Genomic DNA, 60,948 nt, shown 5'->3' on the forward strand with positions numbered 1-60,948 from the left:
CATCAAAACAGCGAACAAGAGAGATCTTCGCAAGCAACGTTGGACGAGATGAAAAGCAAGATGGGAAGTGTGTTATTTGAAATACTTTTCTATAACAAATTGTGTGATTACCTAATTGTAAAGTCAAGATTTATGTGGGGCATATATTCTAAGAATGAGATCCAAGCAGTGGTGGGAGAATTAAATAAAAGGAATGACTTTGAATTTGGCTCAAGGGAATTTGTCACCGCACATGCGCGTATATATATAATTATATATTGTGCTAATTTGCATCTATCAATTATAGTAACATCCAATCCAGAACTCTAACCCTACACATTTGTAGCGTCATAACAAGCAATATACAGATGGCATCCTTTTCAATAGAATTCGTACCTATAAATAGCAATACTAGAGCAAGAGTCACGCATATACTTTTGGGAGAAAATTATTAAAAAGGAAACAATCGAGAGAGCTATTTTGAAATGCTCATGGACAATCCCTCCTCATGCTCATTTTGGCTTTTGGCTTAGCTTCTCTCCCCGCAACAAATGTAAGAGACCCGGTCCCAGAAGGTCGTTCCAGTGTTGGAGAAGAAGGTGACGCAACACATTTTCACTACCGAATCTTGCCTCGAACCCCCGTTCCACCATTTGGACGTGGTTGCCATCACAATTGCAGCTTGTAGCCACCATTGGATAAGCAAGGCCGCCATTTGGTGAAATTTTGAAACAAATACTAATAACTATTAAATAGAATCACCGATGAAATAAAGATTTTGGGATTTAGTTGCGAGTTGATTTGTTTGTACTTGGCAAAAATCTGTGATTGTTTAGTCATGCCATCTCTGCTTGGTTTGATTTGTTTTATTGGATAGAATACAATGCGTTGTTTTCTTAAAATTGGAGGGGCCTACAAATAATCTAACCTAAAGTATTCGACTTTAAAAGGAAAATGGATAGACAAAAGCCTTTGAAAATCTAAACTTATGATAATTCTTTGCGACAGGGTCGAGCCAAATAAGAGAAGGACATTCGTAATCATCACTTCCGTGGAATTTTCTTCCAACTAAGTAATTGTAAGTATATTTTATATCGAGTGTCGTTCCAAGTTGGCTTACAATGGAGGTCTAACATTAAACAACAAAAGAAGCAATTTTTTGGCTAAAAATAAGAGAAGCATCAGGTTGAAACAATTAACTTGCATGTGCAGTCTACTCGCTTTGACCAACATCTTGTTCTTGCAACTCAACTAGAGCAGTTTCGGACCCACTAAATCCGTCCGAGTTCCCACGACGGTGGACTCGGCAGGGGTATAAACACCTTCATTTTAGTGCTATCCATCTTGCATTAATAAGCTTTCATGGCTACAAAGGTTTGCCAGATATAGGCTCGCTCGGCGCTTCTTTAATCCAAATATTCAAATACGTTTAGGATTTGTGTGGTAGTCAATATCATGCATAACTCAAATCTAAAATGCTAACCAAATCTTTCTTCGGTTTTTTAAAAATTCATGATAGGATTGTTGGGTAAAATACTTGGATTTGTGAAAAAACCAAACGAGCTAACATGAAATTGTAGTTATTTTGAATGTATGGCCCTCCTTGTGATTATAATGACAGAGTTACGAGGAGCAACTTCAACTTTATATACATACAAGTATCGTTAGGATGGAATCCAACTTTACTTGGTCTGGTCCAAGTTCATGCTAGCAAGCACAACACTGTTTCTCTTTGTTACCGAGCTAATAAAGGAAACCCATTATAATGGTGAACAAAAGAGAGCTTCAGGAGCAATGTGGCACAATGAAAAGCAAGATGACAGGTGAGTTATTGAAATACTTTTCTACGGCAAATCATGTGATTACCGAAATGTAAAGATCAAAGTTTAAGCGGGATTTGTATGTGTTGAAAAAGGGAATGAAGTAATGGCAGATGGATTCCATAGAAGGATTGATTTAGAATCTGGCTCTCGATGGAAATTGTCATGTATATAAGGAAGTATGTCGAATAACTTGTGCTAATTTGCATCTATAAGATCTAGAAACAAATCTAAAACTCTAACACTACACATGAGTAACATCATAACACGCAATATAGAGATGGCATCCTTTTCAATAGAATTCGTACCTATAAATAGCCATACAAGAGAAAGAGTCATGCATATACTTTTGGGAGAAAACTATTAGGACAAAAGAAGAAGAAAGAAACAATGGAGAGAGCGAATTTGAAATGGACGATCCTCCTCATGCTCGTTGTAGCTTTTGGCTTAGCTTCTACAACAATGGCGAGAGACCTGGTCACAGAAGGTAGTGCCGGCGTCGGAGAAGAAGGCGAAGCAACTCATTTTCACTACCGGATCTTGCCTAAGGGCGGCCCCACCATACCATCTAGCCCTAGCTGCCGCCACAAATGCGGTCCTCCGTACCATACCTTGCCTAAGGGCACCCCCATCCCACCATCTGCACCTAGTCCCATCCACAAATGAGGCTTGTCGCAACCGTTGCATGATTAAGTTCGCCATCTAGTGAAATTTCAAAACTATTACTTGTAATTGTTCAATAGATTCACCGATGGAATAAAGTTGTTATGGATTCGATTGCGTGTTGATTTTGTTTGTAGTTGGCAAAATCTGCAATTGACTAGTCATTGCATCTCCTCCCGGTTTGATTGGCTTAATTCGAGGGGATACCCAGCGTAGTACTATCGAAATTTGAGGATCGCGCAAGTAATTTAAAATAAAATATTCGACTATAAAGAGAAAAACGGGTGGATAGAAGCCTTTGGAAATTTAAGTTTACAACATTTCCGTACGGCGGCGGAATCGAGACAGCTCAAATAAGGGAGATTCAATTCATGATCAATACTTCGATGGCGTATTTTTTTTTTTTTCCGGCTACGAGTAATTGCGGGTATATTTTATCTCGAGATTTCGTTTGAATAAACTTTTTATTATCTTGATGTCCTTTTTGCAAAGATAATTGGGAAAACGAGATGAAAGCATTTCAATATGATTCCAAGGAATTGGATAAATGCAAAAGGAAAAAGAGATTAGAGAGAGAGAGCGAGAGAGAGATGAAAACATCTGGGGAGGGAAATGGAGGGAATTGTATTGGGCCGCCCAACGAAACCGCCTCTTAAAAGCTGCAGTTCAGAGAGAGAGAGAGAGAGAGAGAGAGAGAAAATTGGAGGGAAGTGTTGTGGCGCCTCTCTCTCTTCTCTGTCGCGCTCTCTCTCTCTTCTCTGTCGCTTCGACTCTGCGTGCGGCGAGTTTTCTCTGCAATGGCGACCCAGAAGCTGACGGAGTACGAGCGCCGGAGGCTCGAGAACATCCAGCGAAACGACCAGATGATGGCCGCCCTCCAGCTCCATTCCAAGGCCTCCCTGCTCTCCGCTTCCTCCAAGCGCCAAAAGTACACACGCACGCACGCACGCTCTCTCTCTCTCTCTCTCTCTCTCTCGTCATTTGGCCTCGTGTTTTTTTTTTTTTGTAGCAATCCTCGGGTGCCTTTTTGGTTGTTTGCTCCGTTCGTGCGCGTGATGCGTGCGCTTTTGTCGATGTCAGGGTCGAGAACAAGGCCAAAGCCTGCGCGGTCAAGACGTACAGGGTGGCTAAAGACGAGGCCCCGGTCGTTATTCGGCGCTCGCTCCGCGCCAGAGGGATGCCGCCGGACTCCGAGGGTCTCGAGGGCGACTTCGGTGACGCGGCCCCTCGAGCCCCAGAGTCGAACCCCAAGTTCTCGCCGCCCCGGGATTTGGGGTCTTTCTCTATGGGCGACGCGTACGAAGGTCTGGGGTCCCGGGATGGGCTCGTTCGGGCTATGCGGCGTCTCTCGAAGAGACCCGAGATGTGGGGTTCGGTCGAAGAGGGAAGTGGTGGAGTTGAGGGGTGCAAAGACGAGGTTTTGAGAGATTCAGTCGCTGGTGTGAGTGCGCACTCGGTAGGTCTAGGTTGTGGAGACATCAAGACTGAGGATTCATTAGGCGGCCGGCTCAAGAGAGAAGGCATTAAGACCGAGGATTCGTCAGAGTTCATTAGTACACTGAAAATGGAGGACTCGTCGGGTTATGGAATTAAGAGAGAAGGTCTCGTTGATTCCTTAGAGTTCATTAGTTCTTTGATACTGGAGGAGGACAATGTAGCTAGAGTTGTCCCTGGAAGGGTGATGGTGGTGAAGTTCTTCCCCACCACCGAACTGAGAATGGTGGCTGTTGGAAACAAGTACGGAAATGTCGGGTTTTGGAATATGGATCCCGAGAAAGAGGAGGGAGATGGCATATACTTGTACCACCCGCATTCTGGTCCAATTGGAGGGATCTCAATCCAACCATTCAACATTGCAAAGGTAGTTCTGATGCTTCTTTAGTACCTTTTTATTCTCCAGTTGTCAGTATCGATTTATCCTTTTGTTCTCAGTATTATGTCGAATTACGAATAATTTCCATGACTAGCATAAAGTTAATTGAAAGCACCTTTGTGAGGAGCAGGAATGTGGATATGCGATTGGAACTAAAGCAGGAATTCATGTTTATGTGCTTCATGCTGACCATGAATTCTATATTGATCAGTTTCCTGTCAGCCGGTTGGATTCAATATATGATTATTGAATTATTTCGCATTGTACTTTTTTGTTTGTGTTAGCACCATTTCATTGCTTTTTTGAGCTATACACATAGTGACCTGTTTAGTGCCGATTATACATTTCTCTTACATATTCTTAACATCCGGAAACTTTATTTCCTCACTGCCCTGTGAAAAGAAATGAAACTGAATCCAAATTTGAAAGGTTATCAGATTTGTCAAAATACAGATTAGCTGTATCGGAACTCAACTTCCATCATTGCTGTTGTTTGATTCAAATTTTCTTAATTTGTGAAAATTACATATGCTATACACGTGTCAAAGCATATATGATACTTGTGTGAACCATGAGTTCCCCAAGAGGGGCAACCATCCCAAGTTCTTATAACCACTGTTCATGGTAATGATCTTGAAGTACGTTTTAGCTTGGTTTCCAATCTATGTAATTCGTGTATGTTGAGTTATGTGGCACATATGCTCTTAAACGAATTTATGATGGTTGATCTTTTGTTCAGATTTTTACCTGCTGCTATGATGGATTTGTCCGCATGATGGATGTCGAGAAAGAGATATTTGATTTGGTACATGCAAGTGATGATGCTATCTTTTCTCTCTCTCAACGACCCAATGATGGAAGCTGCTTGTATTTTGGTGAGGGTCGTGGAGGTTTAAATATCTGGGATCTGAGGGTTGGAAAATCCACTGCTTTGTGGGCTCTGCATGAAGATAGAATCAACACCATAGACTTTAAACCACAAGATTGCTTTGTCTTTGCAACAAGTTCTTCAGAAGGAACTGCTTGTATTTGGGATTTAAGGAGAATGGGTGCTAAAAATCCGAAGAGTTTAAAGGTTATTGAACATGGAAGGGCCGTGCATTCTGCTTATTTTTCTCCTTCTGGCAGCTGCCTTGCAACGACAAGGTCAGTTGCAATGACTTCATAGGATGGAATAATAATTTGGACTTCTGCATGGTTGTTAAAAGCCTGATTGTGTTTTATATTTTATACTTCAAGTGGACTACCGGGTCTTTCTTTTCAGTAACTTCCGTTGAGGTTTTAAGGTTATCTTGGTTTTTTTTAATAAGATAGTTGGCTTGTTCTTGCAGTTTTGACGACACTGTATGTATAGCGAGTGGGGACAATTTTGAGGAAGACTTCTCACGTGTTCCACAATAACCAGACGGGTAGATGGATCTCCTCTTTCAGGTATGAATTGTTTAGGACATACTCGAGTTAAAATACTTACAGAAAATTTCAGATGCTGTTGTTTCTTGCGAGAGGTTGATGTTATGTTATAATCACCGGAATTGGCTGATTTGGGGACTTGTGCACTCGAGCATCACGCGTTAATGATATCTTTCATGAGCATTGAAAGTGCCTTAAAGCTCGATTATTGGCTCATTATGTTTGTTTAGTGACACCAGCATGATTACCAGCCAGGTTCTGTCATGAAATTTGAGCTCCAGGTTAGAAATTTAGGAGCAAATAAAATGGCATATTGATTTGGAGGTGCTTCTTGTTGGTGAAGTGTCGGTTTTGTTATGAAGAACAAGGTCTGAATTTTTACTGTGTTTTAATAATTGCTCGATGAATAAATGCTACTACTAGCATCAGAATCCATTTACACGAGAAGGGCTGTGATCTTCCCTGTTCAGAATATTTTCGCCGGATGAGTAGACTACATAGCTTATTACTTTCGCCGGGGGAATAGGTTGCTTTAGAGGTTTTAAAAACTTTCGCGGAAAACAGCGTGTAATAAGTAAATATCGGGTTTCACTAGATATATGAGAAGCAATGTTTCACTTGTGTGCTAAAAATGATAAACAAAAGAGTAAGCAGCTGCACATAAGGATATATAGTGGTTTGGCTTTGATTCCAAGCCTACGTCTACTCTTACCACTAATAGTCACAAGTTGGGCTAGATTGCACTAGTAAATTGCTGAACAAGTTATACTCAGCATGCACCACTTCTATCAATTGATAGATCACACTATCAGGAGTTGGGTGTAGCTATTGCTTGATACACTTGATCTTTCAACACAATTACAATACAGCAAGTTCTATAAACAGACATGAGCTGCATGTAGCAGATTTCTGGAATCTTATGAGCACTCTCTCTCTCTCTTTTGACTTCAAAAGACTTTCTCTTTTATATGCATCTTCAATATGATCGTTGATGATGTCTTAGAGAGGCAAGATAGATGTTAGAGTTGTTGGTGCTGCTATCCTAGAAACTGATTGCCCATACAGCCTTTTTCGGAACTTCTGTAGACCTTCATGAAATAGCTTCTGTTGCTCTTCTGTAGCTGCGACTCTGACAATCTGTCAGACGAATTGTTCTCCTCTCTACCAGATCTTCTGCTATGCAAGTCTAGTCAACAACGGCTATAATAGTGAGATAAGAGTCATATTAAATGATCCGTTACCTAAACATTACCATTTACTTGATCTCTTCAGCTTTAATGAGACATCGTCATTTAACTGATCTTTGTGATTGATGGTGCTATTTATATGATCCTTCAAGAATAGTCTCGTGATCTTTTCTTCAATGAATTACACCTTGAGTATCACTCAGTCCTTTGAATATATTTGCACTTAGAAAATGTCGAAATTATACTAATGACAGTTTGGGTATCATTAAAATTCATTTGGAGATCTTCTCCAACAAAGCTTTCATGGCCGTAAAGGTTTGCCAGTGACAACTCGCTCGACACTTCTTGACGATTCCTCGGCTACCGGCATGCATGATGGGACTGTTCAGGCCAAACAGCAAGATCAAGCATGTTTCATGTTTAACGAAAGTCTCACCCAACGAAAAGAGGGAAAGGTAAATAAAAAAATTGCTAATAGGGTTCTTGAATGTTGCATCTAAATGTACGGGAATCAATCTAGCTTCAAACTATGGGAAGATTACCAATGTAGGTTAAGAATGCTGAGCCAATGCTATGTTAAATGCATCTTCTTCAGAATAAGGACACTACAAGTGCCATAATTTTTATACGGCACTCACTTGAGTATCATAACTTTTTTTTGTCACTTAAGTGCCATAACTTTTAAAAAACGTTTATTTAAGTGTCATAACTTTCAATTGATCATTTGAGTGCCATAAGTTTTTAATAGCATTCATCCAAGTGTCGAAAATCCGACGTGGCATGGCACTTGTGGTGAACGTTTTAAAAAATTTATGACACTCAAGTAATCGATTGACAAATTATATGATACTTAAGTGATCGGGGAAAAAGTTATGACAATCAAGTGAACGCCGTAAGAAAGTTATGACACTTGTAGTGTTCTTTTCAGCATCTTTTTCAGTATGACACTAAGATCTTGGTTTTGGGCACCACGCTTGTCTAAAGTGACTTTTGGATACTATCTTTTGTTGAGGAAAACTCCTATTGATTTTGAAGTTGACAAAACCTTCCATATTATTGTAAATCTGATACTTATTCTAAACTATTCTATTCCAGGAATGTATATATATTATGGAAGCTCAGAAGGAAGTTTTTCAAACTTTACAAGCTGGTAAATACCTTATTGAAGACCCACATAATCTTAGTTCTGAAGATTCGGACGGAGAAATTATTCGAAACGGGCACGAAGTTCTTCGACGCTTGAGACGCAGAAGTTCTTCGGATGCGGCACGTTGAATTTCTTCGCACGAGTCGTAACGAAACAAAACAAACTAGTGATGCTGGTATGGATTTCACAGAAGGAAAGTTTTGATTGTTTCAATCTAAGGCTATAATTGATTGACAATCAAATACTACGACAAGTATGCATTACAACGGATAACGCTCTACTTATGAAAACCAAGATTCGATTGTATGGGCGACTGAGAATCGCGGGATTCGGACTCGTCATCCAACGGCTACTCAATCCTTTCTATACAAATCTGTCAAGGTGAAGATTGGAAGATGATCCTCTGAATGCTGTCCAACGGCTAGTTTGGAAGTAGAGGAGTATTTAAGGAGATCAACGAGCAGCAGAAGGAAGAACAGATTCAAGAATCAACAAGTCCAAAGTCTGAGCATACTCCAATCATTTTCTCTTGTCTTTCTGAGCCAAAAGTTAAGATCTTGAGGATTACTTTGTAAGAGTGACTGTGTGAGATAGAGAGTCCTATCATACAGAAGAGTGCTATCACTCAGAATCTGTAAATTCCTCTTGAATTCATAGTGAAATCCAGCCAGTAGGCTGTAAGCGTGGGAGAGTGGACGTAGGCTTGCTATAAGCCGAACCACTATAAACTTGTGTGCAGATTTTCTATCCCTTATCTCTTTATTTATATTTTGCACATCAAGAGCACTGTCTAATATAATATACTTGAATCTGAATTTTATTCAGACTCAAATGTGTTCTTTCATTTCCGCATAAATTTTTCAAAATTTGTTTAATATCACCTATTCACCCCCCTCTAGGCGATCCTTGCTAGCTACATCAATTGGTATCAGAGCAGGTTGCTCATTTATTGAAGTGTTTTACTTCTGAGCTAACGATCTATATGGCTAGCTTGAGTGCTTCAGGGCTCATTGAAGGACAAAGCAACAATAGACCACCATATTTCGATGGCAAGGAATATAGTATCTGGAAGAATAAGACGAATGCATTCATAAAGTCAATTGATCACATGCAATGGGATGTCATCATCAGAGGAGTCAATCCAAAATATTCTAATTCAAAAGAAAAGGCAGATGCAAGCAAAGCAGCAGATCCTCCATTATCTCAAACTGAGATATCCAAAAGAGAAACCTTAGATTCCAAAGCAATTTATTCTTTCTATTGTGCCTTATCACCTATTGAATATAAAAAAATTGCTGCTTGTGAATCAGCCAAGGAAATCTGGGATACTCTCCACACTACTTATGAAGAAACAGATCGAGCCATGGAAACTCAAATCAATCTTTTGCTTGGTCAATATGAAGCCCTGAAGAATCGCTTTCGATATGTATGACAGTTTGTCGACATTGTAAACGGTCTTGCATATCAAGGACAACCAGTCCCAGATGCGATGAAAGTCAAAAAACTACTGAGAGGACTGACAAAGCAGTGGGATAATATCAAAACATCTCTTCGAGTGTCACGCCCCGAACCCCATCGAGCTCGCGACATCCCGCTCCTTGGTCGAATTATTGCGACGTCCCAGGAACATCGCCGACTCAACCCAAATATTAGAAACACATGCGGAAGCGAATATAAAACCCCTGACTATAAAGACGACGATGGGGCAGATCACCAAGACATTCAAAGAACAACAACATTCATTTATACAATGCCATAGCATCAAGCATACAAACATCGTCTTACAAATATATTTAGCAAACTAGCATTCGAAACCACCGAAACAACAGAAAGGATCAGATGGCTTGGTTAACTTAACTTCACTATAGATCGATTTATTCTGCGCAACCCCTAAAATACCCTAGGGGGAAACTACTGGTCGCCCTCTTCCAATCTGTTCCGGAGTCTTCTGGCTTCTGCTCCGGAGGATCACCTGCAGCTCCATTGGGCACCATGGGCGGCTCTTTAAACTCCAAAAAGAGGAGGTGGGCCTCCTGGGTCTAAGGTTGGGGGTTTGAAATTGTGGATTATACAACTATGAGACGAATCTCAATAAGTGTATAACCCCAAATCCCACATAGGCTCTCACGTACCGCCAGACGAAACATGCATAACGCCCAACGATCAACCAAACTAACAACCACATACAATCTTACCTGGGACCCATCATGCACGTCCCTGCATGTTAGATAACCACACAGCGAACATATCTCTGTAAAGCATCACAACCACGCGCGTACCTTGATTATAAGGCAAAACCCATTCGGGCACGTCTCATACCATGCCGAGCAGTTTTTACCTCATAATCGAGCACTACAATACGCGATACAAGCCACACTCGCACACGAACTCACGCCAGCCTCGATTATAAGGCAAAACCCACTTGAGCACGTCCCATACCGTGCCTAGCAGTTTTTACCCCATAATCGCGCACTACATCACGCCATGCGTCCGCTTCCACAATCCTCACACGTCAAGCCAATTCCAGCTTATTCTCAACTTTCCCACCACTACCGTGCCCGCGAAAAACGCATCAGGCCCACGGTCTTCTGACTTCTTCAAGCATCGTCACCCCGTCGGGCCGGGCATCGTCACCTCGTCAGGGATGACATCGTCCCGCGTAAACGAACACGCCTCAGGACGGAATCCTACCTTCTCACTTCTCCGCGCCCGCGTAAAACGCATCAGGCCCACGGTCTTCTGACCTCGTCAAGCATCGACACCCCGTCGAGCCGGGCATCGTCACCTCGTCAGGGACGGCATCGTCCCGCGTAAATGAACACGCCTCAGGACGGACCTTTTTCCAACCAATCCTACACTCCCATACCTTTGCACCTCACGTGCCACACTTACCACACGGCCACACATACACGCGGTCACCCACTATTTCACACTCCACACACACTTCGCAATGCACATCCTCATCACACGAACACCACACGAACACCCATGCTTGGCACGCGAACTCACTGCGCAATCACACCACCACACCTCATGGTCACACACACTCAGCCTAAAACACATTTCCCGATCAGCCAACAACAATGGGTCAAACAATTTTCCATACAAATTCAATCAGACCATAAACAATTCCAATCAAGCACCCAATTCAGCCAAGTCATGCCGCATCATAGCAATCCTATCCGAGCCTACCGAACCACACATATTCAGCCACTGATCAGCCCACAACAGCCCAATATCCAACCTTGATCTACACTCCAAAACAGCCACTATAATCACCTATACCGAGTCCTAACCACGTCCAACAATGCCCGAGGTCCTAGGTGACATTTGGGGAAGTCACTTACCCTAGAAAGACGGGATAGACGGGCTGGACAGAAGCTGGGACGGCCGAAACAGAAGCAGCGGCGGCGGCGGCGCCGGAGGTCAGGCGGGCAAGCGGCTGAGCTGCCGTGGGCGGGTGGCTGGCGGGCGGCGTCCGGCTTGCTGGGGGCGGCGATGGGGACGTACAGGGCAGGGGAGGACGGCTAGGGGTGGCTCGGCGGTGGCTGAGCTGATCGGAACAGCGAAACAGAGAGAGAGACAGGCGGGCGGTGATCAAGCACGGCCGGGGAAGAGGAAGCACCGGCGGCGGACGGCTGGGCTGGGCGGCGACCGGCGGCGGCAAGCTGGTGGCCGGCCTAGGGAGCTTCACGCACAAGGGAGAGGAGAAAGGGAGAGAACCGATCGGTGGGGGGAGGTGAGGAGAGTGAGAGAGGCTTGAATTATGGGAGAGAGAGAGAGAGAGAGAGAAAGAAATAGATTTTTATATTCTAACCCCAATAATTGCACTCCGAAAATTACCAAAATACCTCTCTAACTATCCCTCCGATCCAATGGCCAAGATTTAATCTTATCCGAATCCGACGGCCCACGATCAACCTTATCCAATAATTCAAGGGGCAAAAGAGTAATTAACCAAAAAGGGAGAAGGGCATTCCTGTCCTCTTATTTTCGGCCACACTGGGTCATTCTCAGTCCCCCGACTTAATTCAGTCCTCAAAATTCGTTCGCGGTCCCAGGGGCAAAACGATCATTTTTCCGGTCCCAAATCGAAATCCATTTTTTTGCAAAAATGGGTGGTCCCAAGGTTGGCCAAGCCAAAAACGTCATCGGCCGCTCAAAACTGTCACTTTCAAAATTCTCGATTCCCAGGCCCGAATTCCAAGAAATGACTAAAATCGAACAATCGCAACTTTAGCTTATCTCTTGCTAACGGGTGGCTTATTTGGATTACGCGCTCTCGACCCGTGACCGACACTAAGTCAAATCACGTTTAAGCTTGCTCGAACCAAGGCGACCTCGATTGTCGTATATCTGCGAGGGTCTGTCACTAGTTCCCTGCAGACACGATCAATCAAATAGATCGCTCTCTGTTGGCCCAAAACATTCCCTCGTCAATCCCTTTGGTCGAAGGTCGAACCAAAGTCGAGTTCTTTGGTCGTGCGAACTCAATCCCGTAATAGCCTTACCCCTAAGGTTAGCATCCCGAGAATGCGCGGTTCTGGGAGAGATCTCACTAGAAGTGCATTGGCCAAATATTCATTTCATAAATCCCGGGAAAAGGATCGAAAATTCAGAATGTTACATCGAGAAACACAAAGGATCAAGCCTCTATCAGTGAATGAGCTAATTGGAACTCTTCAATCATATGAGACTGAGAAACGGAACGAGGAGAATGAATCCAGAGGTAATAAGTCAATTGCATTAAAAACTAACATTGATTCTGATGCAGATTCTGAAGATGAAGATGTTGACGATGAAGAACTAGCTCTCTTTATAAAGAAGTATAAGAAAATGAAGATTAAAGGAAGAAAACTCAAAGGTGAGAAGCCTTTTGAGAAGAAGAAGTCTTTCGATGAAACAGAGAGATCAAAGGATGTTATATGCTTTCACTGTAAGAAACGTGGACATATCAAGCCAAATTGTCCACTTCTGAAAAAGAAGACCAAATTTGAGAAAGCAAAGAAGGCCTTAAAAGCAGAAATCTAGAGTAATACAGAGTGCGAAGACAGTGATGAAGATATCTCTAATTTCTGTCTAATGGCTAAGTCAGACTCAGACTCAGATTCAGATTCATATTCTGATCCTAAAGTGGAAATTGAGGTAAAGCATTCTGATATGCCTATTGAAGTATCAAATTATATTGATGAATTATGTTTTGAATTTAAGACTGCTCTTAAAAGAATCTCTTCTTTGAAAAAGGAAAATTCATCACTGAGGCAACAGGATGTTTCTCAAAAAGAAAAAATCGATTTCCTTCAAAAAGAAGTTCATCAAATCAAGGAAAGTCGATATTTTCTTTCCAAAGAAAATGCTGTTTTGAAAAAGGAAGTTTTAGAAATTACTTCCAAGTTTTCATAAGGTTCAGAAACCTTGAAGCATATCCTTTCTATCCAAATTCCTTACTATAACAAATCTGGTCTCGGATTTGTGAAGGAAAGTGATAGCTTGATTGATTTTCCAAAGGTCAGGGAGAGATTAAGACAAAGACCTTCTCGACAAGCTTATAAAAATCATTTCAAAAGAAATTTTGTCAAACATGTTGGCCGAAGTGCTCTTAAGTGCTCAAAATGTGGAGATCCACAACATTTTGAGAATGAATATCCTAAGGTCTGGAGACCTATTCGAAAAGACTTTGTTAAGACAGCCTATACTAACCCTCAAGGACCCAAACAAATTTGGGTACCAAAGAAAACTTAAGATGTTGTAATTTTTGCAGGTTACCACGAAGAGAAAAAGAAAGTGGTACCTAGACAGTGGATGTTCTAGACACATGACAGGAGATCCAAGCATATTCGTTGAACTACAAAACCTGAATGGTGGAAAAGTTTCCTTTGGAGGAAATAACAAAGGAAAAATAGTTGGCAAAGGAACGGTTGAAATTGGAGGACTCACAATTAACGATGTTTCATTGATAAAGGGGCTCAACTACAACTTGATAAGCATAAGCCAACTATGTGATATAGGTTTCAGAATCAATTTTCAAGAAGATACATGCTCAGGAACAAGCAAAGATTCTTCTCAAACATTCACAGGAAGAAGGCATGGCAATATTTATCTTCTAGATGTCAATCCAAACTCTACTCATTGCTTGATCTCAATCAAAGAGGATGAAGATCTATGGCACAGAAGATTGGGGCATATCAGTATGAAACAAATCTCAAAGATCTCAAACAAGAAACTGGTTCGAGGTCTGCCAAATTTGAAATACAAGAAAACAGAGTTATACAATGCCTGCACTCTAGGAAAACAAGTAAGAAGCTCTTTTAAGTCTATACATCATGTTTCCACTAATCGTGCTTTGCAGCTTCTTCATATGGATCTATTTGGACCAACCAGAACACAAAGTATTGGTGGTAAGAAATATTGTTTAGTTATTGTTGATGACTTCACAAGATTTACTTGGGTGTTCTTCCTTGCTCATAAAAATGAAGCATTTTCATATTTTTCAAATTTTGCAAAAAGAATTCAGAATGAAAAAGGCTATACCATTTCCTGCATTAAAACTGATCATGAGGGAGAATTTGAAAATCAAAGTTCTTCAGAATTCTGTGAGGAAAATGGCTTTCAACACATTTTTTCTACTCCTTATACACCAGAACAAAATGGTGTTGTGGAAAGGAAAAATCGTTCTTTGCAAGAAATGGCAAGAACTTTGTTGATTGAAAGCAAGATTCCTTTTCATTTCTGGGCAGATGCAGTTTTTACAGCATGTTATATCATTAACAGAGCTTTTATCAAACTCATTCTTGAGAAAACCCCCTATGAGCTTTACAAAGGTAGAAAGCCCAATATTTCATATTTTCGTGTGTTTGGTTGTAAATGTTTTATTCTCAAAAATCCAAATGATCGTCCTGGTAAGTTTGATGAGAAAGCAGATGAAGGACTTTTCCTTGGATATTCTACTACAAGTAAGGCACACAGAGTCTTCAACAAGAATTCTCAGACTATGGAAGAAACAATGAATGTAAGGTTTGATGAAAATATTCAGACTCACAAAGATGAATCTGAACCATCTCCCAACATTCAAGAATTATCAGAAGCTCAACAAGAATCTCCAAATATCGTAGAATCTGTAGAAGAAGAAATAGAAGACACAATTCAGACTCAACCAGAACCTTCAGAGTCTGCAGATATTCAGAAGGAAAGATTTGACAAAAACTGGAAACATAAATCCAGTCATCCGAAGAACCTCATCATTGGAGAAATAGAAGATGGCATCAAGACAAGATCTAAACACAAAAAGAACATCAACAACTTGGCGTTGATATCAGAAATAGAATCAAAAGAAGTTGGTGAAGCATTATCAGATGAAAGCTGGATCGAAGCTATGCAGGAGGAACTTCAGCAGTTCAGAATCAATAAAGTATGGGAGCTTGTGCCAAGACCCAAAAATCATCCAGTAATTGGAACAAAATGGGTATTCAGAAACAAACTGGATGACAAAGGAAAAGTCACAAGAAACAAAGCAAGACTGGTAGCAAAAGGCTATTCTCAAGAAGAAGGCATAGATTATGATGAAACATATGCACCAATTGCAAGGTTAGAAGCCATTAAGCTACTATTAGCTTATGCTTGTTTCCATAACTTTAAATTGTTTCAGATGGACGTGAAAAGTGCCTTCCTGAATGGATATATCAAAGAAGAAGTATATGTTGAGTAACCACCTGGCTTTGAAGAACCAAGGAAAACTGATTATGTCTATAAACTCAAAAAAGGCCCTCTATGGTCTGAAACAAGCACCCCGTGCTTGGTATGAGAGGTTAAGTAACTTCCTTCTGCAAAATGATTTCACCAAAGGTAAGGTTGATACAACTTTATTTATTAAGAGAAAGGTAAGGATTTTTTACTTGTTCAAATTTATGTTGATGATATCATCTTTGGATCTTCTAACGAACTGCTTTGCAAAGAATTTTCTAAGAATATGCAGAATGAGTTCGAGATGAGCATAATGGGAGAATTAACATTATTTCTTGGCCTACAAGTGAAACAAACCAAAGGGGGTACATTCATTTGCCAAGAGAAGTATGCAAAGGAGATTGTCAAGAAGTTTGGTTTGCAAAATTGCAAGAAGACAGACATTCCCATGTTTCAATTATCCAAACTGGACAAAGATCAAAATGGTAAAAAGGTTGATCAGACGGTATATAGAAGCATGATAGGATCATTATTATATCTTACTGCATCTAGACCTGATATATTGTTCAGTGTATGTATGTGTGCAAGATTTCAATCAGACCCAAAGGAATCACATTTTTCTGCAGTAAAGAGGATAATCAAATACATTGGCACTTATCCAATGTTAGGTCTTTGGTATTCCAAAGATTCAGATTTTACTCTTACTGGTTATTCTGATGCTGATCTAGCTGGATGTAAAGTGGACAGGAAAAGTACTACAGGTACATGTCAACTGCTTGGGAATATGTTGGTATCCTGGTACTCAAAGAAGCAAAATACAGTTGCACTTTCTACAGCAGAAGCAGAATATGTAGCTTTGGGAAGTTCTTTGTGCCGTGGATTCGTGGATGAAGCAACGATTGCGAGACTATGCTATTGAAGATTCAAGTGTTGCAATCAAATGTGACAATACAAGTGCTATCAATTTGACCAAGAACCCTATTCTTCATTCACGTGCTAAGCATATTGAAATCAAGCATCATTTTATTCGAGATCATGTTCAAAATGGTGATGTGAATATTCAATTCATTGATTCTAAGAATCAATTAGCTGATATATTCACAAAAACTCTTGAAAAATCTTCATTTGAGTTCATAAGAAACAAACTGTGCATCGCTTATCCATTTTCTTGAAGTGTTTAATAGACAGGAATTTTTCAGACTCAAATATTCTCAGTCTGAACATTTTTCAAACTCACAAAGAAAGGTACGTCCTTTATTCAAATTTTGGCGGGTATATTTTTGGCATTTTTGGCAGGATATTTTCATAATCGTTACTTTAGGAAGCAAATCAGGTACATATTCTAATTTATCTGATTAATTGTGCTTAATATATTATCATGCGTGTTTGTGCTTCAACAAGTATATTTCCTTCCTACATTTTTTTTGGAATCTCTTTTTATATTTTCTAAAAATAAGTTTTCCTTCCAAAACCTGTCTTCCTCCTTTATAAACCCGTCATTTTTTTTTCAAAACCCTATCGTACGAACTCTTTCTCTCCAAAACCTCTCGATACTCAGAATCGCCTTCTTCTCTTCTTTCTCCAAAAATCTAATCTTTACACTCCAAAAGTGATCAAAATGCCGTTTAAGATGGTGGCCCGTCGAAGATCTTCACGTATTCTCAACCAAGATTCCAAGTCTACATCACCGGCAGAGTATATGGATATTTCAGACTCAGAATACGACCAGCATCAAGAAACTTCAGAGGCGACCCCACCTCAACGATCGTCGCCACCCAAACTAGCGGGTAAAACAGATTTTCGTTTTAAGAGCATCAAACTTGTATGGAAAGTTTATCAGAGGTTGAAGAGAAGCAATGCCTCTGCATCAATTCTGCGTGACTGTCTAAAAGACAATGGGTTTCTCTCTGAAGAACATCTTACGGAAAACTACTCCAAGGTTTGTCCTAAAACTAACCATGTTCTGGACAACTCTACCCCAAAAGAGCCTTCTTCTAGAAAGGGCAAAGAAAAAGTCGGAGAATCATCAACACCCTTTAACAAAAAATTCGCTCAAGTCAGCCCTAAAACCACCAATGCAACCAAGTTTGTTATTCCTAATGATGATGGTAAATTCTTTGATATTCTTGAAATGAAAATTGGGATTGCATCTGATATGCCAGGAACTGGAGGCTTATTTAGAAGCAATGAGCACAATATTTTCTATAAGATGTTGCTTGCTCGAGGAGTCATGAACCATCGGACCGTAGACTTTGATTACCTTGAACAGGCTGGTATTTCAGTAGAGCACTTGTTTGCAAAATTGTGCATTCATGAATTTTGTTTGCAATCTGCAAATGTCTATGCTGAACTCACTGCATACTTTTACTCTAATCTTTCCATTTTGTCACCCAACTGGATTCAATTCACTATTGGTGACAAAAAGTTTGATTTAAAAGCGAAGGAGTTGGCATTGATTATTGGAGCAAAACATTCCAATTTCTCTCCACTGGATGTGAGCATAGAAGATGCTTCCAGGGTGGCCTCAGAGAATGCAAACTTTGCTCAGGACTCTAAAAGGCATCTTTCCTATTCAGATTTGTCCAGAAAATCTGTGATTTTACACAAGATCATTATCAACTGTCTGAAGCCCAAAGCAGCATCCAAGACCGACTTATCCAAATCTGAAATTAAGCTTATTTGGGCAATTTTGAAAGGTCAATCTTTCTCTCTTCTACACATCATCATTTTCCACATGTATAGAACTCTGCAAAAGGACAAGGGTCAACTTCCATATGGTGCACTTATCACTAGAATCTTCATGTTTTTAAGGATAACTATTCCTGATGAGTTGCGCAAAACCATTATGCCTTGTATGTTTGTTGGAAAAAGAATGTTTTCCAAAATGAAGCAGTTTGATGATATAAAGGAAAGAGTAAGCTCAGCAAGAGGAAAGAATGCTCAACCGTCAGTGGTTCCATCTGTTGGGAAGACAAGTAATAAAGAGAAAGGGCAAAGGAAAAGAACATGAAACAAGCAAACTGACTCTCCCACACCACTCAAGGTGTACAGCAAGAAACGAAAAATTCTTCTGCAGGATGAAAGTGATGAAGCAGAGCATACTGATGATCCAGAACATGTTTCTAAACCAACTTCAAAGGCTTCAGAACCAGTTCCTGAAGAACATGTTTCTGCAGACCATGCACCTGTTCAGGGGGAGATTCCACCGGAAGAAGCAACAGGGTTCGATCAGTCTGAACAAGCAAATGTCCAAGAACAGCCCTCTGAAAATCAGAACATCCTCTTTCTTCTGCTCGAGATCAAAGATAAGCAAGCTGTACTAGAACAAGATATGAAGAATCTACAGAGAATTGTTGAGGAAAACAACAAGACTCAACGACTTCAAGCAGCAGCAGATAAAGCAGAACTTGGGGAAACCATTGCTATGTGCTCATCCAACATGGATAAGGCTATAGGACAATGCAGTTCGAAGATTGAAGAAGCTATCTCTATATTGGATAATTTTCAACTCATTCGTACCCCTTCAAAAAAATAGCCTGCTTTTTTAACATTTCTCTCAAAACCATCTCTTTTTCCATTTGTATGTAATATTTCTAACAATTCTTGTTAGACTGTTTGATTGCTTAATATCAATGATTTATTCTCTCTATCATTATTATTTTTGCTGATGACAAAAAGGGGGAGAAATTATATGCAGATTTGAAGGTTATATACAAAGGAAGAAAGACACAGATATCAACAGAGTTTGCTCTTTCAATCTGTGCTTCATGAGCTTAATATGTTTATTTACTTTCAAATCAATTTCAAATTAATTCAATCTGCAGGAAAGTTTTGTCACCATCAAAAAAGGGGAGATTGTTGAGGAAAACTCCTATTGATTTTGAAGTTGATAATACCTTCCATGTTATTGTAAATCTGATACTTATTCTGAATTATTCTATTCCAAGAATGTATATATATTATGGAAGCTCAGAAGGAAGTTTTTCAGATTTTACAAGCTGGTAAATACCTTATTGAAGACCCACATAATCTTAGTTCTGAAGATTCAGACGAAGAAATTATTCAGAAGTTCTTCAGACGCAGACGCAGAAGTTCTTCAGATGCAGACGCAGAATTTCTTCAGACGCAGAATTCAGAACGAAACAAAACAGCTAGTGATCTGGTATGGATTTCACAGAAGGAAAGTTTTGATTGTTTCAATCTAAGGCTATAATTGATTGACAATCAAATACTACAACAAGTATGCATTACAACGGATAACGCTCTACTTATGGAAACCAAGATTCTGATTGTATGGGCGATCAGAATCAGCGGGATTCAGAATCTGTCATCCAACGGCTACTCAATCATTTTTATACAAATCTGTCCAAGGTGAAGATTGGAAGATGATCCTCTGAATGCTGTCCAATGGCTAGTTTGGAAGTAGAGGAGTATTTAAGGAGATCAACGAGCAGCAGAAGGAAGAACAGATTCAAGAATCAACAAGTCCAAAGTCTGAGCATACTCCAATCATTTTCTCTTGTCTTTCTGAGCCAAAAGTTAAGATCTTGAGGATTACTTTGTAAGAGTGACTGTGTGAGATAGAGAGTCCTATCATACACAAGAGTGCTATCACTCAGAATCTGTAAATTCCTCTTGAATTCATAGTGAAATCCAGCCGGTAGGCTGTAAGCGTGGGAGAGTGGACGTAGGCTTGCTATAAGCCGAACCACTATAAACTTGTGTGCAAATTTTCTATCCTTTATCTCTTTATTTACATTCTGCACATTAAGAGCACTGTCTAATATAATATGCTTGAATCTGAATTTTATTCAGACTCAACTGTGTTCTTTCATTTCCACATAAATTTTTCAAAATTTGTTTAAGATCACCTATTCACCCCCTTCTAGGCGATCATTGCTAGCTACATCATCTTTGACTTTCCCATCAATAAGAGTAGATCACATCTTGAAAATTAGTCCATGACATTTTTTTTGGTCTAAAAATTTTCACGACTTTGACCTACTTTTAAAAAAAATTCAAATACTTTTACAATTTGAGGTATTCAACATTATGCAGATTTCAAGTCTAAAATGCTAACCAAATTTTTTTTCAGTTTCAAAAATTCATTAAAGGAATGTTGGGTAAAATACTTCATTTTTGTGAATTTAATCAAAAGAGCTAATACGAAATTGTAGTTATTTTGAGTGTATGGCCCTTCTTGTGATTATAGTGATAGAGGGAAGAGAAGTTACTTTAATTGTATATATATACAGGTATCATTAGGATGGAATCCAACTTTATTTGCTCTGGTCCAAGTTAATGCCGGTGAACCCAACACTATTTCTTTCTATTACCGAGCTAATAAAGTAAACCCATTATAATGGCGAACAAGAGAGAGCTTCCGGAGCAATGCAGCACAATGAAAAGCAAGCGAGAGGTGAGTTCTTGAATACATTTCTATAATGAATCATGTGATTACCAGTATGTAAAGATCAAAGTTTAAGCCAGATATATATATGTGTGTGCGCGCGTGCGCGCGCGCGCGCGCCAAAAATGAGATCAAAGTAATGGCCGGTGGATTCTATAAAAGGACTGACATAAAATCTAGCTCTCTCAAGGGATGTTATAATGTATATACAGAAGTATGTTGAATAACTTGTGCTAATTTGCACCTATCAATTCTAGAAAGAAATGTAGAGCTCACTACATATTGATTAATGTAATAACAAGTAATATACAGATCGCATCCTTCTCAATAGAATTTGTACTTATAAATAGCAAAACTATAGCAAGAGTCATGCATAAACGTTTGGGAGAAAATTATTAGGAAAACAGAAGAAGAATAAACAATGGCGAGAGCTAATCTAAAATGCTCATAGACGATGCTCCTCATGCTCATATATATTTTCTTGAGGCCTAGCTTCTCTCCCTGCAACCAAGGCAAGAGACCTGGTTGCGGAAGGCCGTGCCAACATCGGTGAAGAAGGCCATGCCAGCATCGGAGATGAAGGCGAAGCAACCCATTTTCACTACAGGATCTTGCGTCAAGTCCCCACTGGACCTAATCCCCACCACAACTGAGGCTTGTCACAGCCATTACATGATTAAGTCTGCAATCTAGTGAGTTTTTTGAAGCAATTACTTATAACTATTCAATAAATTCACCAATAGAATAAAGTGGTTGCGGATTTGGTTGCGTGTTTATCTTACCTCCTTTTTTACCTACGTTTTTTTTTTCGATAAGTGTGCTAGAAGTCTTAAAACTTGTCACAAAAGTACAATTAAGTCCTAAAACTTGTCAAATTAGTGTAATCAACTTTTTTCGCTAACTTCGTCTAACTTGACTAACTGAAAATGCTGACCCGATACAAAAATTTATAATACTGAAGCTGCCTTCACATTAACTAGAATATAACTTCACTCAACCAACCGAATTACCAAACCAGAATTTTTATTAAGCGTGAAATCAATATGTCATTCATTGCACTTCGGGGTAGATATTGTTTCCGATATTCACTTCTTATGTAATTGATGTGCAAATACGTATAAAGCAATCAACTAGTCGGATAAAATTTCCTCCATGCTCTTGTTTAATAATACCATCTGGTGACTCCGTTCCTTACATGTATCAATTACCAAAAAAAAAAAAACCTACCAAAGATTTAGAGTAATCTTGCATTATCTTTAGTGCCAGCAACAGACTGAAAAGTTCAATCTGCAGTTTATTTTTTTTTTTTAAGTTGCTCTAAACGATACAAATGTACATGTGCTCTACACTAATTTAGATACCAATATCAAGAAAAGGGAAAATGCCACAAAAACCATTAAACTATGCCATGTAAAATTAGTACTTATGTTAAAAAAGAAATCATAGCGCATGACTATGGGGTTTATATGTTCTTAATATCTATACATGTATATATATGGTTTTCCTCCACCTAATAATTAAGTTTTTGGATTTGACTTTCTAAAATGGTATTGGTTTTTGCCCCAGTTTATTTGGCACGTGCATCGACCCTATTAGTCAAATTTCAGGTGTCATTTCTAATCCTGCTTAAGTGCATGAGAGAGTGTTCCCATATACCACATCGCTTGACTTGATTATGGGGTTTATATTTTGTTGGTGTCAGCAAAACCCTAAACTTGTACCATTGTGGTAAAAAAAAGTAGCCATTGTCTACACCAGATACCTTAAACTTTGCCAACTATGACACTAATAACCTAATTCTTTTTTATTTCAACAATACCCCAAACTTAAACCAGTGTAAGCATAGTTTATGAGCTTTGGTGACATAAAATATTTGAGGTATTAGTGTCGCAATGGGCATATGTTAAGGGTTTTTGGTGACAAAAAAATTGAAATATTGATGTCACAGTGGCATGATTTAGGGTTTCTTGTTTGTGGTTAACCTCTAACAAAACTTAGTATGGAATGTTTTATGGCCAGACCAATTTGGAAACTTAGAGGTGAATTAAAGAAACAGATTTCAATTTATATTTTCTGCAAGATCCGAGTTAAATTATCCACAATTTATTAGTAAGGACACAAATCAGATACTAATTGGGAAACTTTACACCATAATTCTCCCGTACCTTTTATTTGCCTATACATAATATCGGAACTACAAGTATTCCTTTGAGCTCAAATTACCGAAAAACCAGTAACATCCGTAAGCAGATTGAGCGTTTACTTTTACCCACACTTTTCTTTATCTTTCTCTCCTTTTTACCCGCATCTTTTTTGGGATAAGTGCATTGGAAATCCTAAAACTTGTCACGAAAGTGCAATTAAATCCTAAAACTTTCAAAAAGTGCAATTAAGCTCTCAAATCGGTCACAAAAGTGCAATTGAGTCCTAAAATTTTCATAGAGTGCAATCAAGTTCTAAAACTTGTAAAATTGATCTAATCAAGTCTTTCTGTTGATTGCCCTTTTTGAAAATTTTAGGACTGAATTTCACTTTCATGAGAAGTTTCAGGACTTGATTGCACTTTTTCGAAGTTTTAGGACTCGATTGTACCTTCGGAACAAGTTTTAGAACTTAATTTCACTTTTTGAAAGTTTTAGGACTCAATTGCACTTTCATGACAATTTTTAGAACTTCTTGTACACTTATCCCTTTTTTTTATACCGATCTAGAGTTGCTAGATTGAAACAATCGAATAACCCTAAAATCTATGCACTAATTTCAACAAAGAAAATATTGAAGAATGTTTCTTAGGCACTAGTTAAATATTATTATATGTGCTTTGAAAATATATAATATAATTTTAAAGTGAGTGAATTTTTTAAAAAGCGTAATTATTTCATTTTCAAGGAGTTCTGCGAGGAATTATTTCCACTATTGATTAATTTTAAAAAGACCCTTTTGACAATTAGGGGAAGTTGCTATTTCCACAGCCAAATTGGCCGGGAAGGCAGTCTCACCACGAAATCTCTCTTTCATGCTGACTTGGTTCAGTCCAAGCTCATGCACGTGAACCCAACACTTTTTTTTTTTTTTTAAACTTATTGTAACTGAGTTAATAAATTGAATCCATCAAAACAGCGAACAAGAGAGATCTTCGCAAGCAACGTTGGACGATGAAAAGCAAGATGGGAAGTGTGTTATTTGAAATACTTTTCTATAACAAATTGTGTGATTACCTAATTGTAAAGTCAAGATTTATGTGGGGCATATATTCTAAGAATGAGATCCAAGCAGTGGTGGGAGAATCAAATAAAAGGAACGACTTTGAATTTGGCTCAAGGGAATTTGTCACCGCACATGCGCGTATATATATAATTATATATTGCGCTAATTTGCATCTATCAATTATAGTAACATCCAATCCAGAACTCTAACCCTACACATTTGTAGCGTCATAACAAGCAATATACAGATGGCATCCTTTTCAATAGAATTCGTACCTATAAATAGCAATACTAGAGCAAGAGTCACGCATATACTTTTGGGAGAAAATTATTAAAAAGGAAACAATCGAGAGAGCTATTTTGAAATGCTCAAGGACAATCCTCCTCATGCTCATTTTGGCTTTTGGCTTAGCTTCTCTCCCCGCAACAAATGTAAGAGACCCGGTCCCAGAAGGTCGTTCCAGTGTTGGAGAAGAAGGTGACGCAACACATTTTCACTACCGAATCTTGCCTCGAACCCCCGTTCCACCATTTGGACCTGGTTGCCGTCACAATTGCAGCTTGTAGCCACCATTGGATAAGCAAGGCCGCCATTTGGTGAAATTTTGAAGCAAATACTAATAACTATTAAATAGAATCACCGATGAAATAAAGATTTTGGGATTTAGTTGCGAGTTGATTTGTTTGTACTTGGCAAAAATCTGTGATTGTTTAGTCATGCCATCTCTGCTTGGTTTGATTTGTTTTATTGGATAGAATACAATGCGTTGTTTTCTTAAAATTGGAGGGGCCTACAAATAATCTAACCTAAGTATTCGACTTTAAAAGGAAAATGGATAGACAAAAGCCTTTGAAAATCTAAACTTATGATAATTCTTTGTGACAGGGTCGAGCCAAATAAGAGAAGGACATTCGTAATCATCACTTCCGTGGAATTTTCTTCCAACTAAGTAATTGTAAGTATATTTTATATCGAGTGTCGTTCCAAGTTGGCTTACAATGGAGGTCTAACATTAAACAACAAAAGAAGCAATTTTTTGGCTAAAAATAAGAGAAGCATCAGGTTGAAACAATTAACTAGCATGTGCAGTCTACTCGCTTTGACCAACATCTTGTTCTTGCAACTCAACTAGAGCAGTTTCGGACCCACTAAAATCCGTCCGAGTTCCCACGACGGTGGACTCGGCAGGGGTATAAACACCTTCATTTTAGTGCTATCCATCTTGCATTAATAAGCTTTCATGGCTACAAAGGTTTGCCAGATATAGGCTCGCTCGGCGCTTCTTTAATCCAAATATTCAAATACGTTTAGGATTTGTGGTAGTCAATATCATGCATAACTCAAATCTAAAATGCTAACCAAATCTTTCTTCGGTTTTTTAAAAATTCATGATAGGATTGTTGGGTAAAATACTTCGATTTGTGAAAAAACCAAACGAGCTAACATGAAATTGTAGTTATTTTGAATGTATGGCCCTCCTTGTGATTATAATGACAGAGTTAAGAGGAGTAACTTCAACTTTATATACATACAAGTATCGTTAGGATGGAATCCAACTTTACTTGGTCTGGTCCAAGTTCATGCTAGCAAGCACAACACTGTTTCTCTTTGTTACCGAGCTAATAAAGGCAACCCATTATAATGGTGAACAAAAGAGAGCTTCAGGAGCAATGTGGCACAATGAAAAGCAAGATGACAGGTGAGTTATTGAAATACTTTTCTACGGCAAATCATGTGATTACCGAAATGAAAAGATCAAAGTTTAAGCGGGATTTGTATGTGTTAAAAAAGGGAACGAAGTAATGGCAGATGGATTCCATAGAAGGATTGATTTAGAATCTGGCTCTCGATGGAAATTGTCATGTATATAAGGAAGTATGTCGAATAACTTGTGCTAATTTGCATCTATAAGATCTAGAAACAAATCTAGAACTCTAACACTACACATGAGTAACATCATAACAAGCAATATAGAGATGGCATCCTTTTCAATAGAATTCGTACCTATAAATAGCCATACAAGAGAAAGAGTCATGCATATACTTTTGGGAGAAAACTATTAGGACAAAAGAAGAAGAAGAGAAACAATGGAGAGAGCGAATTTGAAATGGACGATCCTCCTCATGCTCGTTGTAGCTTTTGGCTTAGCTTCTACAACAATGGCGAGAGACCTGGTCACAGAAGGTAGTGCCGGCGTCGGAGAAGAAGGCGAAGCAACTCATTTTCACTACCGGATCTTGCCTAAGGGCGGCCCCACCATACCATCTAGCCCTAGCTGCCGCCACAAATGCGGTCCTCCATACCATACCTTGCCTAAGGGCACCCCCATCCCACCATCTGCACCTAGTCCCATCCACAAATGAGGCTTGTCGCAACCGTTGCATGATTAAGTTCGCCATCTAGTGAAATTTCAAAACTATTACTTGTAATTGTTCAATAGATTCACCGATGGAATAAAGTTGTTATGGATTCGATTGCGTGTTGATTTTGTTTGTAGTTGGCAAAATCTGCAATTGACTAGTCATCGCATCTCCTCCTGGTTTGATTGGCTTAATTCGAGGGGATACCCAGAGTAGTACTATCGAAATTTGAGGATCACACAGGTAATTTAAAATAAAATATTCGACTATAAAGAGAAAAACGAGTGGATAAAAGCCTTTGGAATTTTAAGTTTACAACATTTCCGTACGGCGGCGGAATCGAAACAGCTCAAGTAAGGGAGATTCAATTCATGATCAATGCTTCGATGGCGCTTTTTTTTTTTCCGGCTACTAGTAATTGCGGGTATATTATATCTCGAGATTTGGTTTGAATAAACTTTTTATTATCTTGATGTCCTTTTTGCAAAGATAATTGGAAAAACGAGATGAAAGTATTTCAATATGATTCCAAGGAATTGGAAAAATGCAAAAGGAAAAAGGAATTAGAGACAGAGAGAGAGAGATGAAAACATTTGGGGAGGGAAACGGAGGGAATTGTATTGGGCGGCCCGACAAAACCGCCTCTTAAAAGCTGCAGTTCACAGAGAGAGAACATCGACTCTTCTCTTCTCTGTCGCTTCGACTCTGCGGGTGGCGAGTTTTCTCTGCAATGGCGACCCAGAAGCTGACGGAGTACGAGCGCCGGAGGCTCGAGAACATCCAGCGAAACGACCAGATGATGGCCGCCCTCCAGCTCCATTCCAAGGCCTCCCTGCTCTCCGCTTCCTCCAAGCGCCAAAAGTACACACGCACGCACGCACGCACGCTCTCTCTCTCTCTCTCTCTCTCGTCATTTGGCCTCGTGTTTTTTTTTTTTTTGTAGCAATCCTCGGGTGCCTTTTTGGTTGTTTGCTCCGTTCGTGCGCGTGATGCGTGCGCTTTTGTCGATGTCAGGGTCGAGAACAAGGCCAAAGCCTGCGCGGTCAAGACGTACAGGGTGGCTAAAGACGAGGCCCCGGTCGTTATTCGGCGCTCGCTCCGCGCCAGAGGGATGCCGCCGGACTCCGAGGGTCTCGAGGGCGACTTCGGTGACGCGGCCCCTCGAGCCCCAGAGTCGAACCCCAAGTTCTCGCCGCCCCGGGATTTGGGGTCTTTCTCTATGGGCGACGCGTACGAAGGTCTGGGGTCCCGGGATGGGCTCGTTCGGGCTATGCGGCGTCTCTCGAAGAGACCCGAGATGTGGGGTTCGGTCAAAGAGGGAAGTGGTGGAGTTGAGGGGTGCAAAGACGAGATTTTGAGAGATTCAGTCGCTGGTGTGAGTGCGCACTCGGTAGGTCTAGGTTGTGGAGACATCAAGACTGAGGATTCATTAGGCGGCCGGCTCAAGAGAGAAGGCATTAAGACCGAGGATTCGTCAGAGTTCATTAGTACACTGAAAATGGAGGACTCGTCGGGTTATGGAATTAAGAGAGAAGGTCTCGTTGATTCCTTAGAGTTCATTAGTTCTTTGATACTGGAGGAGGACAATGTAGCTAGAGTTGTCCCTGGAAGGGTGATGGTGGTGAAGTTCTTCCCCACCACCGAACTGAGAATGGTGGCTGTTGGAAACAAGTACGGAAATGTCGGGTTTTGGAATATGGATCCCGAGAAAGAGGAGGGAGATGGCATATACTTGTACCACCCGCATTCTGGTCCAATTGGAGGGATCTCAATCCAACCATTCAACATTGCAAAGGTAGTTCTGATGCTTCTTTAGTACCTTTTTATTCTCCAGTTGTCAGTATCGATTTATCCTTTTGTTCTCAGTATTATGTCGAATTACGAATAATTTCCATGACTAGCATAAAGTTAATTGAAAGCACCTTTGTGAGGAGCAGGAATGTGGATACGTGATTGGAACTAAAGCAGGAATTCATGTTTATGTGCTTCATGCTGACCATGAATTCTATATTGATCAGTTTCCTGTCTGCCGGTTGGATTCAATATATGATTATTGAATTATTTCGCATTGTACTTTTTTGTTTGTGTTAGCACCATTTCATTGCTTTTTTGAGCTATACACATAGTGACCTGTTTAGTGCCGATTATACATTTCTCTTACATATTCTTATCATCCGGAAACTTTATTTCCTCACTGCCTGCCCTGTGAAAAGAAATGAAACTGAATCCAAATTTGAAAGGTTATCAGATTTGTCAAAATACAGATTAGCTGTATCGGAACTCAACTTCCATCATTGCTGTTGTTTGATTCAAATTTTCTTAATTTGTGAAAATTACATATGCTATACACGTGTCAAAGCATATATGATACTTGTGTGAACCATGAGTTCCCCAAGAGGGGCAACCATCCCAAGTTCTTATAACCACTGTTCATGGTAATGATCTTGAAGTACGTTTTAGCTTGGTTTCCAATCTATGTAATTCGTGTATGTTGAGTTATGTGGCACATATGCCCTTAAACGAATTTATGATGGTTGATCTTTTGTTCAGATTTTTACCTGCTGCTATGATGGATTTGTCCGCATGATGGATGTTGAGAAAGAGATATTTGATTTGGTACATGCAAGTGATGATGCTATCTTTTCTCTCTCTCAACGACCCAATGATGGAAGCTGCTTGTATTTTGGTGAGGGTCGTGGAGGTTTAAATATCTGGGATCTGAGGGTTGGAAAATCCACTGCTTTGTGGGCTCTGCATGAAGATAGAATCAACACCATAGACTTTAAACCACAAGATTGCTTTGTCTTTGCAACAAGTTCTTCAGAAGGAACTGCTTGTATTTGGGATTTAAGGAGAATGGGTGCTAAAAATCCGAAGAGTTTAAAGGTTATTGAACATGGAAGGGCCGTGCATTCTGCTTATTTTTCTCCTTCTGGTAGCTGCCTTGCAACGACAAGGTCAGTTGCAATGACTTCATAGGATGGAATAATAATTTGGACTTCTGGTTGGTTGTTAAAAGCCTGATTGTGTTTTATATTTTATACTTCAAGTGGACTACCGGGTCTTTCTTTTCAGTAACTTCCTTTGATGTTTTAAGGTTATCTTGGTTTTTTTTTAATAAGATAGTTGGCTTGTTCTTGCAGTTTTGACGACACTGTATGTATAGCGAGTGGGGACAATTTTGAGAAGACTTCTCACGTGTTCCACAATAACCAGACGGGTAGATGGATCTCCTCTTTCAGGTATGAATTGTTTAGGATATACTCGAGTTAGAATACTTACAGAAAATTTCAGATGCTGTTGTTTCTTGCGAGAGGTTGATGTTATGTTATAATCACTGGAATTGGCTGATTTGGGGACTTGTGCACTCGAGCATCACGTGTTAATGATATCTTTCATGAGCATTGAAAGTGCCTTAAAGCTCGATTATTGGCTCATTATGTTTGTTTAGTGGAACCAGCATGATTACCAGCCAGGTTCTGTCATGAAATTTGAGGTCCAGGTTAGAAATTTAGGAGCAAGTAAAATGGCATATTGATTTAGAGGTGCTTCTTGTTGGTGAAGTGTCAGTTTTGTTATGAAGAACAAGGTCTGAATTTTTACTGTGTTTTAATAATTGCTCAATGAATAAATGCTACTACTACCATCAGAATCCATTTACACGAGAAGGGCTGTGATCTTCCCTGTTCAGAATATTTTCGCCGGATGAGTAGACTACATAGCTTATGCATATGTATTGGTATTGATGGTACCTTATAGGGCCTAGGTTTTTATTAGTTTTTCAAGTGTGTGAATCTAATTATGTCCAGCTTCTCCATGTTCTGTGTAGTAAACATACTTTTTCTTCCATCATTCAACACTAGTGGTACAGCTGTTGTATGTTTGAATTAATTTAAATACCCGATAGTCTTGGGCTTATCTGCGCTTATTGCTTTAATCGTACAAGGAAAACTTTACTGGTACATGAGTATTAGATGACTTGATATCTCATTTTCTTTCTGGGAGCAGAGCAATCTGGGGCTGGGATGATTCATATATCTTCATTGGCAATACAAAGAGAGCAGTTGATGTCATCTCTCCAACACAAAGAAAAATTGTCAAGAGTTTGCAGAGTCCATGCATGTCTGCAATCCCCTGCAGGTTTGATGCACATCCGCTTGAGGTTGGGGTGCTAGCGGGAGCTACTGGCGGTGGTCAGGTTTATACCTGGACATCTCCATAGGTAGCGAATTCACTACAATCCTCGTCAGTAGGTCCAGTTAAGCTCTAGTGCATTACTTGTAAAATGTCAGTTTTAGTGATTCGGCCGTTGACTACTTTTGGTACTAGAAGGCTCTGACTGTCTGTCTCGCTCCGTCGGGGTGTTTTGATTTTGCTCAAATTTGCTCCGAGCCTTGCGAACTTGACTCTGCATAACTCAAATGAGAAATGTATTTCCAAGGAAATCTCAGAATGGTATGTAGGGAAGCTTTTGGTTGTCCCAACGTACTATATGAAGTTTTATGCATGGTGAGGCCTAGTGGAATGTTGAATTCAATCTTCCCGCAGTTAAGAGACTTGTTTCAAATTTCTCTTGTTTACATAGGAGCGTATCTTTGAATCCACTTCAGGATGGAGTGGGAAAAAAAGAGGTTCTCATGAAGTAACTGGGTTGATCTTACAACAGAACAGACGATTAAATAATCTGTCAGCAAGTCAAATCTGTGACACATAGTTAGACCAACGTGTTGCAATCTACACTAAAACTCTGATCTTTGACACGCTTCTCAAATTGACGAAAGCACAATAGAATGTACACGTGCTAATAGCCAGATGTAAAGCGCTTGGCAACTCGTGTTCCTAAAGGTCCGGAGGTATCGTGAGTACATGTGATCTAAACTACATCTCTTGCGACCTCCATAAATACCTCATCCGTTCATACACAGTTTTTTTTTTTTTTTGGTCAAACTGTTCATACGCACAAATTCAGCAGCTGCTCTGTGGACAAAAAGGCAGAGCAGATAAAGCTGAACTAGATCTTAAAGAGTCAGGCCTAATTGTTGCAGCATATTCAGAAACGTTCAGAATCAAGATATGGGAAGACATTAGTTATCCCCAAAGCAATGATTTTATCTCTTCCAAGAAGTCAGTTCTACAGGTAGCAAAGTTTCATCATTGAAAAGAACAGCTTGTGCCATCAGTTTACCAAGCAAACCATGGTACAACAGACCTCTGGCACCAAGCCCTCCAAAAAACCAATATTTACAAGAATGATTCCCAACCATCAAATCGTCTATTCTACCAAGAACTGGAAGTGATCCAAGGGAAGTGAGCGGCGGCATTGCCCTTATACCTGCCTTAGCTCCAACAAAAGACCAGTCCTTGATTTTCGGGTAAATGGCAGAAGCCTTAGGTAAAAGTTGTTCAAGTGCTGTCGAAGCTTCCTCTGCTGATACATCAGATGAATAGTTTCTCGACTTCCACTCCCATGTTGAGCCTACAAGTATATCCCGGGGTCCCTGAACAGCAAGCCATACATCGGACAGGATGGAGGGGCTGTGATCTGGATAAGTTTCTCTGGAGAAAAGCAAAGGTGACTTTCTATTGTTTAGTAAGGGGAAAAGAGTCACCGAAAAGACAAGCGAGCATAAGTACTTTGATGCAGATAGAGAGCCAATGAAAATGACAATCGAAATACCATACTTCAAGAAAATCCTCATCTTCCCCAATGATCCATATCTTTTTTATAATGGCGGGGACAATTAAGCCCACCATAAAGCTTTCCGCGTCACATTGATACAAGACGAATGTGATATAGCCCTTACCCAGCATTATCTGGTAGCTGCAAATGAGCGATGACCCCTCTGCATGTCCTAAGGGGAAGTCTGCCAGAGAGCTCGGGAAGGAGGTCTGCTTTGGCCCCTAGACAAACTATAACAGCATCATATTCTCCTGAATCGTCACAAATTCAATAAAAAAGTTAGCAATACATATTCGCTAGGTGATTTTCTAGCATAACCAACTTTTCTATTTGATTAGCAAATGAGCATATCCAACCTAATGACAAAGTAACTTGGAATACCTTCAAAATCACAGAGTCTGTCAATTGATTTCTTGCGCATGTAAAGCTCCTTTCCTCCAAAGTTTGAGGTTGACATCTCTTCTACTAAATCTTGACAAGCCAAGAAAAGTGCCTACTAAACTTAATTCAATGTAAAATGACAATTAGGGAAGAAAAAATAGAAGGAAAGATTAATCCCTGATGGTCAATACCAACCTGAAGATAGCACAAAGGATGGATATTCACTGCCTCGGGCATATGGAAGACAGAGTTAAAAGGTACTTGTATGTTAGGCACCAGAGCTTCTGCAGCATCCTTGTCAATTGACTCTATTTTACAAAAGGGAAGGCAATTTTGTGCATTCTGAAGATGAACGAAGCACCTAGATCACAATATAATCCACTAACAAAAAATTCTAACATGGTGATCGAAGAATTACATTAGTCAATATATCCAGGTGTTTTGCATCCATTGCTGGTCTTAAGATGCCCCTGCAGTAAACACCACATGAAACATCAACCAGCATTAAAAACCAATACAAAGAAATTGAAATAGCCTAATACAGAAGGTTCTAGACCACAAGAAGAAAGATGGAGTAAAAGGGAGTTACAAGAAATTAATAGCAGATTGAAATGTGGAAAGGTCAAAAAATATATGTAGGCACAAGAAACAAGTGAGATTGACAAGTCAATGCATGATAGCAGAAGAATATATGAAGACAAAGCCCTCTAATATACAGCATAGAAATTTGTCGAACAGGCCTATAATATGTAAAAGACAGTCAAATGCCAGCAAAAGAAAGACTAGAAGTATGATTACAAAATGGAGTACCTTCTCCTAATAATACTATCACCTAAATCCCACTCAAGCTCCAAGTTTAGAGAATTTGAATTCCTCTTATCCACCACTCTTTCAGCAATCTTTAGAAGCTTTAGACACTCTTTCCAACATTCTGCACCCTGCCAAAGAAGTTTTACTGCAAATCATAGAAAATCAGTTTACCTGCCCAATCAAAATTTAGAGCCACAATAAGAAGCTCCAATAGTAAAAACCATCAATCAGACCGGTGATTAGTCTACAAGTAGAGGAGGTGATGAGGACCTTTGGGTGAATACGGGTGAAGAAGTCCTCCAGCAATTCCAGATGCACCACCACCAACGCCACTTTCGTCATAGATGTCAATTCTTAGATGCAACTCTTCCGGGCTGTGCTGTGAAAGCAAATTCCGAACCACGAACGAATTATAAAGAACAAGCCTAGACCTGATCGACATCAAAAGTACCGCTAAGCATATGTTAAAACAAATATACCGTACAAAATAACAGAGGCAAACAATATTTATGGTCCCTGACAGGCAGAAAAGAGGATCGTAAAATCTGAATCTTCAAAAAAAGCCTGTATGGAAATTTCAAAGCGGCAACGCACTTCAAATGCTATGATCCAGTGACTGTCACTCCCAATGAAAAAGTGGAGTTGAGAAGATAACAAAGACGGGTCAGTGAGGGCAAAGCAAATGAAAAACATAGTTGAGCTGAAATATCAAGCCTCTGAGGAGTTAAAAAAGACCACAAAGTCAGTTCCCCCACCAACTTGCTACCAATCGATAGTTCTATACCAAGGACTAGTTTTCCATGCTTCGCAATATCAGCATAAAGACAAATCATCCGTCACGCCTCACCCCTCACAAATTCATACGCACAAACATCAATTTGGTCAGACTAAGCACGGGCCTTCCTAATCCTACTACAACCTACATTCTTAAACTAGCCATTAACAAGTTCTCGTGGGCATCTATGCCATACCCAATGCAATTAGCTGCAATTTGAACCATACAAAACGCGACCTTTCGCGGCATGCACAGCAGCATTTCTTCTCCATCGCAGGTGCTCAATGTCTAATCACCTCAGCGGAAACAGACTAAGATAACCCAAAAGTCCCTTTCCTTTTATCTTTTCAGTTCCACACTTTGCACATGAAATCTGCAACAACGGTATAACGAACAGAGAGGAGTGGAGTACCCGCAGCAGATGCCAGGCGACGGAGAGCCCAGCAAAGCCAGCACCAAGCACGGCGCATCTGCATCGCAAACCAAAGGCGAACAATAAAAATCGTTCCTTTCCGACAGAAACAAGCGACCCGGGATTCCATTCCATGGTTTTGAGTCATGGGAACGAGAAAGAGTACCTCAGAGGACGTCCGGCGAGAGAGGGGCGGTGAGTAGAGAGAGACGCCATTGAAGGGGCGGTCCTCCTCCTGCTACGACGGCGTGGAGCGTAGCAGGGAGGACGCACCGCCGGTTCTGTAGGAAGAAGCAGTTTCATATCAAACGATGCGACAAAAATCAAAGAGTGGACACACTCTGTCATGGGGTTTATGGACTCAAAAAGTACTTCATAATCAGCAAAAATATTTTTTTGTATTTACAGATGCTTAAGAATATAAACATAATTTACAGCGCCAAGACTTATTTTACGAATACTACATATAAATTAAGTGCACCATTTTTGGACTTACAATGCGATAAGGTATGCTACTGAGATTCGATTCCATTAGCAATTTGCTAGAAGGAAGTATAATGTCGATCTTCGAAAAGTAAGGCTCACCCAATTTACTAATTATGAAGGAAATTAGTACTTCGAATCGCGATTTAGATTTGTTATTTTACTTATGAGTTGCAAACCAAATAAATATTCAATCTTTCATGTCCAAGCTGCTCGATTATGTGAGCCCCTAGTGAAACCCACGTGATGACACCTCTACCCAAAGAGTCATTTATTGATTATCTTTAGGCATTTGTTAACAAGACTTTTTCTTTATAGAGTACAACATAGCGGTCAAGAGAATTGTACTCTTATGACAGTTTGATGAGAAGAGAAACTGCAGGCCGTACTCAACACTACGATCCAATTAACAATGGCATAAGTTTCATGAGAAGAGATTGAAGAGCTCAAGCTTCACTAAACTTGCGGTAGATCAGTAAAGCTGAAAGCATTCATCAGGGAAACACCATGTGCAGCTCTGTTCTCTTACCCAACCTTTGACTTGAAATATAAGACAATTTACACATTTTGACTCCTACAAAATCTAATTCTCAAACTTCAACTGAACAAACATCTGATAGTGAATAAGCCTACATGCTCGACAATTCAGGACATGAATATTTAACAGCCGCCCAGATGTAGCATTTTCTATGTTCCGCTGCCTGCAATGTTGGCTAATCAGACCCCACCATGTTGCAGTCGGCAAGTTTACATTATGCTACTGACCGATGCAATGTGCTCTTCAACATATCAGGCTTTCCGGAAGATGAGGCGCCTTTCCCTCTTATATTCAACTTCATCTCTTTGGTGCATAATTATGAGAGCTCTTCTCACCTGACGGCACAAGAAGTGATCAGTCAAATACCAGGATGCTAATCGGCAGCATGCCTTTTAGGGTAAATTTTTTTGAAACCAAATAGTCTTAGAAAGTTGAAAATTCACAAGAAAAGGAACAGATAACGGCTTTTAACCAAACTACCACACATTCTGGTGAATGATTACAAGTTTTATAATGAGCCAATAGTCAATTAATCAATAGAAGAAAAAATCATCCCAAAGGATAAAATTTTCCGTTTGTATAATAGGCGCACAGCATAACTCCCCTATAATGACAGCCGCCGTCAGATTGGATTTTGTCAATCGTAGTAACAACTAGTATTAATGAGTAGTAAGATCGAGGTGGAGGTATTATGTAAATACACGATAATAAAACACTTACTATAGACTCGTTCATCCCCATTCTAGTCAGCTCGTCGATCAACTTTCTTTCTGATATGTGGTTCCCGATTCCTATTCTTCTCTTTATTTGAGTTTCAGCTTGCTGTTGATGGAAATAATGATGATTAGAGACACCTCATGCAAAGAGTCAACTTAATGCAAGATGTAAATACCATGCAAGTGTTGGATCAGATCAATAGACGTGAGGGATTATTGACAAACCTTGATCTCGTTTGCCATTTCAGGTGTAAGATTTACTTGTTGATTTATCCCAGAACGTGCCGCATCCATTGTGGAAACAGTAAAAAGCCTGATTGCTTCTTGCACATTCTCCTCAGTGGCGACATGGGATCTAAAAGAATGATCAAACAGCACAAAAGGAGAACACTTTCGTTATCGCACAAAACAAATAAGGTAAGTTCCATCCGAATCAAGAACAGGCATGTATCATCCGATTTATTCAAGAACCAAGAGCCCAAGGACTGATGATATGAGACCTTATGACACTAGGAAAACTATCTCCAATTATTTATCACTCGAGCAGTTCTCCAAGAATTGTTTTTCTACCAATTTCATGCGATGAAGAAAGGCACGACTCATCAGATAATAGTTCCATTTCTTATCATAGTTGTGATAGTAGAATAAATGAGATTAAACACAGTGCACAGAATGTGTACAAATAAAATGGAGACTATACGTTCTAATGTCATGCCCAAGCACAAAACAAACTTAGCAAGTCAATAAAATAAAATAAAAACAAAGAGCAAACAATTTTGCAATACATAAGTTGGAATGGGAAAACTTCGTTTCTTCGTTCACCAGCATATGGAACTAAAGACAGACTCTTCTAGCTTGAGATATTCCATGCTTCCTCAATTAGGCGAAATATACATACATTGCCCAAAACACCATGTAAATTACACAGGACAAGAAAAAACATACAGATTGCTTTTTTGCCACTAAAACCATATGCAACATATTGGACAGGACAAAAGTTTCATGTGTGAAAGTTTATCTGTATGTCTAATGTTAAATCTTACAATTTCATTCTTGCTAGAGCCTCGCTTAGCCTGACAATAGCTTCCAGCTGCCTAACTGTGATAGGTATAGCAGCTGCCTCACCAGTGTCATTAGCCTGCTGCCTCATGTCCTACAAAAAGCACATGCATAAGATATCAAATCAATCAACAGCTTCGAAATACTGATGAATCAACAGTCACCTAAGGACCTCAAATCTGGGTTAAAACCATCAAATTCCAGCAGCACTCAAAGTGCACTTCATAAGTGGACCAAAGTAGTGGATCAGTTGCATCAAAATTCCCTATCCAGAAAGCCATCAACTTGCATATTTCACAAGCTCTAACCAATGGTATGTGATTCGACAAAGAAGGGTAAAGCATTCAAATTCTTGAACACCTGCATCTACTCCGCCACAAACATACTATGTTAAGAATGGACAAGCACTGGCCTTAGTATGATGGCCAAGGAGAGATTGAAAGAATGTCTCCAAATACAAACACATCCACACTTTGACCAGCTTTGGAGGACATTTCCATCTCTCCTAGATTTAACACAATCATCTCCGAAGTGTATTTTCACTAAGCAAGTCATTGTATCACCTGATCAACTGGAACTATACTTGAGAACATGAGCATATACAGTGGGGTGACAAAAGACAACAGATACCTGTCTGATCGTAATATAACTATTCTGCAGCAACGCAGATGCTGATTCTGACAGACGAGGATGGCATTCAGCTCGACAGTATTGTATATACCTGTACAGAGGGCAAGCCAAACAGCTCAACGCCCACACATGGTTAACCAAGTGGAAATTCATGAAATTGACATGCAATTCATAAGACTGTTACCTCTTCAGCCAGTTTTCTTCTTTTGAAACTTTACTATCGGCTGAGACTGCATTCGCAGAAGCGTGGACTTTTATAATATGGCTTGCTATGATCTGAAAGAGGGTATTCTCAATTGAGTTATAATTAATTGCATGCTTTAAAATCCATATGCATATATGACGCTCTAACACGTATTAATATCTGTTTCCTCAGAAAATGAGATTTTTGAATGCTCCTGTTTCCACAATCAAGTTGAACAGAAAGTCACTATGCAAGTTGCAGAGAAAACTTCAAAATTGCATCTCTCTTCAAGCTTAGCTGACCCTGTAGAATTGGAAAAACTATATGAGCATTGAGGGTAGGTTACCTTATCTTGAGTGTACATCCTGACATCTTTAACAATAAATATCAGATCAAATCTAGAAAGGATAGTTGTCTGCAGGTCAATATTGTCCTGTGCAGTCTGGAACATGAAAGGCATTTAATCAATAATAAGCAATGACTAATGTCAACTAAAGGGAATAAAAGTTATGCAAACAGACCTTCAGGTCATCATAACGTCCTGATGGCGGGTTAGCAGCAGCAAGAACAGATGTTCTTGAGTTGAGGACTGTTGTGATTCCTGCTTTGGCTATAGATATGGTTTGCTGCTCCATGGCTTCATGAATAGCAACTCTGAGTTCAAAAAGAATTTTGATTAAGGTAGAGTTCAGAAAGCTCCTTAATTGATGCTCACAAGGAGATAGGTATCAAAATTCAGTGCAAATTACCTATCCTCTGGTCTCATTTTGTCAAACTCATCGATACAGACCACACCACCATCTGCCAAAACCATTGCTCCTCCTTCAAGATAAAATTCCCGCTGAATGGAACAGATATTTTCAGCTTAAAGTCCGGACTTTCTATATTGTGAAGGAAGGGCAAAATGACCCATCAAGTAATCAGGACTCACAGAGCTTCCATCACGGATGACTGATGCTGTAAGACCAGCTGCGGATGAGCCTTTTCCTGAAGTATAAACAGCAATTGGGGCTGTCTTCTCAACGAACTTAAGAAACTGAAGAAACACATGGCAAGTCAGCCACCACATTGTGGCGATAATGCATAGACTGGATCTAATAAGAAGTGCTCTCCAAGAAAAAAGAAAAGCAATTTGTGTGTTCCTTAATCCGGTGAGGACGTCATTAACTAATATTTGAACCCCTCAAACAAACAGCTAAGGGACTAACCTGTGATTTGGCTGTAGAGGGGTCCCCAAGAAGCAAAACATTGATGTCGCCTCTTAGTTTTACACCATCAGGCAAAACCTGATGTTGCAAGGGTATTCGATTGCATCATTAGTTCAATAGCAGTCGAGTCTGATAGATATCAATATAAAGCCAGAATAGATAATAGCGTACCTTTCTTGATCCTCCAAATAAAAGACAGGCCACTGCCTTTTTCACATCATCATGACCAAATATAGATGGGGCAATTTTAGAGCAAATGTGTTTGTATGCATCAGGTTGTGCGGCAATTTTTTTGAACTCTTCTACCTAAAATAACACACGGATACATCTATTACAGTCTGTACACAATAACAAGAAACTTTCTTTGCCCACATTAACAATAGCAGCATATCAGGTTCAAGTGACATGTCATGAAACCTAAAAAGTAATAATATCCTCAAGTTCCCATATGAAGATTGGAGAAGTACGTATAACAGAGAAAGCATGCTCTTATCGTTCAAAGTGTATTTGCGGGAGGAAACAGGCACAGCACTTCATAAGCCAAAAAACTACCTCTTCAGAGGTGAAAGCTGCTGGACCTCTAGAGTTGGCCTCATTTGGTTCTTCCATGCCTACAACTCGGATGTATGGCTGTCTCACAGCAACAGCTCCCCTGTGGCTGCACAAAATTACACCACCCAAGATTTAGGACCAGAAGTAAAACCAATAGAAAGGCAGCTATCACCAACCAGAATGGCACAGCATATCTTACGAGGCGGATGAATTTGAAGATTGAAAGATGCTATAGATCCCCATGATGCTCAATCTTGTGCCAGGTACAATTGTTTGAACAAGGTGGCGATCCACAGAGAGAAGAATATTTCTTGGAAGCTCCCCAGTTGGTACATCCTTCCATCAGCAAAGAAGAAGGCCCACTAGTCAAATAGAAGTCAGGTTTTCTTGCCTACGCAAACTTCATATGCATTGAGAATGTTACCTCAGGGTTTTCTTGCAATTTCAGCGTCTGTTGATCGACATATTTGCTCCTATCAGGAACCACAAGCCATGGATCAATTGGACACCTATCTTCTCCAGGCTGCAAAAATTCCACTTGCAATGAGCTGGAAGACACCACGTGAAAGTTCAAAGAGATTTAAGATAAGGAAAGACAATGAACCTGTGGGATATGATCACATGATCTAGGAACAATGGCACCACCAAGACCAGGACGGCAGGGGACCATCTTCACATTTCTACAGTTCTTGCACACCAAAGTCACGTAAGTAGCTTTAGCCTTGGTCCTTGAAGCAGCAATGGTGATTCCCGCTATTTTCACAAGCTTCGATATGTATTGAGCCTACAATAAAAAGAGCAACCTCAGAATAACAGAATAAAAAAGAAGAGATTTGATTACAGAAATCAAACAAGTCCATACTTTTCCCTGTAGATACTGCATGTAAAATGCAATAAAAAAAAAGACACCAAAAAACTTCATTGTCCAAATTCACTTGAGCGAGATTAAGACACAATATATAATTCAGTGTAGCGCCAACCAAGAAAAATGACAACAAAAGAACTCCACTCACCCCGACAGACCGCATAGACACGGGATCCTCCTTCGATGTCAGCAAGATCTGGACATCCCTAGTCTCCGGCTCCTCCATTTCACCCGTCTCGCTGGGCACCTTCGACTTCAAGCTCACTAAAACCTCCGCCGCTGCTGTCTCGAACTACAAGAGGCAAGATACAGAATTATCATCTAAAACAAAGCAAGCAAATGAATCAACTCAATCAATCAGAAATTAAAAAAAAAATCCTTCCATGAGGTCTAAAAGTATTCAAATGCAAGAACTCGCGGTACATACTAGGAAATGGTTCTCGAAATGAACCCCAAAAAGCTCCTTCAATTCAATATCACCGAATCCCTCGACATCAACATAAACAATCATCGCTTTTGACCAACTCCAATTGAATACTGGAAACGAAATCCAACCGGCAAAAAAAAAAAAACGAAACTTTCTGAGCCAATTGCCCTTACCAGGGGCAAGTAATCGGCGGGGGAAGAGCGCAGCAGCGACGGGAGGTCGGCGTCGAACGCGTCGAGGTCTTCCAGGTCGACGGCGAGGGACCTGGGGTTGTGGACGAGGCTCTCCCGGTAAGGGAAGGTGTTCTTGGAGGTCTCGAACCCCCGGATGAACTCCTTGAACTTGCGGAGGACGGAGTGGCGGGTGGCGGCGGCCTCCGAGGCGTCGGCGCCGGCGCCGTCGCCGAGGACCTGCGCCTGGTCGCTGTAGTACACCGCCCCTTCGTCCCACCCCGACATCCTCAGGCGGCTGCTCCGAGCGGACACGTTCGATCGGATCTCTCTCTCTCTCTCTCTAGAGAAGGAAGAGGACGAACGTTTCTCTGCTAGGGATTCGAGGAAGAGAGAGAGAGGGAGAGGAAATGGTGGGAATCTGGGAGAGATAGAGAGAGGATTTTGGCGGGAAGGCTATGGCGGGAACTGTACGGAGGGAGCTGCGGGCACGTGCGGTGCCACGTGCGTAGCGAAGCGAGGCGCTTTCAGGGAAATCAAATGAGCAGTCCGAATATTGTCTCGAACCGACGTGTCCATTCATCAATCGTGAGACTCGTGCATGTATTTTAATTTTAATAAGATGATCGGGTAAATGACACAAAGGGTCGCCGAACTTTGGCTAAATGTGCAATGTCATCCCTGAACTTTTAGTTTATTCAATATATTTTCCTGGTTAATATCACCTTTAAAACTATCAAGTTGAGCGACAGCTAAATTGATCGGTAATCTATCGTATAAACTTTTTATTGAAAGTTGTTTCATGATTAAGCTTGGAATCTGTTCACGTATGGCTGTGACTAGTATCATGTGTTTCTGCGCATGTATTAATTCTTATTTACATGTCGCGGGATGCTTATAAAGTATAAAAATGTTCAGAAACCATTCATGTATGCATTTTGGTGTGGGGGAGAAGTTGTGGTATTTGGGTGGGTGCCGTCCAATGTTGATGGTATTCACTTGTGTTATCGGATTAGTCGGGACGGGACATACCCTGTTTGGCTAGGGTACCGCCGGTATCGCTCTCTAGCGGAGTGGCCTATCCGAGTTTGGGATCGTCACCGGGCAGCCGATGCAAGCTCCTTGATCTTAGCACTGCATTCCTGTCTTAGCTTGCTGGCAATGACTTATACTACTGTACTCACCTCTATGCATACTAGATGAAGTTACAATCAATAAATGCTAGTGAAGTTGGAACATCTCTTGTTGCATGCCATCCGTTTCATCTAATCGCATCAAATCAACCTAATTTACTCCTCAAAATGGGCTGAGAATGGGAGTGGAACTTCCTTTGTCCTGGATGCGCGGCACTCTCCGAGCCTTCAGGCGACACCGAGTCCGAGGCCTTGTTTCCTAGGCCGGAGCTTTGCTGCTTCTCGATCGATCCGGGTTTCACCATGGGACCTTGGCGCTCACAAACAAAGACTTTGATATGAAAGGGCAGGGCCAGCAATCATACTGTCTTTGGGATGTTCAGTCTCAACATACAGGAATGTCTTTCTCATTCATGAATTACCACAGTACCACAGGTTTCACCTCTGTAATAAAGAGAGCCGATGTGAAAATGAAAAAAGTGATTCCATTATAGCAACATGTTCTTTACAAAGAATGCTGCGCTAGCCACCATATAATCTACACCCTCGAGTCGACCACGACTCCGAGAAATGAGCTATTGCTTGTGAGACCCTAACCAAAATTACACATTGAAGGAACACCTGGTTAGCAAATTCTACTGGATGCACCGTGCATATATACACGCCTAATCTCAACGCTTTTCACGGGACAGATTAACATCCCGGCAACTAATTTACAGGATATGTTAAACAGTGAGATTGATCCTACTGGTCATTCCAGGCAGCAACAGCGCAGCTAAAGAATCTCTATTTGCATGTAATTCCCCAATCTCCTTGACGAAAAAGTCTTAAGTCTCCTTCATTTTATTTTTATGGACGTATCCTTCGTGTCTTAAATACCAAAGAGCCCCTTCCGCTGCATGCTCGGCTGCAGCTTTCTTTGTTTCCCTAGGATCACTAAAGCTTTCCAAAACCATGCCCGGCGAATCTTCTATCGCAACAACCACCTTGTACCAGAACCTGCGGAAAGTTTCAGCAAAGGAATCCCAGAAATAGGCATTCATTAGGGAATTACATAAGTCAGACAAAAATTGCAACTATGAGGCCAGATTCAGAGACAAGGGAAAATCCAGGTATTTGTTGTCGACAGATATATCCTACAGATCTTCTAATGTCATGTTTATCTTTCACATAGATATAGTACTAACATTGAGCTAAAATGATTCCACCCATTTCAGAATGTGCAAATGATTGTGTTTGCTCATAGAATGTCAAATAAGAATTCCTAACAGCATAATTTTTAACCATGATATGCGACAACCATAACTCACTGACTTACAGCTTTAAGTGTCCTGGTCCTTCCTCTTTGCAACACTCAAACTCTGGCGGTTTCCAACAATTAGCAACACAAATCTCATACAAATGAGATTTTGCAGATCCTTTGGGAATCGCACCTGAAATTATTTGAGGGGTTAAGAGGCTGCCATGCTCATCTTGATGCCTGACAAAAGTGATAACAGAACATACCTTTTCTCCGTGACTCGTTATCACATCTGGTATCAGCACTCATCTCGTTGGCATCACTTCCAGTTGCTGTTTCAGAGAGTGACAAAGGCTGTTTACCAAGAGGAATTATGCTTGATGAAGAAGATCTGGACGCTTCATTGACTGCATAAACTTTGCGGCTACAATTCATGTTAGAGGGTGCCACGTTGATGTTTTCAGATCCATCAACATCAAAAGACATTACATCTACAGGAGCTTCATCATAGCCTATTAGTCTGGCTTCCATTTTACAGGACGACTTCAATATTTCCTCGAGAGACTTGGACTTCGGTGTGTAACCTTGAGCCTGGTTATGTGCAGTCATTGAGGTCCATCAGGTGAAAATAGATAGTGGGTTGAACTTACTACGTATAGTCAGAATCACAGATCAACAAATTGGAAAGGCAGGACCATTAAGGAACAACCCACTCAAGGTAAATGCCAACAGGTAAATCTCAGCGTAGAGATTTATCAAGAGAGAGAACTTCATCACTTGTCAGATGAAGAAATTAGTTTATAGGATAGAAAAAATCTAGCAAGATAAATCTCTACGCTGAGATACATCAGGTAAATGCCAACAATTTCGCCGATTCACTTGAAAAAGAACCAGCTGACAAACTGGAGAGAGAAGAGAACACATGGACAAAAGTTCCATCATGGGTTGTATCAAAATTAGTTTGGAGAGTTTATCTGAAATGTCTGCATGTTCTAGACATGAATTTGATCGAAATCATATACAATATATTTCGATTACTGTGTTCTTCTTCCCCCAAAATTTCAGTTTCTCATTGAAAATATAAATAAGACGTAAAAGCCATATGACTCCCAAAGGGGTCAATCAACTTGAAGGCATAGTGAAGTACAGCAAAAGATGGCCTAAAATGAAGGAGCATAAAACGTGTACCTTCAACTGTTCAATTACTTGTTGTGCAGAGTTCCTGAGAGCATCTTGTTTATTCAAGTTGGTCACAGAAGCCGTAGCACATTCATCCTCGCACGAAACTTTTGTTTCAACTGAATATGATACACCTTTCTTTGATACTGAAAACTTCAGAATCAGATTACGAGATTGACAAAGTTCTTGCAGTTCCCGTTTTGGGTTCAGCTGAAAGTTGGAAAAGCTCATGATTGGATCCAGAAATGATAGCATTATCTTCCAAACAGAGTTCAGATCGAATCCCGTGTCAAGGAGAATGGCACCAACGCAAGACTCTACCAAGTCTCCAAGAGCCTAAAATTTTGAAAATCAAGATTTAATCACCCTTACTGCATTAAATCCCAAGATTCTCATGTTTAAATTAGTAATGGAGATGGTTATTCATGCCAAATCATTAGACAATCTGTAGCAGAATGAATTGCGCATGGCAAAAGAACTGACATGAACTTCAATTAGAATATATATGCTGTTCATCAACATGGAAAGTTGTAACATGCACATAAAATATCTTGGAAGAACAGTGGTTTAAATATATGTTGAATTTCAATTATGACGGATCCAACGTCTTACACTTTAGGTGTGAGGGAGATTACGTCTTAGATGTATATATTTTGATAACGTCGTGGATTCTTTGTCTTGTAAATGAGATCACTCTGTAAATGGGTTGGCAGTTGGCACCCCCTTGGTCCCTCATAGAGAATTTCTCCTTATAAAAGAAATCATAATCTTGTCCTCATAATTATTTGCTTTCCTTGAAAATCATAAAAACAAAAGCCAATTATGAGCTTTAGGACTGGTAGTTTCAATGTAGAAACCAAAAATGTCCAAGGTTCATGTCAGGAATATATACCGAAAAAAAAAAAAAGGACATCAGAAAAAGTAGAATTCAAAGCCAGTCAAAATTCAAAAATCAAATAATAGTGACTAAGTCTGAAGATTCTTAAAGAGATGAGATGTTGGCTAAGATCAACTGACAAAAGAATTAATTTGTTTAAGTTGTAATTGTGAACACATTGTCTTTTCACTCTCCCACCCAAAGTCTAGGGCAAATTGCAAATTGCAAATACTACAATGTTTATATAAAAATCATATGCCTAAGTCTCCATTTTCATCTCATTTTAACTTCTTCCATTTTCGTCTCATATTAACTTCACTTACCACCCAAAAAGTTTGCTGATCAAAACACCCATCTTGTTGCCAAGAAAAGCACATTGAAAACTAGACAATCAACATTTTCCAATTCGGTGAAGCATCTTCTAGTTAGAAAAAGACATAACAAAGGAATCCACTGTAGCTTACCTTCGGACATTTTGGCCCCTCAAGAGAACCCTTCAATGATGCTGATCTCTTTACAAAGTCCACATAGTCTTTTATGACCTCAGTGAGGCTACTGGAATCACAAAGAAGAAACTTATGGAAGGACCGATCGACTGCAACATTAGCAAATGCCTTATTATTGACAGCCAGTGATCTCAAATCTGTCAATTCTCCAGGTTTCAACTTTGGATATGCAGAGTAGAGATATGACGTGATCAAGTAATCCAGGACGGCGTCTCCAAGAAACTCAAGTCGCTGGAATAAATTATAGAAGTATCAGATGTGCAAGCACAGTACCATTCAATTCTCAAAGGCTGCTTGAAAGGATGCAGTTGAAAACAGAGGATAAATTCATTTTGAAAAAAAACAGTGCGATACCTGATAACAGCCACCACCATGTTTATTGTAAGAAGGATGAATAAATGCTTGAAGAAGAAGACCTCTATGATGAAACTTATATCCTAAATAATTTTCAAGTGAGTCAATGTCCACACAGTCAGCCAGAGTCAGGTATCGGGTACTTGCAATGCAAGCACTGATAACTTGCGATGCATCAAAGTCAACTTCTAGGCCAATCCATCTAAGGAAAGCAGTTGCGGCTTTGAAACCACTATCAACTATGAATGCTCCTACAAGTGCTTCAATCACATCAGCGATAGTTTTCTTCTGCAACCAGTGGTGACCTTTACTGCACCTGACTTCACAAGCTTTTGACTGATGGGCTGCACCATTTTGATGATGAGAATGGATCATTCCTTCCGATTCCTTGTTGCAGATATTTGGGCAAGGACGGCCCAGTGCAAAAAATTGGCTGGCTTCGAATGGTTGATCACGTATGTATACCTAAAATGTCAAACCTATTGACTGAGATTGCAATTTAGGGGGAAAAGGAACACATGCACGCAAAGTTTATGTACAGTATGAGCATCGCAAGACAAGCTGGATTCCGGACTTAACGCAGTACTTTAGGATCCTATTCTGGGACGTGGTGGAGCAACAAGAGGTTGTGAACTGTCCGGATTATAAAACATAAGGGCGCGAACTTTTGATTGATTTCACAGAAGACATCAGATATGCATCAACGTCTCACTAGGCATTGAACACCGAAGAAAGACGATGACACACTCCGATATCCTAGATGGATGCCAAATTTGCAACCCAGCTTAAAAATGGAAATGGGGATAAATTGTCATTCGACATCTACTGCAAGCATGTTATAAGATGTTTCAACAAACAGTAAGAAATTTGCTGCACAAAACAATTGATATTTCAGCATCTAATATTACCTGTAAGTTGCTCTTGACAGCCAAACTGAACAAGTTAGAATTGTTTACAGCCTTTGAACGTTTCCTGGTGAGCCCACCTTCATCAAGTGCCTCATGGCGGAGAAAAAGATGTCGACCAACAGCAAATTTGAGGAAAGCATCTCCGAGTATTTCAAGCCTTTCAAGAGAAAAGCGCTCCTGGCACTTTTCTGTTGTGAGCGCTTCTAAAATCTAAGAGAAGATGGTTCCTCAGTAAATAGAGTTGTTCTTCAATTTGCTAAGCGAACAATAAATTGTTTGCAACATATCAAAAGCACCTCAAGCAAGCATTGAAAGCAAAATTATCAATGAAAAGGGCATACTCTATTAGCAGTAACTTTAGCTCCCTCTGAGAAAGAAGCAGATAACCGGTGCTTCAGTTGAATGGCCACGAGCAAGTTTTGCAGACGGTGCATGATTGATGGCAACAACGATAAAGAGCTCCCCAAATCTTTAGAGAACCCAAGTATTTTCAGCTCACAGAGCTCAGGAGGTATATCAATTAAGTATTCTTCAAGTTCATGTGCTTCTGTTTAGACATTAGACAATAGATGTGAGGGAGAGAAGAGATGCAAATATAAAACTAGCAAAAGATCCAAAATGCAAGTTTGTAAATTCAGGATCCTAACTTAGGATTGAGCAGGTTTGTCAGATGATGAGGTCAAAAGTTTGGAAGGGGAATCATAAAATCCTGGAAATACACCATAAACGATGATACAAAAATAAAAAAGAGGACCACGTGGAATTGGACAAATCTGCTTTTTAAAAAATTATATTTCGAGAAAATATAACTTTATCGAGGGCCTACATCCTTTAAAACATTGGAATCATATTTCAAGTCTGTACTTATGCCATGCACAATCTTCAAGACTAAAATATGCATCTTATACGAGTAAATTGAATCATGAAATTCAACATGAACCCTTGATTTTGCCAATTAGAATCCGAAACCCTTCCTACACCAAAAGGAATGAGAAATCGAATTGTCTTTGTGACTTCATTGGTATATCTATTAAGTTTAAGAAAGAACTAATTCCACCATATCTTCAGGGGGAACCTGTAGAAAGTAGACACCAAAAAGTCACCGATGCAGGTACAATCCCTAGTTACTCATTGTTTTGCAAGAAAATATAAGGATGCATACTTTTGTAAATAAGCTGTCAACAAGAAATTTTTTGTCAAGTACGGGAATGACAATACAGAGGAAATGCATGTGGTTACTGATCCAATTCGATTACATTGCACTAACTCTTTCAACAGAGATACAGAACTAAAAACGAGAACATGGAGAGGGAACAAGAATAGAATAAGAGCCGCCATTAAAGGGAAAAAGAAAGAAAGTCAAGAAAGAGTACCTGAGTCATCTTGCTTCCGGTTATGTAGCAGGTTGCGCACTAGAAAAAGAGGTTTAGCGTGCAAGAGAGGCTGCTCAGGAAGTTCAATATCAAGACCATACCTGTTTCCACAATTCAAGTAAAAGAATCCATTTCACTAGAGAACTCCATAAAAACAAAACACATAGGATGCAAGTTTCTTTTAAGGAGATGGTAACAAAATACTAGTAAAAGATGTTGACACAGCACCAACTCCAGTTACATACGTTCTATTTATGTGTTCTGCATGGGTTAACGGATCTGAATCTTTATATCGGCTGCCCCCGCTCTTCTTAGAGTTAATGCTAGTAATGAAGTAGAATAACTTCTTATATGGAGCATATACTAAACTATTTTCAACATCACTTTTCCATTCGGAACCATTTGCAAGTGTCAAACGACGCCGTGAAAGAGCATATGTCTTTGCCGTTCTGTGAGTCGGATTCCCGAAGACCGTTCTATGAGTCGGATTCTCGAAGAGTGGAGATGATAAGCATCTTCTGATAGTTTTCCAGTCTACACTAACACAACTGTTGCTCTTTTGCAGAATGACTGGAAGCAACAGATAGTAGGATGAGCCTGAATTGAAGTCATTATCCTGCCCCAGAGGAATAAATTCTCGTTGTAAGTCTGATCGGTCAAGGATGACCTTGAGAAACATCTCTTGAAACTTCTGCGCTTCCACAATCTGTCAACAAGTAACATTAGTACGAGGAAGTTGGAAAAGCCAAAATCATAATGCAGAAAGGACCATCATCAACCTCATCTTTATCAAATGCAACAACTGCGGATGGCACAAGCTTTGTCTTTACAGACCTACCACGAGCCAGATGAAGATCGATTTCCATTATCTCAGCCTCTGCTGGAAGACGTGCCTTCACAAAGAGACCAAACTCTTTATAGGTCCTATCCGCAGGATCAGGACAAAATTCTATATAGTAAGTATGGAGAGCAACATTCTTCAAGCCAGACCATGTTTCCCTGAGTGCATCCGGAACTAACATCTCATGTAGTTCACCTCGAGAACCCTCATCTGCTCAATAGAAGAACCAAATGTAAACAACCCAAAGAAAAGACCACCAACAAAATAGAATATTTAATGGCTAGTTTAACCTTCACAACTGAGTGAATCAAAAGAGATGACCATCTCCTCAAGTTTGTCATCATCGCGCTGTGGCAGGAGAAAATCATCCAGAGCACCTAGTTTATGCAATTCTTCAATTGCTTGTAGAGAAGCTTCCTTTTTAGCAGCTTCCATCGATAGCCTCGGTGCGCTTACAATCTGGTGAATCGGGGAATTTGCAGGGAGGATAATATGGCAGACAGTACCCCCTACATCATCAAAATAATAGAACTTCGGCTTGGGATCAAAGTACCTGAGAAAACATTTCAAGGTGCCTCAATGAGTGCTACTACATGAATCATAAATTATTTTGATAAACAAAAATTAGGTAGTCAATACTTCAATTGAGTAATTCTATCCAGCAACAAATGAAACAAGGGGCATACTCATCATGTGGAAGTTTCGCACAGTATTGGTAGAGTAATGAGATACTAGATCCAGAACTGATGGAAGCGCCTGAAGAATCTACCCTATATATTCTTTCCTCCAATGCACTAAAAGTCTCATCCGATGTCCGAGCAGTGATCTCCACGTTCATTCGATCTTCGTCCTTTTTGAAATTATCTATCAAATCAATCTCTTTCTGATTGCCCCTACAATGTTAAGATTCTTTTTCAGAAAAATACAAGCATCAAAGCCACCGTGCATCAGAAAGAAAAGGCTATTGGAAAGCACCTGTCCACTAAGAATGCATATTCTGATTGAGGCATTCGTGCACGACCTCTAGATTGAATAAAACTAGAGACAGTTTCAGGAGGATCGAATCGAATCACCAGGCAGCATGTCTGAATGTCAAGGCCTTCTTCACCCACTTTCGTAGCAACCAATAGATTCAACTGGCAATTAACAAGATCAGGAACTAGTAACCAACTTGGGCCGATAGAACCATTGCCTAATGCAGAATGTGCAGTGTTTCCTTTATCACCATAAATAAAATAAAGGAATTGTTGATCATCAGCAAAGGATTGTCCTATGCAGACAATCAGAGAAGGACAATCCCATATAGCTACCATGTTTGAGCAAACAAGTCTAAAACACATTCAACATCTTGGAGGATTTGAGGATGAAGAGGAGACTTCTGGAAGAGAGACTTCTTGATAAGGGAAGAAAAACTCCCATGTGATACGGGCAACAACACCCATAGAATAATAGGAGTGACCAAAACATAACGTGTCAGTAAAAGAAAAACCAACTATTACCTTTCCTGACTGAAAATTATCAAGAATGCCTTTCATATTCTTCCTTGACATGTTTCTTTGTCCTGAGTGAACTCCCACAAGATAATCACACTTCCAAGATGCCAACATTGTAAGATTTTGCAGTATATAAGTCAATGATCTCGCAATAACTATCCTGTTCACGAAAACTATACACTTCGCATTTGGCTGAGACCTGGAAAGAGAGATGTGGAGTTCTATTAGAATATTTGCCAGCCATGTATTGTCTGATGAACGAAATAATTTCAGAATGAACAGTCTAAAGTGTAATTACGAATTATAATGATTATAGAACAAATTCAAAGCATGACTACCAAAGCAATACGTGCAAATGAAGTTGGTTAACTAGTAAAACTTGGTAGCCATCTGTTCTTTAGCTTCCTAGAATTCTATGTCCTCAATAATCGCTAATCTGATGCCATGCTTAGCTACTTCACAACAAGTTTTTAGCTGCACTTTCAAGAAACATCATGCTTTTCATCATCATTTATGCGGTGCATCTGTACAAGATTAACTATTGGGCATTCATAACTTTCAGCCCCGAGAACAAAATTCAAATATGCAGTGATAAGTGAGCTCCATCCAACATGACAATGCCACCTGACCCAATGATGGACGTGAGCAGAGAAGAAAAGGGGGGGGGGGGGGGGGGGGGACCGTGGAGTGGGGGATTGGCATTAGTTGAAACTTCCTCAAGTAGAAAGCTAGGGAATAATTCGGGCTGTAGTTTAAACAATTAGAGAATGGCCGACATCTAAGAAGCAGTCCAGCATGTCGTCTTTCATGAGATCGATCAAGTTCTAGGGCATTAATCCTTGTGACCAGGTAGACACTAGAAAACCACGTTCACAGCATCAAATCAGACTACAGGAATCTGATTGAATCTAAGAGATGAATAGTTGGTGTACATTATGTAAGAAACACGTTTAGCATATGATATCTGATATTGCTAAGTCACTTTGTTAACTCCTACATAATCTTGTGTTTGAGCCTTTTGACTTGCAAATATTTTGACGAGGGGAAATTTTGAGAATTGTCAACCATCGGCAACAAACATATCATCAATCTTTAGCGAACAAAGTAAACTGAAGTGAAAGAAAATTCCAAATACCAAAAATTTGTACGTATATAAATGATGAAAAACTTAAAGCACTGACCTGAAAGAGGACAGTATGCGAACAAGGCACAAGAGCTTGCATGAGAAAAGGGGTTCTTTCAGAATCGTTAAAGCTGATATGTCACCTGTGAACATACATGATAAGATTCGCGTTAGAAGTCATGCAGAAAAGAAATGCCGGAGCACAACAACTCAAAAGTGAAATTGCCATGCTATTTTTAAGCGTATGGGGGATAAGATAAAACAATAACGGAACAAGTGATTCTGGATGGCACACAAAGAAAAAAAACAAGCATAAAACTGCGTATAGAGGAGGCTCGGTCAATTATCCAGACATAATAATACCTTTAGGGCAATCAGAAGCAAAGATACTGGAAGCCTGAGTTAAATATCTATCACATAAAGGAACATCACTTGAATTTTCTGCTGCCTCAATCAATGCATTACGCTCGGAATAATCACCTCTAAGTAGGATCTGACAAGCCTTGGAATGTGAAAACAAGTAAAGGTTAATAAATTGGAAAATAGTAGTGTCCTGCATGGAAGGGATTAAATCTCAACGAGGATGCACAGATTACATAAACAGCTCTTTTGCTATCTCTAACAAACACTGTGAGTAGCTAAGTGGCATCATGTAGATATAAGTATCAAAACACATAAACAACACAATCTCATGAAGCAAGCACCTGAAAAGTGGACGTTAGCAAGGATGACATAGCTTTCCCAATAAAGTAGAACAGAGGCATGGAAAAAGTTCTGCCAAATGTTCAGAACTCCAGATATAAATGAAAACCCCTTATGGTTGCCGAAAACGCAAGTTCCATAATAGAACGGTTATGGCTTCACATATGCATGCAAACATGCTCAACATGCAAGCAAGAAAAAGATCTGAGCAGTGAGAATACACGTTTGTTGTTCCAGTAACAAAAATTCTCCCCGAAAGAGCAGTAAAACAAAACCAGCAAAAGAAGACAATGTCGACATCAAGTTATTTTTGTAGACTGAGAGATGAAAAACAATAGCAGATGATAAAGCAAGATGACTAGATATCACAAAATCATACTTGTGTCGCTCCCCAAAGTCCAAGTTTCTCTGCACATATTATGATATTTTCATGCATTCTGTTGAGCATTCTTTTGGTGCTCTGAAGGATTTGATGATCATCTTTTTTCCTGCTGAGTGTTGATAGGCACTGCTCTCACCACAGAAGTGGTAAATATAAGAATCCAATTCCCCAAGATTAGGCTCATTGCAACCTGAAAGCATAACACCACACATACCTGGCGTTTAACCTCCTCGAGTTGACTAAAGCAAGTCGAAAAGGAGCTAGATGCGCCGCGCACAACAGGACCATAACAATACACTTTCACAGTAGGAGATGCCACAAAGCTGTCCAATTCTTCCTTATCTTCAACTGAGTAAACCTACAAACAAATGGAGAGGAGTGTAGAAATCAACTAGACAGGTAAAGCACCCCAAGCAGGCAATTTCCCATGATGTCACAGACCATGGGAGATCCATGAAAGGATGTCCATCATTAATCATCTTGGTCTAGAAATAGCAATGTCAATGAAATTGGACAAATCCACAACATGCATCAATGAGGGTAGTCAGAACAGGAATCTTAAAACACTTGAAGAAAACCAAAGAAATGACTGCCAGGTGAATTTTTTTCATCACTCATTAATTACATATATACTAGTGAACATATGGATAAAATGAAATATCAATGAAAGCGTATAATTCAAGTTATACTTCAAGTTAGATGCTAACCTTAGCATTTAGCAAATTTTCAAGACTGTTGATGCTTCTTGGAAGATTTTCTTGCTCAGAAGCACCTGAATTACATAAACCAAGGTTAGGCCACAAAACAACAGTAGGGTGTCAGTTTAGCTCCAATGGTAGGATACTAAATCAAGAGTTAAAAATAAAAGACTGTTATTTGTAGGAGAGCATTTACAGGCAGCTCACACATATGACAGGTCAGCTCCCAGGAATAACAATTCCAAAAAAAACATCCCCATTCTCAGATATATACTTGTATATGTCCAACATTTTAACGATGGAAACATAACAAATTCATTACCAAGTGGAAGATGAACCAAAATTCCACTTGATCTAATGAGAATTCTCTATTGATCTCAGCAAAGAATACCTATAGATGCATCAAAACCATTTTGCTCCCATTCTCCATTTAACCAGATAGCTTTGTGTGAAGATATCAGAGAGTTGGCAGGCTTGGAGCCCACAAACTATACAAGTGATTTATTCTTTCTCCCCAATGTATCTAAACAAGTGGACTGAAAAGAGTATTGAATTCTTAAGTAATGCAAGAATAAGGGACACACTGCCGCATCAAGAAGAGAATTCAGATAAAATCTCAAGATCCAGGGATTCTGTCACTTCAATTGAAAAATGGCATAAAGCAATATCACCTTCCAAAGAACTTCACAAATCAAGCACCTTTCAAAACAATACCGGAATGACAAACCTTACTTCACAGTTCACATAAATCGACTGACTATTATTATATCTCAAGTGAAAAGTAAGTATTCTCACCTTTTCCAACAACTGGAGATGCCGTCATGCCAAAAATCCGAGGCCGCTTCAAGAGATCAGCTTTATAAAATATCTAAAATAGAAAGAAGGTGGGAAACGGACACCACAAGTGCGACAACTTTCGTACGGTGCTTACTCGAGTGCCATAAATTTTCAATTGATCACTTGAGTGCCGTAACTTTCATACGACGTTCACTTGAGTGCCATAACTTTTCAACCAATCATTTCAGTGCCATAACTTTTAAAAAATGTTCACCACAAGCATCGGAAATCCGACGTGGCAGGGCACTTGTGGTGAACCAATTAAAAAGTTATTACACTCAAGTAATCGATTAAAAAGTTATGGCACTCAAGTTAACGTTTTATAAAAGTTATGACACTCAAGTAATCAATTGAAAAGCTGGTACTCAAGTGAGCGCCGTACGAAAGTTACGGCCTCTGGGGTGTCTTTTTCCCCAAGAAGATGATATACGTAAATGACATGGTCATGATAAAGGTGAAAGTTTTGTGCATTTTCAAGAGCAGAGCAAGTATCGACGTTCAATGTGACCCTTTACCCTCATAATTTCAGCATAAGGATGACCACTTTTGACTTGAGCATGATGGCATTCGTCGAATATCAGAAGAGCAATAGAATCCATCTTGATGAAACAGTGTGACAAGCTCCGGAGCAGTATTATAGGGGTCATAACAAGAACCTGCAAAAAATTGTCAGCATTCTGTTCAGAGCATTCACAGGAGCTTCCCATCAACTGTGTCCTAAATGAATCCTGTTTTTCTTTAAAGTTGAAGAAACGACTCATAACCACAGCAAGATTGCTTTTCAAAATTAAAGCAGCTAATCAAAGGTTGTCACCAGCTTCTCCAAATAATCTTCTACTGCGCATCTATGTTATCCTAGCAGATATTGACCAGGTTGTACAGAGCCACCAAACTATTATCAATCATTTTTAACTATGCAATCCGAGTCACCTCATATTTTTCTATCTCATTTTCCCACTCTGCATGTGTCTTCAATCGCTTGGAGCCCCCGCAATAGCTGCCAACCTTTAAGTCAATTGAATCTTCTATAACCCTGGCTTGCTGCAAAGTTAGATGCACGGCCAATTAGGAAGCATGGTAAGGTCATGATAAAGAAAAAGCATCAAAATCTCGGAAATACAAAAGGATATACTGAATGGGAAAAAATGGTAGACCAGAGATATCATTTGCATAGCTTTGATCTCTGATTCAACTTTGAATGACTCACATGAATTAATTCCTGAAATCAATTCATCCTGGAGTACACCAAAAGCTTTTCAAGTAGCAAATTGGCAGTGGCTACAATTGGCCTGAGCCTTAAAGGCTCGCACATTGTTGTAAAGCGATTTATTGTATCCACTAGTCGTGCATTTAGCACACCAACACGAAAGTTCTAAATGGAAAATTAGCCAAAAAGAAGCTTACTTGTTGAACCAACGCAACAGTAGGCGCAAGAAATACGCAGATGTTCTTGTTGGGTTTCCGTATCAAGTGACCCATCTCGTGCATTAGCAAAATTGCTATATGGGTCTTTCCACTACCAGTCCCCAGGTACACGATCACATTCTCCTCCACAGCTTTCTTGCATAGCTCCAATTGATATCTTCACCAGAATTGCAAACCAAAGGACACAGATTTAAGCCACATTTCGGGGGAATTCACACACATTAAACCCCACGAAAGGAAAAAAAAAATTCAGTCAACTGAAAAACTACGAGAATGGCTCAATGATCCCACACAGGACCACGAAAGCGAGGACTACAAAGCCAAACATTCTTAAAAATCCATCCTTTTTCTATAAGCGAAGTTTCTTGGAAAATCAAAGCACATGAACCACCAGGGAATCATCTTTCCCTGTCGTGTCACCTTCGCGAGGGAGAAGGGCACACTAAAAACCTCCAAAGCAGCCAAAATTTTTGCCAAAGAAAAGATGACCCAACTGGGAGATTAAGCTGAAACATCGGAAAAATTCACTTACTTTCTTGCAATCCTCCTCGGGTCCTTCTCCGCCCTTCTTCCTGCCTCCCAGCTCACTCCCTCGTCGTCTCCAGCAGCAGCCGACAAGCCGGAAACCGGAGGCAGAGGCGAGCACGAAGAAGCCAGCAAGCCATTCGGGCTCCGCATGATTTCCTCAGCCTCGCCGTCCGGCATGGCCGCAGCTTCCAGCTCCAAGAACCCACCAAGAACGACCCGAAAACTCACAAGAAAAGACAGCACGGAATCAGAGCTCAACAGGGTCGGTGCGCCAAGAAGTCCACTGGGCGTTCTTGGTCGTCAGTCGTACAGTTCTGGTGACGAACCGGTTCTTGGGTTTTGATTGTCGGTTGACCCAAGCAAGGAATTCGTGCGTGCCTTAGGAATCGGGTGGGTCGTGCGAGAAAACATCGCCGTGTCTTTGCCCCCTTTTCATAGGACGAGGACAGTAAAATCCTTAAACCAAATTTTGGTATGTCGAATCCTCGTGGATTTAGCAACTCGAATCTGTATTAATGAACTGTCTTTTAAAGGAGATTAATCTAACGTGTCGTTCGATTAGGCCATTATTTTTTAGGGGTCGAGTTCGGCCTATTTTCCCCACTATGTCGGCTTGTAGATATCGCGCGATCTAGCTCGGCAGATAATTAATTTTCGTGCTTTTGTGTGATCTACCGGTTCTCGAGTGATAAATCCGATTCAGATGGGTCGAGGTGTAGTTCGTTAAATCAGTTGAAAAGGATATTGATAAAGCCGAAAAGGGTGCCGATAAAGCTAATCATTAACGACTAGCTCGGGTGTGCTGTATGACCGGCATAAAGCTCGACTTGTTAGATATTACGGAGGCTCGGTATCGATAATCCCGTCTCAAATAGATCGGGATATAGTTCATTCGATCCTAACTTTTGAAAATTTCGTGCAGTTTGTTTTACACTTTTACTAAAGTTACAATTTCGGGACAATTACTTTAATTGGTTTCATTTAATATACCCTTTTTTTGGAAATAAAAATCCATTGAGAGTCTTACTTTCAATTTTAACATCATTGACTATATGCATAATCACAATCAGAGAATAGTCACCACTTTACTTTGGCTTTTGCTTCCCAGGAGCCCAGAAGCATTTCTGAGGAAAATTTATAAAAAAAATAAGTGCCAAAGGAACATTGAAAAATATGAAATAAATAAAAAAAAATTGAGGATTAATTGACACTATAAAACGCAAATACATGTATTGCCTTATTATTATTATTTGTACAGTATCCAGTCCCAGAAAATACATGGATTGAGGGTGGGACCCACCAACACAACAGGTACTTGAGGAGCAAGTCAGGAACCTAGGACCGGCAAACCAACAACATTAAAAAAACAAAATAAAATAAATAAAGAAAGAGGGATTAAAGTGTATAGAACTTGTAGCAGAAGAGAAGATAACGTTACAAACAGTGCATCATCTTCTCCTTCTCCTTCCTTCCTTCCTTCCTACGTGCTTTCAATTCTTTGCTCGCCTTTGCCGTTATTTGCCTCTTTCGTAAAGGCGCCGCCTTCCGAAAATGTTCCGATAAATTACTTTTTCCCCGTTCATGATCCGACCGCCTTTTATGTTTGAGGTGTGTGGTCAGTCCGCACGTGAGGCGATCACATTAACCTTTTTCGTAAGATTCGACGCGCTGCGACCTTAAAAAGAAAAAGAAAAGGATTGAGTGCACTAAACCTATCGCGGAAGAAAAGATGACATTACGAATACTGCATTGTCTTCGCCTTCTTCTTTCCTTTGTATGCTTCTAATTCTTTGCTCTTCTTTACCGTTATATGACTTTGGCGTAAAGGCATCTCCTTTCGAAAACGTTTCGATAAATTACCTTTCCGTTTACAATGCGCGGTCGGCTCGCACGTGAGGCAATCGAATAAACCTTTTTGTAAGATTCAACATGTTAGCCTATAAAGTCGATTGAGATATGTTGAAACACGTTACTAAAATTAATAAGATAATATTATTTACTTTTCAAACATTTTCAAATAAGTCGATCACAGCCTTCATGATTGACACAGTTGGTAGGGGTATTGGGGAATTTCCAATTTTAGCACCGTACACAAATTGTTCTGGACGAAGTAGGAGAGTGATCTATTTCAAGGTAGGTCGGTTCCCACCTTGGAACATGAAATCGGACTAGACAATGTCGATTCTCAATTCGTGGGACGTGAAACTATCCTTATCCACCCTGGAACCAATTAGTCGATTGAGGCTCCTTTCATGATCGTACTCGTATCTTCAAAAGAATGTACAAAGCGTGTCGCATCTCTCTCTATCTTCTGGTCTCGAAATCCGAGATATAATGCATATACGCAACTGTTGGTTTTGATACTATGTGCACGGACATCGATAGAGAACTCAAATCCCAAAGTGGTCTCTCTCTATGCTTACTAAAATCTTTCTAAATTTTCTCTCCCTGCCGACCGTAATCCGAACTCCTCATTTCTTTATTATAATTTAGATTAATATCACAACAAATCCGAAATTATTACATAAGTATCATATTTATCCCAAATTAATTTTTGTGTTATAAAAACTCCAGAACTGATATATCCATACTATATTTATCCCAAACAAATTTTTGCGTCACAAAAAATCCTAAACTAGTATTCCAATGCTACATTTATCCCAAACCGGTGCACCTGTATTATACTTACCCCAAAAAATCTTGGATTTACCACATTTTGGGATATATGCGATACGGGTATATCAATTTGGAGTAAATGTGCCACGGATGTGTCAGTTTGGGATTTTTTGCTACAAAAAATTATTCTAGGATAAATGTGGTATGGGTATATACTAGTTTAGGAGTTTTTGTGTCAACACAAATATTAGTCTGGAAAAAATGTGACATGAGCATACCAGTTTGAGATTTTTAGTGGAATTACCCCTTTTAATTTTCTTTTCTTTTTGCCCCGCTAGTCACGAGCCCCTGTTCAATTCTTACTAATATAAACCCTCCACAAGAATTTTACTGTCTTCTTCCTACGACAACCATTTGGGTTCTTTGTTGAAGGAGAGACAAGAAGACAAATGTTGTGAAAATAAGCGATCGAACAATAAAATAAACAAAACAAGAAAATAAATTAGACACCGGATTTACGTGGTTCGATTAAGGTGACCTAAATCCATGAGAAGAGCAGCAAATAATTCCACTACAAATCAAGCGATACAACGGAGATTACAACCACACTCGAGTCACTCAAACACTCTTACTGTTTCCCAACCCCCAATTACATATAATATTTCACACCATGTTTAGCCCAATAATTCCTTACAAAATAATATTTCAATCTCACGAAGGAATTCACAAATCTTATTCACAAGATTTAATCAGTCTCCACACTTGAATTCTCGGTGTAATTCCATAAACAAAACCCACTACCAAGCACTCGTGTAGCAGCGCTTCAACCTCTCCATAAGGAATCAATGATCTCCGTGCGTATGTGAATATATAAACACTCACACACACACCACCGATTATGGACGAACCGATTCTTTGGTATTGATTGTCAAGTTGCCCAAGAAAGAATTCGTGCATCCCTTAAGATTCGACCATTATTTTTTACGGGTTGAGTTCGGCATATTTCCCTCCATCGGCTCGTAGATATCACGCGATTTAGCTCAGCAGATAATTAATTTCGTGCTCCGTGCGATCTATCGGTTCTCGAGTGATAAATCCAATTCGGAT

At 39.9% G+C, this 60,948-nt stretch overlaps 5 protein-coding genes across 8 annotated transcripts; 2 read left to right on the top strand and 3 right to left on the bottom strand.

The window, feature by feature from the left end:
- Positions 1–3,200: 3,200 nt before the first annotated feature.
- Positions 3,201–6,170, top strand: LOC115665385 (uncharacterized). The gene is made up of 4 exons (XM_030587263.2): positions 3,201–3,390; positions 3,543–4,323; positions 5,075–5,481; positions 5,667–6,170. The coding sequence occupies exons 1-4, from the start codon at positions 3,260–3,262 to the stop codon at positions 5,734–5,736; spliced, it is 1,389 nt and encodes a 462-aa protein (XP_030443123.2). The 5' UTR covers positions 3,201–3,259; the 3' UTR covers positions 5,737–6,170.
- Positions 6,171–27,421: 21,251 nt separating this feature from the next.
- LOC115665384 (DNA damage-binding protein cmr1-like) lies at positions 27,422–31,238 on the top strand. Its single transcript, XM_056320748.1, has 5 exons — positions 27,422–27,597; positions 27,751–28,531; positions 29,287–29,693; positions 29,880–29,978; positions 30,745–31,238. Exons 1-5 carry the CDS (start codon positions 27,467–27,469, stop codon positions 30,956–30,958), a joined length of 1,632 nt encoding a protein of 543 aa, XP_056176723.1. The 5' UTR covers positions 27,422–27,466; the 3' UTR covers positions 30,959–31,238.
- A 586-nt stretch (positions 31,239–31,824) lies between these two features.
- Positions 31,825–35,163, bottom strand: LOC115677314 (uncharacterized). Its single transcript, XM_056321072.1, has 9 exons — positions 34,961–35,163; positions 34,795–34,852; positions 33,878–33,986; positions 33,608–33,752; positions 33,216–33,267; positions 32,993–33,139; positions 32,798–32,909; positions 32,541–32,667; positions 31,825–32,292 (listed from the first exon to the last, which is right to left on the bottom strand). Exons 1-9 carry the CDS (start codon positions 35,140–35,142, stop codon positions 31,845–31,847), a joined length of 1,380 nt encoding a protein of 459 aa, XP_056177047.1. The 5' UTR covers positions 35,143–35,163; the 3' UTR covers positions 31,825–31,844.
- Positions 35,164–35,663: 500 nt separating this feature from the next.
- On the bottom strand, positions 35,664–42,022 carry LOC115677500 (DNA replication licensing factor MCM5). The gene is made up of 18 exons (XM_030600674.2): positions 41,630–42,022; positions 41,178–41,321; positions 40,769–40,948; positions 40,589–40,687; positions 40,364–40,500; positions 40,165–40,270; positions 39,784–39,918; positions 39,613–39,690; positions 39,336–39,440; positions 39,154–39,245; positions 38,926–39,058; positions 38,751–38,846; positions 38,405–38,496; positions 38,221–38,311; positions 37,575–37,684; positions 36,757–36,886; positions 36,536–36,637; positions 35,664–36,150 (listed from the first exon to the last, which is right to left on the bottom strand). Exons 1-18 carry the CDS (start codon positions 41,912–41,914, stop codon positions 36,067–36,069), a joined length of 2,199 nt encoding a protein of 732 aa, XP_030456534.1. The 5' UTR covers positions 41,915–42,022; the 3' UTR covers positions 35,664–36,066.
- A 793-nt stretch (positions 42,023–42,815) lies between these two features.
- Positions 42,816–57,524, bottom strand: LOC115677367 (dicer-like protein 4). Of its 4 annotated transcripts, none has more exons than XM_056320876.1 (25): positions 57,230–57,524; positions 56,677–56,854; positions 56,203–56,313; positions 55,788–55,928; positions 55,231–55,303; positions 54,445–54,509; positions 53,952–54,095; positions 53,735–53,863; positions 53,017–53,155; positions 52,712–52,796; positions 51,537–51,729; positions 51,013–51,173; positions 50,724–50,930; positions 50,328–50,590; positions 49,976–50,247; positions 49,442–49,902; positions 49,197–49,297; positions 48,165–48,370; positions 47,824–48,033; positions 46,916–47,380; positions 46,520–46,792; positions 45,188–45,514; positions 44,266–44,590; positions 44,078–44,192; positions 42,816–43,203 (listed from the first exon to the last, which is right to left on the bottom strand). In XM_056320876.1, the coding sequence occupies exons 1-25, from the start codon at positions 57,400–57,402 to the stop codon at positions 43,167–43,169; spliced, it is 4,854 nt and encodes a 1,617-aa protein (XP_056176851.1). In that variant the 5' UTR covers positions 57,403–57,524; the 3' UTR covers positions 42,816–43,166. The 4 variants fall into 4 exon arrangements, 3 of the variants coding, with proteins under 3 accessions (XP_056176851.1, XP_030456382.2, XP_056176850.1); XM_030600522.2 differs by lacking the exon at positions 42,816–43,203 and adding an exon at positions 43,225–43,758; XM_056320875.1 differs by lacking the exons at positions 42,816–43,203; positions 53,735–53,863 and adding an exon at positions 43,225–43,758.
- Positions 57,525–60,948: the final 3,424 nt, after the last annotated feature.

The sequence above is a fragment of the Syzygium oleosum genome, unplaced genomic scaffold, assembly GCF_021117445.2.
Source record: "Syzygium oleosum isolate NSW1041296 unplaced genomic scaffold, Sole_v2.1 Sole_v2.21, whole genome shotgun sequence".
Taxonomy (NCBI): Eukaryota; Viridiplantae; Streptophyta; class Magnoliopsida; order Myrtales; family Myrtaceae; genus Syzygium; species Syzygium oleosum.

What these genes read in the sequence shown, in the direction of transcription:
- LOC115677367 (XM_030600522.2), bottom strand. Translation starts at nt 57,402, where the DNA reads ATGCCGGACGGCGAGGCTGAGGAAATCATGCGGAGCCCGAATGGCTTG. An exon ending in CTTATGCTGAAATTATGAGG is followed by an intron (nt 55,304 to 55,787) that starts GTAAAGGGTCAC and finishes TTTCTATTTTAG; the next exon opens with ATATTTTATAAAGCTGATCT. An exon ending in ATCTCCAGTTGTTGGAAAAG is followed by an intron (nt 54,510 to 55,230) that starts GTGAGAATACTT and finishes TATGTAATTCAG; the next exon opens with GTGCTTCTGAGCAAGAAAAT.
- LOC115665385 (XM_030587263.2), top strand. Translation starts at nt 3,260, where the DNA reads ATGGCGACCCAGAAGCTGACGGAGTACGAGCGCCGGAGGCTCGAGAAC. An exon ending in AACCATTCAACATTGCAAAG is followed by an intron (nt 4,324 to 5,074) that starts GTAGTTCTGATG and finishes TCTTTTGTTCAG; the next exon opens with ATTTTTACCTGCTGCTATGA. An exon ending in AGCTGCCTTGCAACGACAAG is followed by an intron (nt 5,482 to 5,666) that starts GTCAGTTGCAAT and finishes TTGTTCTTGCAG; the next exon opens with TTTTGACGACACTGTATGTA.
- LOC115677500 (XM_030600674.2), bottom strand. Translation starts at nt 41,914, where the DNA reads ATGTCGGGGTGGGACGAAGGGGCGGTGTACTACAGCGACCAGGCGCAG. An exon ending in TGTCTATGCGGTCTGTCGGG is followed by an intron (nt 40,949 to 41,177) that starts GTGAGTGGAGTT and finishes TTTTTATTGTAG; the next exon opens with GCTCAATACATATCGAAGCT. An exon ending in TATTTGGAGGATCAAGAAAG is followed by an intron (nt 39,691 to 39,783) that starts GTACGCTATTAT and finishes TTGCAACATCAG; the next exon opens with GTTTTGCCTGATGGTGTAAA.
- LOC115677314 (XM_056321072.1), bottom strand. Translation starts at nt 35,142, where the DNA reads ATGACAGAGTGTGTCCACTCTTTGATTTTTGTCGCATCGTTTGATATG. An exon ending in TCGCCTGGCATCTGCTGCGG is followed by an intron (nt 33,987 to 34,794) that starts GTACTCCACTCC and finishes TTGCTTTCACAG; the next exon opens with CACAGCCCGGAAGAGTTGCA. An exon ending in GATAGTATTATTAGGAGAAG is followed by an intron (nt 33,268 to 33,607) that starts GTACTCCATTTT and finishes TGTTTACTGCAG; the next exon opens with GGGCATCTTAAGACCAGCAA.
- LOC115665384 (XM_056320748.1), top strand. Translation starts at nt 27,467, where the DNA reads ATGGCGACCCAGAAGCTGACGGAGTACGAGCGCCGGAGGCTCGAGAAC. An exon ending in AACCATTCAACATTGCAAAG is followed by an intron (nt 28,532 to 29,286) that starts GTAGTTCTGATG and finishes TCTTTTGTTCAG; the next exon opens with ATTTTTACCTGCTGCTATGA. An exon ending in AGATGGATCTCCTCTTTCAG is followed by an intron (nt 29,979 to 30,744) that starts GTATGAATTGTT and finishes TTCTGGGAGCAG; the next exon opens with AGCAATCTGGGGCTGGGATG.